At 34.9% G+C, this 62,469-nt stretch overlaps 2 protein-coding genes, 1 long non-coding RNA gene and 3 pseudogenes across 11 annotated transcripts in view; 3 read left to right on the forward strand and 3 right to left on the reverse strand.

The window, feature by feature from the left end:
• The window catches only part of LOC109114441 (uncharacterized), a 2,661-nt gene extending 2,402 nt beyond the window's left edge, over nucleotides 1-259 (forward strand). For both annotated transcript variants that reach the window (XR_016078704.1, XR_002022491.2), the window contains one exon: nucleotides 1-259. This exon is cut by the window's left edge and continues 817 nt beyond it. This is a non-coding gene — a long non-coding RNA (uncharacterized LOC109114441).
• A 4,916-nt stretch (nucleotides 260-5,175) lies between these two features.
• On the reverse strand, nucleotides 5,176-23,921 carry LOC104593634 (leucine--tRNA ligase, cytoplasmic-like). Of its 4 annotated transcripts, none has more exons than XM_010253591.3 (6): nucleotides 23,706-23,921; nucleotides 15,301-15,428; nucleotides 12,097-12,801; nucleotides 9,330-11,921; nucleotides 5,917-5,961; nucleotides 5,176-5,436 (listed from the first exon to the last, which is right to left on the reverse strand). In XM_010253591.3, the coding sequence occupies exons 3-5, from the start codon at nucleotides 12,777-12,779 to the stop codon at nucleotides 5,943-5,945; spliced, it is 3,294 nt and encodes a 1,097-aa protein (XP_010251893.1). In that variant the 5' UTR covers nucleotides 12,780-12,801; nucleotides 15,301-15,428; nucleotides 23,706-23,921; the 3' UTR covers nucleotides 5,176-5,436; nucleotides 5,917-5,942. The 4 variants fall into 4 exon arrangements, with proteins under 4 accessions (XP_010251893.1, XP_010251895.1, XP_088747484.1 ...); XM_010253593.2 differs by having other exon boundaries at nucleotides 12,097-12,783; nucleotides 23,706-23,911; XM_088891358.1 differs by having other exon boundaries at nucleotides 12,097-12,783; nucleotides 15,301-15,447; nucleotides 23,706-23,911.
• An 8,884-nt stretch (nucleotides 23,922-32,805) lies between these two features.
• Nucleotides 32,806-34,358, reverse strand: LOC148790251 (peroxidase 5-like). Its single transcript, XM_088891169.1, has 3 exons — nucleotides 34,307-34,358; nucleotides 33,801-34,093; nucleotides 32,806-33,700 (listed from the first exon to the last, which is right to left on the reverse strand). Exons 2-3 carry the CDS (start codon nucleotides 34,041-34,043, stop codon nucleotides 32,927-32,929), a joined length of 1,017 nt encoding a protein of 338 aa, XP_088747295.1. The 5' UTR covers nucleotides 34,044-34,093; nucleotides 34,307-34,358; the 3' UTR covers nucleotides 32,806-32,926.
• Nucleotides 34,359-37,235: 2,877 nt separating this feature from the next.
• Nucleotides 37,236-38,617, forward strand: LOC104593633 (peroxidase 5-like; annotated as a pseudogene). The gene is made up of 2 exons (XR_016078796.1): nucleotides 37,236-37,575; nucleotides 37,695-38,617. The product of XR_016078796.1 is annotated as a peroxidase 5-like (transcript).
• A 2,985-nt stretch (nucleotides 38,618-41,602) lies between these two features.
• On the forward strand, nucleotides 41,603-43,280 carry LOC104593727 (PRA1 family protein F2 pseudogene; annotated as a pseudogene). Of its 2 annotated transcripts, none has more exons than XR_016078423.1 (2): nucleotides 41,603-41,883; nucleotides 42,058-43,280. The product of XR_016078423.1 is annotated as a PRA1 family protein F2 pseudogene, transcript variant X2 (transcript). The 2 variants fall into 2 exon arrangements; XR_016078422.1 differs by having other exon boundaries at nucleotides 41,604-41,883; nucleotides 42,061-43,275.
• A 15,744-nt stretch (nucleotides 43,281-59,024) lies between these two features.
• LOC148790252 (peroxidase 5-like) lies at nucleotides 59,025-60,505 on the reverse strand (annotated as a pseudogene). Its single transcript, XR_016078808.1, has 2 exons — nucleotides 60,158-60,505; nucleotides 59,025-60,046 (listed from the first exon to the last, which is right to left on the reverse strand). The product of XR_016078808.1 is annotated as a peroxidase 5-like (transcript).
• Nucleotides 60,506-62,469: the final 1,964 nt, after the last annotated feature.

The raw sequence follows: 62,469 nt of genomic DNA on the forward strand, positions 1-62,469 counted from the left end.
GAGAGTGTTGTAAGTTCAAGTTGCAGATTCTAGGTTCTATGTCAGTGAACAGGCTACAGAACGAGCTAGGGAACCTCTGTTGTACCTCCATGTTTCTCTACGATAAGATGAATTTATTTGTACAAATAATTGGGCTTCACCTTCACAGCGGATTGTGTTTCTTGGCAGATTCAGCATTGTTTTTTGTCCATGAAGATTGTATTTCATGGCTTTATCCAAGGGAGCCAAATCATTAGACATCATTATTCACTACACTAAACAATATATGAAAAGCATTTTAATAAGTAAAAACAAAACCAAGTAAAAAAAAGGAAAAAGGGGAACTGAAGAAAACAATGGTAGGGAACTGAAGTGGCATTCGGACTGTTGTTAGGTACTTAGTTTTCTAGACGACTTGTCCAAAAGTAACTTATATTAGTTATTTATCGTTGATCGTCAAGTTCATCTTTCATGGCCCAATTTACTCAAGTTTACTTATCAAATGTACTTTTTACTTGATGGTTAAAGAGTATCTGTTACATTAAACACACACATAAATATATATATTTTATTCCATGTCATTTTTGAAATAACCAATGAGATGCACTTTCCCAAAACCTAAATAATCTTTTCTAAAATTTCTCCTAAACTACCTCTCCACTTTCTCCAAAATTATCTCTAATTTAGTAGAGAATTTCTCTCCTAAATTATCTCTAATTCCTATTTACCCTCTCTCCTACTTTTTATCTATATCTAACTAAAGAAAGTTTGGATTAAAAAATTTAAGTATTTTAACAAAATTATATAATAACTTTAAAATATTTATTAAAATTACAAAAAATAATTTTATATTTTTACAAAATATATCACGAAATTATGTACTAACAATTCAAATTATGTTTTTCCGGATTATCAATTTAAATGTTTTTTAAATAATTAATAATATGTAATAGATTTAAATAAATAAAATTTAAATAACAAAAAACTTTAAATATTTTATAGATTATTTAAATATTTATCATAACTAGATTTTAAATAGTTAAAATAATTTAAAAAAATTTCTTCAAAGTAGAAAAATAGTTATAACATAATATTGAAATTATAATAATTTACTATTTTTATATAATGTTGTAAATAACTAATTTCACTTATATCAAGTAGTAATTCAAGAAAATAACTTTCAAAAAAATTAATATTTATTAATAATAATTTTAAACCCTTAATCTGTATTTATTATATAATTATATATACTAAAATTAATATTTATTGTATTTTTATAATTATTTATTGTTTTTTTGTGATAAAGGTATTTTCAATGATTATGTATAAATTTATTTTGTTTTGTTATTTAATAGAAAACTTTCAATAATTATTGGAGATTAAACTACTATTATTGAATTTTTTTAATTTAATTTATTATACTTATTGTAATTATTGTATTTTTGTTATAACTTATTGATTAATTAATATTTATTAGAGATTAAACTATTATTTGAGATTATATTATTTATTGACTAAGTTAATATATTTTTAGTACTTACTATATTTTTGTAATTTTGTAATTATTGTATTCTTTCATTATCAATATATTAATCTATTGTGTATTTTCGCTATAAATTTTTAATAATTATTGGAGATTAAACTATTGTTATCTATCGAAGACGAGACTATTAATTTAGCTAAAATTACGAGTGTTCATAAGTTGGTTTGGTCCGACCATAGGCTATTTGGCCAACCAAATTGACCTGGTCAGGTTGGGGAGTTGGTCAACTGAAACCGACTTGCCTTTTGTGAAAACCGACCCACTCAAGTTGTATCGGTTTGGGTCGATTTTCACAAAAGGTTAGTCGGTTCAAAAGATTTAAAATTAAAAATTAAAAATTTAATTTAATTTTAAAAATTATAGTGCAATTATTAAAAAATAAATTTAAAAATTAGATTTATGAAATAAAATATTTTAGACTAAGAAATATGGGAAATTTCTCATTTTTTCATATTAAAAATTATTTAAAATATAAAATATTAATATATATTCATGGTTAGGTCGTTCGATTTTGGTCGATTTACAAATGTCCAAAGTGAAACTGATCCAACTTAGTTGAATTGAGAATTTTCTGAACCAAAGTCGACATAAAATACTAGAGAACCGACCAACTCGGGTCGAGTTAATCGGGTTGGTTAGTTTCATAAGTTTGACGAATAAACTTAACTAAAATTAATTATTGTTATTTTTGTATTATAAAAATTTATTAAAAGTAGTATATAAAATATGAAAAAATATTAATTATTTAAAAAGTTGAAAATATAAAACAATTGTATACTCTTATGTGTTTCTATTAGGGTCATTTACTAGAACACACCTTATAATTTTACATATTACTTAAACCTACCTTATAGTTTTCATTTTACTAAAACATCCCATATATTTTACAACTTATTTACTTAATCAACCTTTCATTAAGGAGTGTTTGTTTTACCATTAGGCCCATGATTTTTTATTTCAAAAATACCCTTAACACTTTTTTTATACAGAAACAAGATTGGCCAAATATAACCAATAGAGTGATTGCACGTGTCTTATTAAGGGAAAAATGGTATTTTTATTTCTATTTTCTTTTGATTAAATTTATTTAAATGAACATTATGGCCAACATGTCATTTTCCACTATCATCTAATGGAAGTTTGATTAAATCGTTTGCAAATTATAAGTGGTGTTTTAGTAAAATGCTAACTATACTATAGGATAGATTTTAGTAAATCCATGAAACTATAAGGGTATTTTAGTAAATGACCATTTTTATTATTTATCTTTTGCTTAATAAATCCCGTGCATCGCACGGATCCCCGCTAATATAATTATATAACATGATTAGTATCTTCACTTTCTCCAGAAGGACAGTCAAGGTCACAATTAAATCCCTCTATGGAATTATCTTTTTTTTTTTTGTTGGGAGCTTAATACTTAACGCCGAATATAGGAGCATTTTAATTTTAGGACAAATTATTTTCTTGTTCTCCGATAGAATATAAAGAGAAATAATTTTTTGAGCAATTTCCTTGACAAATAATTGTCTTTCTTATGTCTCCCAATTATTTGATTCTCTGTTTAATATTTCCCCCATTTTACAATTCTCATCCCATTTTGAAATTTGAAAGGTGATAACTTCTCTTAGAGGAGCATTTGTGACCCAATTATCCATCCATAACCTACAAGATTTTCTGTTACCAATTTTTCAATTTAAGCATCTATTTTAATATTCTCTCATGACAAATTCCATACCAGGCCTGGGAAGCTGATCTTGGGATTTTTGAATTGAATTTGTCATTATTTTTTATATATTTTTTTCTTCTTAACTTGGACCCAAAAGTTGTTCTGAGAATTCTCCACCCTAATTTCTATGGATTAGCCAAGTTAATAAGATCCTTTCTTCTAATACCAAACCCTCCGTTTCATTTACACATACACACTTCATTCCATTTTTTTAAGGTGAAATGGGTCTTTACATTTTTTATGACCCCAAAAGAACTTTTTCTAAAATTTATCCACTTCTTTGAGTTTGCTTGGGAAATTCAAATAACTCATTTGATACTCGGACGTATTCTCTATTAGTCCTTTTAATATTGCAATTCTCCTGCCTATTGATAATGATTTGCTCTGCACCCCTCCAGCTTTTCTCTAGTTCTACTTAGACCATAGTTTTCAAGGCGCCAAGGCGAGGTTAGGTGACAGGGGGGCGCCTTGTCATCTAGGCGATGGATTTTTTTGAGTAAAACCCTAGATCCTAGGGTAGTTTCCTAGGTTTCATAATCATCTTTCCTTAATAATTATTCATAATTTTCATAAGAAAAGTATAAATTTCATGTTTAAATATAGAAAATCAACATTTTATGAGAAAAAAAACAACAAAATAAAGAAAATTCAAAAAATATAGGGGTTGAACCCCCTACTTTTGTTATAGGAAAGAAGAAAAGAAAAGATGGAAGAAGAAGAAGACGTGGAAGAAGAAAATGTGTTGATTGGACCAAATTTTAAGTTCTTCCCTTGCTTATAGGTTCAGATTTTGAAAATTTTGTGGGTTCAATCAAGGATCAAAATTTCGATATGATACAACCCCGTATCGGGTGTATTGTATTGTATCTTTGGGATCCTGATACCTGTTTACAGGTGTTTTTAGGGACCCCATTTTTTAAATATATATATACATATATATATATATATATTTAAAAAAGAAATTGAAAACCAAAGAAATAAAAAATAGGGAGAGTATTGTCAGCCCCCTAGCCCCCTCTAGAATATGGACCCCCACCCCCTTTGGCTCCTTTTCTTGTGCCTCTTTTTTCAAAGTTCTAAGTCAGCCCCCTAGCCCTATTCCCCCTCCCCCTTCCTAGTCACTGAGGTTTGGTGCAGACCAATCCCCCCTATTTTTTTATTATCAAGGAGACCAAGGAGGTTCGAGATACTATTCAAGTCTGTATCTCTCACAGCCCTTCTCAAGCCCAGATTCCACATTTTGTCTAATCAATACATTTTCTTCTTCCATGTCTTCTTCTTCTTCTTCCTCCACCTTTTCTTTTCTTCTTTCCTATAACAGAAGTAGAGGTTCAGCCCCTATATTTTTTGAATTTTCTTATATATATATATATATATATATTTAAAAAAGAAATTGAAAACCAAAGAAATAAAAAAATAGGGAGAATATTGTTATAAGTACTGATACACCTCTGCCAATACAAAGAGTTGTACCGATACTGTGAACCATGGGTTCAATACAACAGTTAGCAATGTTTGTATTGATTAAACCCTAACAAAATAAGAAAATAATAAAAAGAAATTAGTATATACACACATAAAATGAATATTCTAGTTTAATAATGTTTATTTTATAATTATAATGTCAAAAAATTAAAAATCTAAAAGTATTTTATAACCCACTGCACAAAACTGCTAGGCAACTGGGGGAGGCAAGCCTCCAAGGGTGCCTTGTTGCCTAGGCGTCACCTTGACAACTATGATCTAGACATTCCTTAAAAGTGTCCTTTCTAACACCATCTTTGATTATCAGAGCTCCCAAGTACTTTCCTCCTATTATATTTTGGAATTTTTGTAATATTTGCAAGAATTTTTAGAGTTTTCAAGGATTTTTTTTTTTTTTTGAGAACAATGAAGATTTCTGGTAATTTGGGAGCTGCCCTGATGCCTTTAATTTCTCTTCATTCTTCTTGTATCAAAGAAAAAAATGAGTTTAGAAAAATGAGAACACCCTTTTAACTAATGAGAAAAAAAAAGTAACAAACATACAAAAATAATAAATGAACAAAAACCTAGGTAACATGAAGAGTTCTCTTTTTCATCCTCTCCAATAAAAATATATTGCATGAACAACTGACAGAAATCATTGAGAACACACTTCAAGCAGCAGTTTTGTATAGCTTCTCTCCTATCCCTGCTTATTCTTCTGCATAACATGTCAGACAAGAAAGAAATTAGACATTTTCTTTATGTAACAAGGAACAAAAACCGTAGTTCAAAGTATTGATATACTCGATACATTTTTTTTCAAGTATCAAGCGATTCTAACAGTTGATACAGGTGTTTTTATAAAATTTTAATAAATACCATTCAGGCCACGTTTATTCAAGGCTTTTTGGCAATTGCTTAAACACTTAAGATACATGAAATACTTGTAATTTTGCATATCGGCAGGGCACAAAAAGCACCGATACATATCGTACATATCAATACTTTGAGCCTTGACAAGAACCAATATGCATGTATCTACTTAATCCAAAGTGAAGCTGCTTCGTTGTTGAAAGTTGACATTGTGTTTGCCTCTAACCAACAAAGACAAACAAATATATAATTCCTAGATACAGATAAAGTATCCAGATGTTTACTTTGAATTAAAAGCTTAAGAATACTTGAATGAATCTAGTACCTTCAAGCGTATGCAGCAAAACATCATCACAAATCACCATTTAACCTGTAAATCAACAAAAAAGAAAAAAAAATATTACCTTTGTTAAATAATTAAATTAATTCAACAAACAATTTCATATATCACCACATTCAGAATGTGAAACAAGCCAGTGATCAAGTAGCAAATGCCCTTTTTTTTGTTCTTTCTCGATATCTTTTGAAGGGCTACAAAACGGGGGTAGCCCTTTTTTTCTTTTTCCTCGGGTATTTGTTGAAGAGCTGAAAACTCAACTGTGTGAATGGTGGTTTTAGACAAATTATAGATTTTGTTTCCAGAATGGTAGAGCCAGTGGCCATACAGCTAAATCTCTGTTAAATCTCAAAAGAATTTGCAGTTGACGTTAAATCTCCTGGCTGCACTAAGATAGGGGCTCAGATGGGACATGGCTGTGGGAAGGAAGCAGAGATTGGAATTGCAATACCCAAGCTTCACTTGATGGGTCCAAGGATTGAAGGATGCAGAAGCAAACAATAATAAGTTAGAGGTCAGATGTTGATGCAAGAAGGATAGATACAACCCAGTCTGAGAAGGTACTAGGAGTAAAGATAATGGCAGGAAAAATAGACCTAGGAATAGGGTAAACTTGTTTTCGTCATACAGAACTAGAAGAATAGGTAATAAGCTGCTATTTTTCCTTCCATAAAAGAGAACATAGCAAGTTACTTGGGAAATGAGTTAGGGGATTCCCTGAATTGTTGGTTGAATGCTTTGTGTGGGCTCCATTGTTGGTCCTAAGCCCTAGTATTTCACCACGAGGCAATTTTTTGAGAGCAGGTGAATGGATTTTGGGCCAATAAGTTTCATGGCTCTAGAAAATGGTTTTTTTGGTAATAAAATAAAATTTATTTATAAGAAAAAGAGAATCATATAAGGAAGGTGACAAGAAAAGTAAGAAGTCATAAAGTTCTACCTACAACAGATAAATTTTAAAATAAATGTTTTGAAAACCTATTATCTAAAATTAAAATACCTAAAATAACATGTAAAACGTATTCAAATTAAAATTTAAAAATAAAACCAAACATATAAAAGATTTTCAAGCATGTAAAACCCACAATCTCTTTTTTTCTTCAATTGCATTACTTCAAATAGCTAATGTGGTGTAAAACATCTTGCATACTTTTTTTTTTGAATAAAAGGTAAGGTATCATTGTAAAACATCTTGCATTCTTGATTCTACAAGCCGTCTTTGCATCAAACCCCTCAAAGCAAGCCCAAAGAAGTCCATGTTAGGGTCTTAAATTCTTAATCCTACACAAAAAATGATTTTATAACTTAATTGCCTTTCAAAAAGATATTTTATTAGGATGAATGAATGAACAACATTAGCAAATGGGGGATTATTGGAGCTTTGTCAAGCGAGCCACTAGGTGAACCAGGCGCACAACTAGGCACACCAAGCACTCACCTTTTGAAAGTGCTGCACCTGGGGCCTGGGCGAGGCACATACCTTAAAATGCGCATCACCTGAGCACCTAGGCAAGCCTTTTAAATCACTGCCTTGCCCTGAGTAAAATCTAAGGATGTCAAAAGCCAAAATTACAATCAATCCCCAAATGAACAAAACCAACACCCCATCACACAAAAGCAACGAAGAGCCAGTGAAGCCCACCACCCACTGAAAAAACCAGACCAGGAGGCTTTCTAGTTTCTACTTTATAGCTTCTAGGTTTCAATGACTTCTTGCTTGGCCCATCCCCAAATAGACCTTTTTTCAATCTAGCAAAGACATTTGAGACCAAGACATCTCAGACTACTTCCTTCTAATCTTCTAACTGCAAGTGAAATCTCTCTCAGCTTTTTCACATCCGTTAGTTCTTCATTGATTTTTTTTCCAATTATAACACCAAATGCTTCTCAAAATATATGCTTGAATCGGATGGCTCTTTTTGACCTCTCCAGTTAAAGCTAATGGGTTATGGTCATCACAAATCACTTCCAGATCTGAGTGACCATATTTGCAGCAGTTTCAGTAATAGGAAAAGGGTATTTCTTTTCCAGTTTTTTGAACCTGACACAATCCTCATCACCTAGGACCAAACAAGCCCAATGGTTTGCATACAACTTCTAAATTTACAGCCTTTTCCAAATCCACCAATTTTTCAATTACATGAGTTTCATCCAATTCAAACTCTATGTCACTTGAATCATCATCATTTTCTTCATCATCCTCTTTTCTGCCACTTCATTCCCACCCTTCTCTTTAACTGGAAATGTTCTATAATTCCTTTAACTTTCAGAAGTCTTTGAAGTAATGTTCTGAAAATCATAATTGTATCGTAAAGCTTATAGAAAGTTGAATTGTATCGTAAATTGTAAGATTTATTCTATTTTTTACAAACTTGTCAAAAAATTAAATATACGTATGCATATGCTATAAGGCTAAATATACATAGAACAATGATTCTACCCTTTTTAATCCATATCTATCACATATGTACCTAAAACAATAGAATTTACAACTTGTACACTAAAGTCTAAGATGATATAATCAAGCTTGGGTGCTTGACTTGTAAGTCAAATATTCCATATACAATGCCTCTTTATCAACATATGATGGAAAATAAATTCTATATATGGTCTTAAATAATGCAAATAAATCAATTTCAAGTAAGGTATTTAAAACAAGTCACACAGAAAGGAAGCATTTTAAAACTTAGGAGACATGGCAATGAATCAATCTAACATTGAAGTTCGGACAGACAGAAAAAAAAAAAACATAGAAAGAATACAAGAAAATTCTCAAATTGGATAAGAGTTTCTTAAAGCAGACCGCTTTCTTTCCCCTTATCTTTTCTTCTTTTCCCTTTCCTTCTCTTTTTTTATTCTCTTTCTTTTTCTTTTCCTTCCCTTTCTTTTCTTTTCCTTTCCTTACCTTTCCCCTTTTTTTCTTTTTTCTTTTTTTTTTTGTCTTTTTATATAAGATGTGCATGAGGCACATGAGGCATACGCCTCTAGCACGCCTCATGAAAAAAACGCACAAGGCGTATGCCTCAGAGGTGTCAGCGCCTCTGGCATACACCTCAGGGCGTTTTGGGAGCGCCTCACCTGGAGGCGCGCATCCAGGCGTATGCATCCCACACCTTTTAAAACACTGTAAGACACTAATCATATAGAGTAGTCAAATTTCCACCAAAACAAACATTTGCTTCATTGTTTGAAACAATACCCATACATCCACTAGAGCAGAAGAATAATACCTAAAGAAAATGAGATGAGATTGATCAAAAGACAAGAGACAACAAACAAAAGTGGCAGATGAACAAATGTACATTCATTCTCAAAATATATCAAATGCTAAAAATGATGAACCCGATAAAAACTGATATGACTAAGCATGAATAAATATGGTTTAATGATGAAGGTCCTACTTGGTTAAAAATATTGCCGTTGGGTTCCCAGGGGAAGGAGGATTCTGATTTAACAACGACACATGGGATCCAGCTTTCCTGACAGCATCAGGGTCAATAGCAGACAAAACTTCTACATGATCAAGACCCAACTGCCTCTTGATTAAGTCCAAATTCTCCTCAAGGACATCAATTTCACCAAAGGGTAGCCTCAGATCCAAGGCATGAACTCCAACAGACAGCACTTCATCCTTCTTGAACCTTAAAAATGGCATACAAAGCTTCTGAATCTGCTTAAAGTTTGTCTCCTGTCCAATTACACTCCTTTGCAATGCCTCCAATATTTCTTGGTCAGGTGCAAAGGAGTGAGTCTCCCTGTCAAACTTGCTTTGGAGTATCTCTAAGCATACTCTTTTCCAACCGTCATATTGCTCATTCACATATATCAAGCCTACTGATGGCTTGTTTTCTTCAGTGGGAGGAGGAACTGCAGCACCCTTTTTGTTAGGTTTCTTTGAACCTGACACTTGTTTCTGGAGCAACTTCCTCATAGATACTATTGAGTCTTGCAGATACTTATTGGCACTTTTGAGTGTAAGGTCAGGTAAATCACCTGTTGGCCAACCTGCCTTTACAACAAACCCATCCTTCTTCAAGAGCTCCTTCCAGATATATTCTGCATAGTGTGGACAAATTGGGGTAATAAGCCGTGTCTGAACATCCATGAACCACAGCAGTAACTCACGATTCATACCCCCAACACCACATGAGAACCTATACTCATCTCTAGCAGCCTGAAGATCATAAAAGCCTGTCTTGAGAGCTTCTCGAAACATGTACTCACTGTAATGTTGCTCTGTCATTTTGACTGCAATGTTTATCTCATTAGCAAACACTCGATCAGCATAAGTGGATGGAGGACCTGTTCTCAAAGAGCTCTCCACAGCCAGAACCTCCTCCATCCATGATATCTCTTTTGTAAGTCGCAGGATTGCAGCATTTGCTGTTTCAAAGACAAAGTTTGCATCATCCATTCCATCCCCAGCATCAGCCAGAGCAAATCGTGTGGCATCAGCAGAAAACTCCTCAATAGCCTGATGTAGAGTCCTAAAATTCCCAGTTGACTTGGACATCTTCTCAGAGTTAAGCATGATGTGCCCATTGCATCTGAAACCAAGGGGCCAATGCTGTTTGGGTAGAAGTGCAGTGTGATTATAGATGCAGAATGTAAGATGATTCTGGATAAGGTCTTTACCAGACACCCGCAGATCGAATGGGTACCAGTACTCAAACTCCTGCTTCATTTTGCTAAGAAGAGAAGTAGGGATATCCGATGATTTTGGATATGGCCCACCACAGAAAACGTAATTCCATACTTCATCTGTCATCTGCTCTGGCTTTACCAAGGACATATCTGACCCATACATGTCTCCATTCTGTAACAAATGAGCAATGGTATAATAAGCCATGTAAAGTGTGGAATCAGATAAGGATTCAACTAGGAATTGATCATCCCAGGGAAGACGAGTTCCCAGCCCAAAAGACCGTGAACAAGCCCACTGATTCAACCAATTCAATGTATGCTGGAAACCATGCCTTGTCTCATCAGAGAAGAGCTTCATGTTAGAGAGGCACTCCTCAGCCTTTTTCTTCCATTCTGGTTCTCCATATGTGATGTACCACTGATCCGTCAGAGCCACAACACACTCATCACCTGATCTTGACATAACCTTCTTCTCAGGCTCACTATACATAACAGCCTGGCCAATCTGTACAAGTCTGTTCCTGATCAATGGCTTTGCTTCCTGCACTTTCATCCCCACATATTCTCCAACTAGCATTGTTCCCTCAGTGAATCCTCTCAAGTAGGTTAACCTCTTTGCTTCTGCAAGCTTATCTTTCTCATTTTGGCTTTTGATCTTCAGATCAATGCATACCTTCTCAGCAGATTTATCCCCAAACTCTGGGATGTTGATGATAGGAATGACCTCGAAAGGCATGATCCACTCATCCTTCACATTGAACTTGGCCCTGAGAGCTGGTTTCGACTTCAAATCATGTAGAGCCATGTAATCGTCAGGGGAGTCACTGGGCACACTGGTCACAATCCCTGTGCCCTTGTCAGTTAGAATTGTCAACATGGGAAGAGAGTATATAATCTCATTAAGTGAGAGAGGGGATTTCAAAGGCAACCCAATCAGATCATTACCAGATAGCTCAACCAAGCAGGTTGGCTTCTCTGGAATCCGAGATAAATTCTGGTAAGCAAGGTTAAGGGCTGCTCTCTCAGTAACAATAAATACATCTGTGTCATTTATTTCATAGGCTCCATACTTCCCATCAGGCAACACCCATGAGTTTGTTTGTCCATACATGGTTTCAGGTCTCAATGTGGCAGCAGCCAGGAACACTCTCCTCCCTTCCAAAGCTTTCAACTTAGAAGGGAAAGGTGGCACTACCTCCATTTTAATCAGAGTATAGTCTTGTGGCTGAACCCCTTCACCTGATGCCCTGTCATGGTCTGCACATGGCTGGCCATCTAAGGGAGAATAGATTGTGTATCTCATATCCTTGACAATCTTTCCCATTTCCTTCAACTTCCTCATTTGCCACCTGTCAAAAGTTGTCCTTATCAGTAACACGAATTTACAAGAGGAAATAAGCCTGTGTGTGTGCGCTTTTTTATCTTTTATTTATTTTTTTTGGGGGGAGGGGGGATGGGAGGCAGTTTGTCTATCCTAGCTAAGCCCACATTATGATCCCCACCACACAAGACAACAAAGCTCACCTAACAAAAGAATCATAGAATGGGTTCATATCAGTTGTGATGAAAGACCGTCTCCAATCACATCCCAACCCAAAAGCCTTCAGATCTTCCTTAGTTAAAGGTGGGAAATAGGTTAGCCAGTAATATGGATCTTGGAACTTGGAAATTTCACTGTCGGAGAGGCCATAACTCCTCATGATTTCCCACTGAAACTTGTCTCGACCTGCTTTTGAAGCTGCCTTGGACTTCTTGCTCTTGAACTTATCAGGTAAAGTCTGCCCCCCTCCATTTTGCTCCTCGGGTTCCGGTTCAGTGCTAATACTGAGCTCTTCTATAGCAGAAGGAAATGCCGGTGGGTCCCCAAACTTTTGTATCTCTCTGGCAAGTTTATCAGCTGAGGCCTTGATGGGCATCCCAGTGCAATGGAAGGCAAAGGGCAGTAGAACATTAGCACCTCTTAGCCTATGATATGCTGCAGCAAACTCAAGCTTAGACAGTGAGAATGCATGCCCTAGATGTAGATACCCATTCATATAGGGGTATGGAAAGTTCCCAAAAAACTTTTCACCAGGTTTGGGAGCTCTTTCATGGGACTCAGCTCTAAATACATCTTTTTCCTCCCACCATGTTCGAACCTTAGCCTCTATCTCAAGCAACCGGTCCCTCCTCGCAAAACTCTTCCCAACCTCATTATTTGATGCCATCTCCCTAGTAAGTTGACAGAAACTGTAACAAGTAAACCAATTATGCATAGTAGACAGGTGAGTTACTAATGCAAGACAGCAGAAACATAGCAAATAGGTAAACTGGTTTAAGAGAATTTTTTTTACAATCCAAGTCCAAGGAGAACCACAAGGAAAATAACCAAACAAATGGCAGAAGAAAACATATACTAGTACAAATTTTGCAAGAAAAGAGTCGGGAAAATCAAAGAAACATTAAGTTTCTCTTACAAGTCAAGACAAAGTTATTAATTAGGAGAAGAGTACAAAAACATAAATTGTAATACAACTGGATAAGATCTAGAATAATTACTTCATAGAATTAATTTCCAAAGACCATGCATTTTTTTCATCAAATATTGAATATCAACATTTCAATAGAAATTTTGATGAAGCATCAGAAGACAACCAAACCAACACGATGTGGATACTGAAGCAAGGAAAGAATCCATGGAGAAAGTTATCCAATTCCTAGAACAATCTTAGGCTATGTTTGGCGAATATGTGATTTGAGAAATAAGTGTTTATTTCATAAGTACTTATTTGGGTTACAGTGTTCGGTGAGCCGCTTAACCAATAAGTACTTATATTTGTGGAAATGACAATTATAGCCACGAAAGTTGCCCAAAACAGAGCAAAAAGTGGAGAAAAGAGGGAAGGAAGATTCACATACCTGGAATGATTTTTCAACCTGGAGTTGCATGTCGCAGCTGCCGGTTCATGTTTGAGCTTAAATGGAGAAGACGCTCCACAGGATTTTGAAAAAACGACAGGGACAGTTTTGTCCCAAAAAAAATGGAAGAAGTGCTCAAAATAAGCAGCCCCTGGGCTGATTTTTTTAAGTACTTATTTTGAAATAAGCACTTATTCACTCTCTTTTTGCCAAATGCGAATGAGTGCTTATTTGCCACTTATTGTGTGGTCCCACCATTTATTTTAAGTGCTTAAATAACAGGATGTTTGTATTTTTGAGTTTTTTTTTAATTTTTTAATTATAGGCATCTTAAGAATAGGATTTTTAGTTTTCTAGAAATTTACTGCTATTTTGAAATTACTATTTATGATAACTTACAATCTTCATATTTATAATAATTCTCATAATTACTATTTAATAATCATACTAAAATCGTAATTTCCTATTTCTAATAATTACCGATGCCTTTACATTGAGTTAGTTTTAGTTGGATTAGTAATTAGTTATTAGAGTTGATGGAGCAGAGTCCTTTCTTGAATATCTCTATGGGTTATTCATGGGTTTGTTTTGGTTCTAAAGCAATTAAAAAATTGATTTGGTCAGTTTTCTAGTCCAAATTGGATCTATAAAGAGGCATCCGATTTCTTATGGTGAACTATAAATACTCATTGTAATAGCAATTTTAAACGAGTTAATTTGATGAAATAAAGCTTGCTTTAGTGAATTCTAGTAGTTTTTATAAGTAATTCATTATATTAATTTAAATAGCTAGTTTGTTGCCAGGAATTTTTCTCTCTTTTTCCCTCTCTCATACCAACCTGCCTATTTACTACCTTTCTATCTTCAAAATTCTAATTTTTCATAACAAAAAGGATGGAGAGAATCATGAGAAATTTCCTGTGGGAACCAGGTGTAAGACCATGCAATTAGTGCACACTGCCAGCATGCAAGGCGATATAGGACAATGGAGTAACAACACAAATTTATTCGATTGCAACTCACAGACTAGAATGTGATGGGAATCACACACATCGCATCACATTATCATGTTAAACCTCTCAATAGAACACACCTAACACGTCTATCTCATATAGATAAATTGACACCTAACCCCATCGCATCCCAAGGGGATCCACACCTTTGGCCTCCCCAGACTTCTCGAGTCCCTGTGAGTGCCTTCTTCAACCTCCAAAGACTCTCCCTGCCTAAGCCTCCTTAGATCTCAGATCTGAGATCTGAACCTCTCCCTCTGAAACTCTCTACTACTCAAAACCACCATCACCTTGCCATCTGTTGTCTTTCAGGCAGACCTCTACAGTGCTGAATCCCATCCCCTTCACCAGGTAATTCCAATATTGATCAATTGGACTATGGCATGCAAAAGAAAGGAGAAAGTATAGGTAGAGGTCCTAGTGTCATCAAATTAAACTTTGATAGATGCAGTTTGAGCAATCCAAGAAACTTAAGTATAGGTAGAGCTTCTAAAAGTAGTCATTTGGGCTATATCCCAGATATTTTTTTCCTGAGCAAGAGGTTGTAGCAATTGATCAAGGGTTGAACCATTAGCAGTTTTGCATGCATGAGACAACAGACCAGGAAAATCTCTTAACAACAGAGATGTAGTGGTGGAAAGCAACTGTCAAGTAATTGTCAAATGGTCTAAAAGCAACAACATTGGTTCTCCGAAATATAGACACATCAAAAGATAAGTAAATATTGGCACATCAGATTCAACAGAAATACTGCAACCTTTATTTCTAACTATTTAACCCAACAGCATAAACTAAAAAAGGTGTTCTTTGCAGTTACCTTGAATTAGGCACTAATCTGTATGGAACATTTCTCAAGACCCTAGATTGCAAATTTTGTCTGAAGATATGAGAAGCGAGGGAGTAACACTCCTAAATCAGGCCGATAGCATTCCCTCACAAAACCACCTTCAAGAAAAAAGGTTCTCTACAACAATTAATCCATCATAAATCTTTAGGGAAAACTTGAAGGAATAAGATAGACACAAAAGGAAAGATATCTATCCACTTATAATGTATCATAAAGAAAAGTTCTATTTTTATTAAAAAAAAATGTAACATAAAGAAAAAGAACAAACAGAAAAGATAAGAAAAATGAAACACTTTATAATTCCTTCTGTTCACAATTAAACTTCTTTGAATCTGGCTAACAGACATAAATAATTTAAGACATCCAAAACTCTTTCATCAATGTAGGCCATAAGAAGGGGAAAACCACCTAGTGAAAAAGAATTTCCACAATTCCAACCAAATGATTCAATTTCTTTCACATTGTGGCAGCAGCCATACATAGTCATTTACATCACCATAACACTTCTTAGAAGTTGATCCACTTAAACCATAAAAAAGGATACAAAATAAGTAGCCACTTCCGTACATATACTACTTTGGAACCAAATAACCCACCTTTTTTTTCTTTTTTATTTTTTTTTTGGTATTATGTATTACATTATAGAGGGATCGAGTGGGGACAGAATAGGGAGCACATGAGGTCCACCAACCTTACCATGGAGATCCTGCAGCTACATGGGTTTTGATCCCATGCCTCCATAACCGGAGTGATGATCCTAGCTACTGGGTCATCGCCACCCAACTTTTTTTAGCCAATAAGCATGAATAATTAAACAAATCTATGCCCACCAAAAGTCATCTATTTATACCATAAAGTATGACCCAAAACCACAAAATAAGCATTTCTTAATTCAATTTCTTCATCACTAAATACTTCCAAACTATGATTTCTGATATCTATTGTATCTGTTCATACATAAAATACAAAATAAAAAGTAAATAATTAAATAACTAAATAAATAAAAGCATGTCAATTCCTTTCTTCTTAAAAATTGAAATATCAAATGTCTTTCCAATTCAATCCATAAAAAGAATATCTTTCAATTCATCCACCATGAATAACTAACTCCATAAACTTATTCTTTTGCAAAATTGAAAAATAAATAAGTCAAACACTTAAATTGAGGGATCATAAGATGTTCAAAACTTGCAATAAGACAATATCCTGCCATTACTCCGTTTTGGTTAATGGGATGGTGAAAGACTTTTTCCCAGCTTGTAGAGGCATTAGACAAGGTGACCCTCTCTCCCCTTTCCTTTTTACCCTAGTTGCAGATGTCTTCAGTAGATTAATCTCTAAAGCAGATAGGGAAGAGGAAGTTAGAGGCTGGAGGATTGGAAGGAACAATGTCCGGGTAACCCACCTGCAATTTGCCAATGATATCATAATTTTTTGTGAAGGGGGTGACAGGTGGGAAGTGAGAAATCTCAAAGCATTGTTACAACACTTTGAGAATGTCTCCAATTTGAAGATAAACTTGGATAAGAGTTGTGTGGTAGGGGCTAAGAAGTTGGAGAGGATAATGAAATCTTTTCTGTGAGAGGAAAAGAAAGATCATCTAATCGATTGGGAAATAGTTTGTAGGAGTAAAGAGGAGGGTGGACTGGGAGTAGGAAGGTTAGCTCAAAGGAATAAAGCTCTCTTAGGGAAGTGGTTGTGGAGGTGGCCTAGAAAAAGGGAGAGATTGTGGCATGAAGTGATAGCTAGTATACATGGCAGACGGGAAAATGGTTGGGATGCGGGTGGTATCACATCAAGCTACGTTGGCATCTCCTTGGAAAGCAATTCAGAGTGTCCTCCCTCAGTTTCTCAACTTGGTTAGGTATGATGTCAACTCTGGTGACTCTGTTTTATTTTGGGAAGATACTTGGGTGGGTACCGTTGCCCTTAAGGACAAATTCCCAGCTCTCTATTCTCTTTCCCTTTACAAGGAAAAAACTGTTTCTCATTTTCTTCCTTCTATTACTTCACCCTCTTCCTTAAGCTGGGACTTTGGTTTTATGAGAGGTTTGAGGGATGTTAAACTTAGTAGTGCTTCAGAATTGTTGTCTCTTCTTGGCAATGTCTTTCTGGACCCTCTTCGCTCGGATGTGAGACTTTGGTCCCCTCATCCAAAAGGTTGTTTCACTTGTGCTTCCATTTTTAATTCCCTTTGCCCTTCCATGGGACAGTTGGGTTTCCCTAGTAAGGAGATTTGGTTCAAACCTGTTCCTCCTAAAATTATAATATTCTGCTGGGAGGTGTTTTATAGAAAGATCAATACTCTGGATTGCTTGCAGAAGAAAAGACCTTTTATGTGCTTGTCCCCTAACTGGTGTGTACTTTGCAGGGCTAGTGGTGAGGATTGCTCCCATTTATTTGTATCTTGTTCCTTTTCTAGTGCTATTTGGAGTTGGATCTTTTCTTTGTTTGGATGCAGGTGGAATCTGTCCTCAGAATTAAGTCAGTTGTTCGATCCTTCTTGTTTTGTGTGGCCTACAAAAAAAGGAAAAACGATGTGGAGATGTATTAGAGCAGCAGCCTTGTGGACAGTTTGGGAAGAAAGGAATGCTAGGGTGTTCAAAGAAAAGGGAAGAAGCTTACAAACTGTTGAGGATTGTATATTGACTAGAGCCATTCATTAGCTGAGAACTTTGGACTTCTTTCATACGTTATCCTTTGATGACATTTGGAGTAACTGGAAGGCGGTAGCCACTAGCCATACGAGGAGGGACAAGGCAGCTGCAGTGTGGAAGCCTCCGCCTGAAGGTTGGCCAAAGCTGAATTTTGATGGTAGTAGCCAAGGAAACCCAAGCCCTTCAGGAATAGGAGGGGTGCTGAGAGATAGAGAGAGCAACATCCTAGCTTTGTTTTCAGGCCCTGTGGGAATAGAAGACTCAAATAGAGCAGAGATCATAGCGGCTGTACAAGGCATCCAGATTGCTGAACAGTTAGGAGTTCGACACTTGATAGTTGAAGGAGACTCTAAAATTGTTGTGGGATGGCTGACAAAGCCAGCTTCATCTATGTGGCAATATAGAGATTTGTTGAGGAAAGTCAATTGGCTCACAAGAAATATGACAGTTACCTCTCTTTGGATAGAAAGATTAGCAAATTCCTTAGCGGATGGACTAGCTAAGCAAGGGGTTTCAAGGGATCATTTGTTTTGGGCTGCTATGTAATTTTATTTCTGCTTATCCAGTTCTTAATTGATGCAATACTTTGTTAGAAGAGGTAACAGCTTGTGCCTCTTCATGGGTTTCCTGTATTGCCTTATATTCTGATTTAATAAATTATTTTCATTCATCAAAAAAAAAATATCAACTAATTGCACAACAAAAGTCCAGGTTAATAAATGAGCTCTGTAACAGACTAAGATTAATAGGAATGTCAATGGAATAGATTTTGGTCCAACCCAAAACCAGAAAAAAAAAATCTAATTAAGTTGGATGTTAGATATCCTTCAAAGTAAGTAGATTAAAACAGAATGAAATTTATCAAGTATTTCTGTCATCAGATCAAACTAGATATCTCCCGATTCAATCCATTACAAATCCAAGCTTTTGTAAAAGAAGCATTAAATCAAACAAACACAACAAGGTATAGATGAGAGACTTGGGCCAGGTTAGGCCAAACCCAACACAAAAAGGTTGGTTCGCTTGGGTTGGGTTCAAGATCATGCAGTTAGTGTCAGGGTCGAAAATTAATGTATATGTGTCTGTGCATGTTTGTGTACGTATGTGCATCAGAATCTTCAAGTTTAAGGACTAATTTTTTTTTAGTATAACATAAGTAGAGTACCCCTGAAACAACATTACTTTTTCCTCGTATGTACACTAATGCTAAAGCTAGTTAACCCTAATTAGCTAATCCAAAGTCAAAAAAATGAGAAGATCCTTTTTACCTAAAAGCAGTGTTTTAAAAGCGCAAGGCGCACGCCTTTTTTAGGCAAGGTGCACAATTTAAAAAAAGGCTAAAAATTCAAAAAAAAATGCAAAAAACTCAAAAAATTATAAAACATAATATTAATAAAAATATAAACTTAAGTTTTAAAATAAATGTTTTAAAAAATCTATTATCTAAAATTAAAATACATAAATATAATATGTAAAGCATATTCAAATGAGAATTTAAAAATGAAATCAAACATATAAAACATTTTCAAGCATATAAAACCCACAATATCTTTTTTTCTCAATTGCATCAAGTAGCTAATGTGACATTATATTCCTAATTCTGCAAGCCGCCTTTGTGCCACGCCCCTCGAGGCAAGCCCAAACAAGTCCACGTTAGGGTCTTAAATTCTTAGTTTTCACACAAAAAATATTAATTTTATAGTTTTAATTGCTTTTAAGAAGATATTTTATTAGGATGAATGAATGGACAATATTACCAAATAGGGGATTCTCAAAGCTCCGGTGCCGCCAGACTCAAAAAAAAGGAAAAAGCGGCAAATTTTCAAAAGGCGCACACCTGGGCTAAGGCGAACGGGCTGCGCCTAGGACCTGGGCAAGGCGCCTACCCTAAAATGTGCCTCGCCTGTGCGCCTAGGCATGCCTTTTAAATAACTGCCTAAAAGCAAACAAGGTGAATAAATTAGGGTTGGGAGTTCAACAAACCTGACCTAACCCAGCCCAACTTGCACCCCTACAACTAGGCATAGGATTTTCCCACAAGAGCTAGAAGCCTTTCATTTCTTTTTCCTTCTCAGCCTATTCCCACCACCAATTCATCTGGCATTTTGCTTTCTATCTCCTCCCAGATAAACCCCTTCTCCATTGTCACCAGGTTTCCAAGCTACTCTTCCATCTTTTTCTTCAACTAGTCTCTTCTATGCATCTTTAGAATGTTTTTCACCCATTTAGTGATTGAAAAGCTACTTTTCATGTAGCCTGGGTTTCATTTCTTATATTCTGTTGTTATTGATATGGATAGCAACTTCATGACTGAATCTAAAGTTGCAGATCTGATGCATCTCTACAGAACTCATCCCTTTTTTTTTGTTTCAAAGATTTTGATTTATCTAGAGAAGGAATTTGATTTGTTGATCCCTTTGTTACATTTTTATTGCAATTTCAATATGTTTTCAAGTTTCATGTATCAGTAGAAATAAAATATATGATTTATCTTTGTTTGTGACTTGATTAAATGATCATAGATTGGCAATGTGTGATGGAACATGTTTTGAATGGATTTGATGGTGAAGCTCTTAATCTCTTATCTGCTAATGTTGGGATCTGGACCAATTCTATTCTTATTGTTTGTGATGATTTTCCTCATTTTGAGCTTGAATTCCTACAAGTCCATAAAGATTATAATTATCTACTCATGTTAATTTAGTTTTTCCTTCTTTTAATATTTTTTCTGTGATAGAATAGTATAAATCATTGATGCAGGTTGCTTGACATGGATGTTAGTCATTGATGTGATGCTGAGGTCATACAATTAAGGAGTTTATAATTTTTATGTCATGTGAAATGAAATAATTACATTCTAGTTTTCAATAACATAATATCTGTCAAGATGGTATTATGCTTTTATAATAGTTCTGACCAAGCACTCCTGCTATTAGCACAACTAAATTGTCTCAATATGGACTTTGGACACAGTTACTTTTGAAACAAAAATCCAGTCGCCTTAGTTCTTATATCCTATGAACATTGAAAATGCCAAAGTATCATGTGTTTTATCCTTGATGCTTGAAGGTCTAAAATGTCAAACTGGTTTGAGCTGTTAACTGGACAATAGGTTGATGAGTTCATGTCTACACCATCAGCATGATAAATAATATTGTTTATGTTAGATGTTGCTCTTCAAATACTACTGGCACTGATATGAATTTCTAATGGAAATGAAGTTTTGGTATTTATCATAGTCCTCAAGGCAATGCCTAGGTGATAAGGTGCTCTTTGAGGATTGCTTTGCCCAAACGCTTACATATTTATATGCAAGACACCACATAATATTTTATATTCTTATTTTATGTTATTAATAGTAGTAGAATAGATATTAATTAACTAAATTATTCATATTGGGTTTATAGCAATGTTCAGAAAACCGGACCGGGCATAGAACCAGAGAAGAGAGAGGTTCACGGGTCAGAGGTTCAACTAGGGTCAGACCATGATGACGTAGTGGATATACATATATATACTATGGGTCATATAAATACTATATATAATATATTTTATAACTTGTTATATTTTTAAATATGGTAGTTAGATGGCAAGTTCCTTAATTTTTAAAGCAAATGACTAGGGTCCAAATCTCTTAAATTACATTTTCTTTAAAATACATGTATAATAAAGTAATATGTACAATAAAGAGTCATTAATTAACACAAGAAAAAAGGTGGACTAATGGTAATTAAGCAATATATAGAAATTAGAGGTCATGGGGTCATGGGTTCAAGTCTTACTAAAAACATTTTAAAATTTCAATTGTAAAGGACCCGGGCAGTTTCACAAAACAGGACCAGTTCACTGGTTTTCCAGTCAAACCGGCCAGTCAGCAGGTTTTCACCAGTTCTTTATCAAGTGCGGTAATTGGGGTATGACTGAACCGGCCAAGGTCCCGGGTCACGGTTCAACCAATCCAACCAGCCAATCTAGTCCGGTTTTCTAAACACTGGTTTATATTAACAATATTATTATTCTTATACTAGTTTCTTTTATTATTTTCTTATTTGTTTGGGCTCAATTCAATCGACACAAGTCAGTGACATAGTCTTCAACACTTTAATACTTTAAAACCTAAATACACAAGTAAGAAATAACTTGAAGATTTTATCCTATTAACACACAAGAACAATCAATAGGCCCTTTTCTTCATCATGACCTCCTTCTTCCTAGGACCAAAACAAGGGCTCAGCCCTTATGTTTTGTATGCTTTCTTTCCTTTCTTATTTTTCTTCTCATAAATATGTTGATTTTCTATAAGCGCAAGGCGCAAAAAAGGCACAAGGGTCAATTTGCGCCTGAGGAGCAAGGACCAAGGCGTGGCACGCGCCTTTTTAAGCAAGGCACAAAAATTAAAAAAAAAATTATAAAACATAATATTATAAAAATATAAACTTAAATTTTAAAATAAATGTTTTAAAAAAACCAATTATCTAAAATTAAAATACAGAAACATAATATGTAAAGCATATTCAAATGAGAATTTAAAAATAAAATCAAACATATAAAACATTTTCAAGCATATAAAACCCACAATCTCTTTTTTTTTCTCAATTACATTACTTCAAGCAGCTAATGTGACGTATTACATTCTTAATTCTACGAGCCGCCTTTGTGCCACGCCCCTCGAACGGGATTTACATTCTTAATTCTTAATTTTCACACAAAAATAATGATTTTATAGTTTTAATTGCTTTTTAAAAAGATATTTTATTAGGATGAATGAATGAACAACATTATCAAATGGGATTTATACTTATTTCATGAGGATTATGGTAATTATTAGTTAAAGATTACTGCTTGTTATTAAGAAATCTAAGGAGCTACTCTAGCTCTAGGACTGATTTTTTTAATCTAAAAACATGGTATTTATGATTTAGTGTGTATTTTTAATCTAAATACACCCTGTTGCCTAGCTTCGTCTTGGCGCCTTAAAAACTATGGTATTTATGATTTAGTGTGTATTCATATTATGATTCAGTTCAAATGAAGAGCTTTGCTTTTGAAGTATTATGGCACAATCAGTATAGTTCTTGCACCCAAGGCTTTAATTTATCCTCTTGGAAGTATTGATAACAAACGAACTACAAGAAAAGCATGATAGGTATTGATCAAAAAAGAAAAGCATTATAGGTGAAAGATTTTGTAATTGGTATTTTTTTTTCCTTGTGATAGAAACACAAAAGAGGGCAAGTATCAATTTACATAAAATTGGGAATTTGACATCCAGATTGAGACTTGGATTCTTCCACCGAAAGTCCACTAGCTTCTTAGTTTCTGTTTGACATAACGCTATTTAACCCTTTTTTGCTGTTATCAAACAAAAATGTATGACTCAGTGTGTATTTATAATTTTCTCTATACCTACCTCCCAAAGTAATTGTGTACAGCATGGAGAACATGGTCTTTGAGTCCTATTATGATTACTACGGCATTTCTTCATGTTCTTCGTTCTTTTATCTTATTTTATACTTTTGGTAGGGGAATTGAATTACGTATTACTTTGGTGAGATGGAAATCTGGTTTTGCAGTCAATTTACCACTCAGTTTCAAGCATTTATCCTTGAAAAACATGAAAGAAAAAACCGGAAAAAAAAAACAAACTAGCAAGAATTTCTTACGTGTAACCACACAAGCAAGTTTCTGAAAACAAAATTTAAAGAAAAAAGAACTTACCCACGATGTAGAGAGCTCCTCATTCAACCTGCAACTGAAACGCTTCTTCAGAGTGTGGAGAAGATGATTTACTTCAAGATTTGAATCAGTGTAAGCAAAGATTCTCCGAGCTGCACTGATCAGAAAAAAAGATTCTCAGAGCGGCCTCTTATCCCCTTCTTTAGTTCTTTTCTTTCTCCTTCCTCTCTCACCTCTTTTGCTAAGTTTTAGGGTTTAGCACCCTCACCAAAGACTTATCGGAATTCCAGTTTTGTCCCCCCGTTCTATGAACCGCTTAAACGGTTCGAACTGATCGTGGTTCAACCGCTTAAACAGGTCCCCCAGTTCTGTGCTTGTTTTTCATCAATGAGATTTTTGCAGGCTGAACACCGGTTAAAGCACTAAAACAGGTCGAAAGAACCAAGAAGCCCCAGAACCAGAAGGATTTGCCAAAAGAGAAAGAAACCGAAGCGTACCTGGTATCTTACAGAGCATGAACCGATTTCTGGTTTGTGGGTCCTTCTTGATGGAATCAAGTTCCGATCAAAAGCGAGGGCACAAGAAACTCCCACAAAGAATCAAATCACAAGGAATGAATTCCCATAAAGAAATGGCCACCGGGGGTCGAATGCTCTTGCTCTGACGATCTGTGTTAGGACAGAGGGCGTCGTTCTCCAGGTTACTCCTGTTAGAGCAGAGCATGGAAGCCTTCTGCACAAGAGTAAAATGGGGAACGAAGGCCTCCGTGCCAACAACCCATTCCCTCTCACTCTCTCTGAGACAGACGAAATACGAGGAAAGCCGTATATATAGATGGACTGCTGCTGCTGCTGCTGCTGCAGTAGGAACTTGGACTCCAAGATTGCTTCGAAGTTCTGTTGAGAATTCCGGAATGGAGGTAAGAAGCATCTCGAATTCGATGGTTGTTTTGCTCGCCGCTCGGCAGTTAAGTTGGCGCGGAAGAACCGGAATCCATGTATAAGTAGGTTTTTCAGTTGAGAGAGAAAGAAAAGCTAAAGCTAATGGTGATGAACTGATGATGTATGTCGACAATCGACATATGGTGGCAGAATAGACCGGATGTAGAACCGTTTTCGTCATTTGGTCATTGGGTTAAAGGGTCAATCGTCCGGTTTGACCGTTCGATATGCTCAAACTATGGGCTATGGGTCTGACCCAACCCACACCTGACATGAAATCGTTCCAATCCGAACCAAAACCGATCTGGTCAATGCGAGTTTACACTCTGCCCCGTTTGTTTTTCGAAAAGCTACTTTACCTGGTTAAGTGACTTGACCCTATTGTGTTCGAGGCAAAATTGTCCTAATTCGTCTTGTTAATTTTTTCCGAGGTGGAAAAGTTATTTTTATTTATTTGGGAGATAGATATCACTTTATTCCAGTAGGTTCCGTTGACCGCCACTCCCCCTTCAAAATCCAAAAAACGGGTCAAACTAAAATGATTAAAATATCACATATTAATAAAATGAATTAAAATCGATATTTAATAAAATGAATTGAAAATAATTTGTATGAAACTTAAAACTATGTTAGTTTAACAAAAATACAATTTAAACTAATTTTACTCATATATACAATATAAATTTTACACCCTTATTATTTCATAGATTTGCTAAAATCAATCCTATATATAATTTGTATTTTACTAAAACACATTTATAAGTTTACAATCAATTTGCTTAATCAACCTTGTTAACTGTTTGTATTGTCATGTAGGAATGGTCATGTGACCACTTAAACCATTTGTATTGCTAAAATATATATTTATACACATAATATATATAAATATATATATATATATATATACACTTAATACATATATGTGTTGATGTGGCACAATCTGTACCGTTCAATCTGGTCAGTCGAACAATAACCCACAACCCAGAGGCAAAAACGGTTCGGCCTCTGAGTCAATTTTTAAAACATTTATTTGAATAAACATTAGTCAAAACCATCATTCCCCACTTCCATCTAGAGAAAAGTTGATTAAGTACAATAGGTTGCAAAAACAAATGAAAATCGACTTTAGATATTTAGTAAATCTTTAGATTTTTTTTTTTTTTGTAAAAGAGGAATTTTAAGGCAAGGGGTAGCCAAGCTTCGACTAGGTAGTATTTGTGGGCATGCCACAAGAAATAATGGGCATGTCACAAGAGAGGAGAGTAGTATTTGTGGGCTTCCTGTGTAGCCAAGCTTCGACTAGGTTAATAAAAGTTATGTTAATAGGATAAGCTTCCACATTCAGAATTCTTCCATCATGACCTCTAGCAATACACACTATAGAGCAGAAACCATTTGACCCACATGAGGCATCAAAATTAATCTTATTGGAACCCTCATGCGGCTACCCCATCGAATAATCAACAAAATTTCGTTTCAGAAACAAAATTAAGAACTTTACAAATTAGGATTTGGGGGTTATTAATTATGTTTTTCCAAGGAACTACAAAATAACCACATATTTCTCTTTAAATAATGGTTCATCATTTCCATTAAGAGTGTCCGAAATTCTTCCACCAATTAGGAATTGAGCAATTTCTAGGGCATGGTTCCAATGAAACCAACCCCTATTCAGGTTGATTCCAAGGTCAAGGGGTTTATCCTACTTGAATCAATACAGAACTAGCCTTAGTTGGTTTTGGTGGAATCAGCATTGAAACCAAATTTGCCTTAAAATAAAACTGTAAAGTATTTTTAAGAATGTGAAGATTTGAACCCAAGCATTCATGGTTAAAAAAGTCATGATCTCACTTGACCATTGAGTTACTTAAGTGATTTGATCATTTGCTTTCATTTTAATGTTTGAATGTGTATAAAAATAATGTAAAAAAGTAATATTTACAAAATTTAAATTATAATGGCAAATTTTAAACCATATATTAATATATTATGATAATCTATATATTAAATTATTCAATTTAATCAATAAGATAATATATAAGTGTTAAACTATATATTATCATTATTGAAAATCAAGTTTTCAAATGACATGTTTCATTTTTTTTTTCTGAAAGGGGAGAGTAAAGAAAGAACAACTTTCACAGGTAGACCTAGAAACCGCCAATGCCAAAACCAACCATAGAACCGACCTTCACAGTGTAGGTTCATGTTCCAGGTTACCCCTATAAGGTAGGTTCTAGGTTCTTCCATGGAACCAAACCAAACCGACTCATACTCACCCTTAACCATTAATGGGATTGAATTCAAACTCAGACAATTAGATATTATTTCCAGCCCCTTCCCATTATTTTCATGAATTGTTATTCCACTTTGCTCAAGACATTATGGGTGGGCTGGCATGACATCATAGGAGTTTTATTGCAAACTGTTTGGGTGGGTGGGGATCTTTGACCTTTACCTCCACTTAGGGGTCATTTTTAAGGATGGTCATTATACAGTTCAAACCACCAAACCAAACTGAAAAAAAAAAAACAATTAAACCGTAATTTGTAGTTCTTTTGGTTTAGACTTAGAACAATTTGGTTTTGTTTCTTAAACTTTAGAAACCAAACCAAACCATAAACCAAAATATATGTGTATATTAACAGATATAATATATATTTTATATGATATATAATATAAAATAAAATAAACTTTCATAACACTCTCTCATTCTAACCAAATCGGTGCAATATTGAACGTAGGAATGGCAATGGGGCGGGTTCGGGGTGGGGATCATATTCTCCGTCCCTAGCCCCGATTCTGAAATTAACCCATCCCCGTCCCCGATTCCCGTTGGGGGTAAAATTTGTTCTCCATCCCCAATCCCCAACGGGGATGGGTTCCCCATGAGGATTTGAATCCCCAAAAATGTTTTAGATAACAGTATTTTTTGAAAATAAATAAAAAATTAAAATTATAAATAATTTTTAAATATACTTTGATATATAGAAATAATATAATAATATATATTTAATATATATATAATCGGGGTCGGGGCGGGGCGGGGACTTTAATCCACATCCCTGACCCCTCGATTGGGGATTCCTATTAATCCCCGTCCTGGTTCCTGTCCTTGCCCCGCCAAAACAATCCCCTTCAGGTTCCCGTTGAGGATGGGGAAAATTAACATCCCTAATTGAAAGCATGAGGGTCTCTGAATCATAGCCCCTCATTTGATTTAATTTTGCAAATCTGATCCCAAGCAATCCACCTAATGCTTGTCCCCCATCAAAATGATTTATGAGACTTTGACATGCAATCACAATTTTTTTGGGGGATTAAAAAATAAGACATGCAATAAGCTGGAATGACTCTGATTACTGATTTTAGGAGGACTTCTTTGCCCGCTTGAGATAACGGATATCCTCTCCATCCCTTTGTTCTATTAGTTACTCTCTTAGCTACATACTCAAAAAAATTTTCTTCCTTCCAATACAAGGGTAAGTACCCAAATAAGCTGAGCATTCAGTAGCATATAAAACTTAATCATTTATTTCTCTGTGAATTGTTAACTACTTTATCGTTGGATACCTTAATGACCAATTGATTTATAAGCATGTTTTGGAATTTAATAGACTGTTTTCCCGTTGCATGTATTTCTGCTCAGTTTGGGAAGAGTACAAATACAATAATGTGCTTTGCAAAACAATACAAATCCTTGTATATTGTATTGTGTGCTGTACATATTTATATTTATATCCTTCCTAAATTGAGCCTAAAGGTTTATTTGAAAGGAGTAGAAATATAAATATGTAGAGTGCAAACCCTTGTATTTTGTATGTATTTACACTTTTAAGCTCAGTTTGGAAAGAGTATAAATACAAATATGTAGAGTACAAAACCTTGTATTTTGTATTATTTTAAATGTATTTACACTCTAAAAATTTGTATTTGTACTTCTTTCAAATTGAACTTAATTTGGAATTTGTATTTGTACTCCTTCCAAATTGAGCTGGATGGTCAAACCATTGAACCATCAACCCAGACAACGGTTTTGACATTTTTTTTTGTTTTTTAATTTTTAATTTTTTTGTCAGAATAGACTATCCATTCAGACCAGACGATTGGACCATTCAACTCGGGATCCAATTGCAGAACAGTTTTCTGTCCGGTCTGATGGAACTGATTAATAATCGGTTTGTGACTGGTATGCTTTGTCTCGAACAAGACCCGCTCCGACCCATTGCTAGCTCTAGATGCCGACGTCCCCCACCAGATTGCCCCCCAAAACGCCCCAGAGCACATCCCCCGTGTATTGTGAACATCTTCGATGATGACATCATCATTTCTGGTATCATTATCGGGAGATGTTCTCAATTCACGGCGGAGATGTGCTGTGGGACGTTGTGGGGGGTTGGTTTGCTCTCCCAACCGAGAAGCTTCAACCTGGCATCCTTCACTTGGCTTTTGAATTTGATGAACACATTTTAATTTGCAGACTCATTTGTCACTATAATTCTATAAATACATCAGCCCAGGCGTGTGTCCTCCACGCTCTCATTCTTTCATCTTCAATATACAGGAGAGGAGGAGGCAACAAGCTAATTAGTTAAGATAATGAATTGGTCTACAAGGGTTGAAGTTGATATGGTCAACGAATATTAGCAAATTAGTGATAGAAGGGGATTCTAAGGTTGTAGTTAATATAAATAATAGCCAGACAATTTGGCAGTATAAACAAAGAATCAAGGAGATAAAGGTGGTTGATGAGGGAAATGGAGGTATAAATTTGGTGGATTCAAAGGTCGGCAGATGGTCTAAGCTAGGGCCTAGGGGTAAATAGGGACAAAATAAAATAGTTTTTCAAAAAAGGGATAGGCAGAGTCCTTCCAACCTATGTTCTAGGATCTATAATACTTTGTATTACACTTTATTCATTACAAAAAATCTTAGAGATGTCTTTGTTTTTCCAGTGGAGAGATGAGGGGGTGTGGACTACAAATCCTAGCAGGAATTTCTCTTGTGCTTCCTTTTTCAATACTCTTTAAAATCAATATGACTTTCTCCTTTCTAGCCAAAGGCCACTTGGTTTGGTCCAGAAAAAATTTAAAACATTGAGGCATGAGGCATAGTTTAGAATGCAAAAGGAAGAATTGTTGTCGAGTAGTAAACTACAAGGAGGCATATGCTTCAAAAGCATCCCTGCCTCCAACGTATGCCTTAGGGCATTTTGAGTGTGCCTCACCTAGAAGCATGCCCCTAGGTATACACTTCAAACGCCTATTGGAATATTGGCTCCATCTCCTCCAAAGGTCAAAGTTTCCTATTGCTTAGTAGCCAACCGAGTCATCAACACATTTGGGAGGCTTCAAAGGAAATGGAAAAACTGGTGCCTTTTCCTCATGTGTGTGTCCTTCGTGAGAAACTACTAATCATCTCCTCTTAAATCATTAACATGCTATTCAGGTCTTGAATCCCTTTTTACTCCTCTTTATGATAATCTAGCAGTAATCCATATTGCATTGAACCCTGTATTTTATGAGGACAAAGCATATTGAGGTGGACTGTCATTTTGTTAGAGAGAAGGTTCAGAATGGTGACATAGATACTCCATTTGTGAAGACTGGAGACCAGTTGGCTGATCTGCAGAACTATGCTTTACACCACCCTCATGATTTGTATGATATATGCTCACCAACCTGATGGAGGGTGTTGAGAGAAGTAATATGTTAAGTATATATGGGTGGCAAAGTAGTATAGACCTCATACTTTATAAAATAAGGACACTCTAGTCCATAAATGATCATAAACAGAGATAGTTTTGTAAACTCATTTATTAAGTTAATGTAAGACAGTAAGAGCTGGCTGACTGCTTCAGGGAGAATAAAGAGTACTAATTCTCTCCTAATCTGTTCAGATGGTGATATTCTCCTTTCAGCTTCTCTCTTTTTTCCTTCTATTTTCTGCTATTATTCTGATAAGATTATACCATATTTATAGCCATTAGTTGCTTACCTTCTTTGATGAGATGTCCTAATGCCCATGGACCTGAAACATTTGAAGAGAGCCATTATATGAGAAGTTCCTCTTTCTCGAAGAAGGAAAAATTATACAAACTGGGATATAGTATATAGAATAGGGCTTTGACTGTATTGATTAGAATAGGGATGGCATATGGGTGCATTCAGGCTTAAAATAGAGAGAGCAGATACAAGTAAGTATTTCAAAACTGCTGCTTATGGAGGTCTAGAAGCTATATGGTTTGTAAAGAAAAATATAGGCATTCAATGAAAAGGAGTGGTATCTGGTAGGTGCCATGTGTAAGGATGGTTGCTGCTAAAATTCAAGAAAACATGAGGGTGATCAAGTTTGTAATAGGAAATTCCAATATCTAAATTTCAAAACTAAGTTAAAGAATACGTTTGACTCTGATGAACATTAAAACCATATGCTTAGTTATACTTATACCTCCATAGATTGGGATTCAGTACTTCTTACTAGTAGGAACTCCTGAGATGCATGGAAACCACATGAAGGATTTTCAGAGTACAGACATTAAAATTCATGGTAATGGAATATTATTTATTATTATTATTGTTGTTGTTGTAATAATAGTATTTGCTCATTTTATGTATTAGTAATTTTCTTTTCCAAATTTCAGAGCTAAAAATGTGATACTGTAATCATGTCATTTTCACTTGCACAGTGTTGTGGATGCTCTTACAGCCGCTAACAGCAGCAGTGATGGACAGCAGCAGTAATGGGCGATTAATTCAGAGTTTAATGGACAGCAGCAGTAATGGGCGATTAACTCAGTGTTCCTATCTGTTAGCTAGACACAGTGTCCAGGTAAGTGCACTTACCCAGGTAAGCTGCACTGTTACAAATGAACAAGGTCTTAAAGTATTGCAACCGAAACCTCCGAAATAAGACTTCTTAATTAGGACCATTAAGATTGGGACTGATATACATAAACCCATTACATCCATATCAGCTTACTTGGCCAAAACTTGGCCTAAACCGTCTGACTGTAAAGTATTAAGAATTGGTTTGGGGCCTCACCATTCCTCCAACAGAAAAATCCTTTGGTGGATGGCTATATATTGTAGTAGTTAGAAGTGGCCTTAAAAAGCGCAGTGCCTCATTGAGGATCCTTATTTCCTTCTGGCAACGAAATACTAACATTCACAAAATACCTGTTTTTGCCATATACCATCCCCAACTAAATGCATCCCAAACAAATTCCAGAGCCCACATTTTTCTGAAGCTCTCATGTCTTTATCAGGTACCCAGTTGGTGAATGACCCTAAGCTGGAGAAGGAATGTTGATATTAGATATGACACTGAAGTTATCCGACATCCTGACTTCTGATCTACTGAGTTTCATTGGAGACACCTCTCATTTAGTTGCGCGCAAAACCTTATTCTTCAGTCATGTTAAAAGCTTTGTAGATCATGTAGCTTACTTGGTGGCCGTATTCAGTCTCTATCTGGCCTTGATGGGCAACCTCGCAGTATGACATGACAATAAAGCTTTGCATAAGTATAGTTTTCCATCTAAATTTGGGCTCTACCTTACAAATTACCATATGTTTTCCAAGAAAATGAATTGCTATTGAAATGAAGATTATGAAAAGAATCATTTGAAAATTAGCTTCTGATAGAAGAATGATGACATCCCGACTAGGTAATTGGAATTAAGGTTGAGTTATGCATATATGAATTTTCAGACTTGGACTGGACTCAACTGTTGGACTGTTCAGACCACTCAGAAAAAGTGATCAAATAGAATTTAACTCACTACTCATTTTCTTTGCTACCCTACTAGTGTAAGAGCATGCCTATGCATGTGCACAAGATAAAAAAAAAGGATAATAACAAAAACCTTGTAATGCAAATTAAGCGATTTAAACTCTCTATATAGTTTGAGACTTGGGATTGAGTCCCGCCTTCACGGGGTTGAGGGGGTCTAGGGGGAGTTCAAATCTGCCCCCACAGAATGCGCCCCAAAAATGTTCCACGGCACATTCCAATCGTGTATTGGGAACATCTCCCAGTGAACGGGAGATGTTCTCAATACACGCTGAGATGTGCATGTGGGATGTTTTTGGGGCGCATTCTATGGGGGACAGATGTGAACTTGTCTAGTGGTTTGGGGGGAGGGTTACCCCTGTTCTGCAGCCCATTAAAAACAATAGATAAAATAGTTTACGAAGTAGTTGAACTAAACAAACGAAAATTCACTTGATTACTTCATAAATAGAACACATAAATATTGAGACTTGTTACAAAGAAAAGACACCTTTGGCTCTCTCTAGTTTCATATAATCAAAATCACACCTAATTCACAATTATGCACTTCTTCCTTATCTCGCCTTGCGACCCAGTGAGCACATCAATCGAACCCATATGGACCATGGCCGATGCAAATTTGGCAGCCCAGGCTGCTGGATGATTCATGTTGCCTCTCACCGTCTTTCTTGTTGACGGATCAATCCAGAGCACTTGGTCTGAAGTCAACAGTCCCTTGTGTTTCTTCAAATTCTTATAGTAATTGTTGTCTAGACGATCTGGGGTTACTGCATCGAATGGTACAACTGGGTCTAGATTATTTTTAGCAGTTGGATGTAATGGGCACTGAGTTTTCAGGTAACTGGCATAGGCAGGATCAAGAGAAGGATCCTGGGAGTGTGTGGCATTGAAGTGGTAGAGGCGGTTTGAGAAGGATGAGCAATGAGAGTCCCCGATTGAATGGGCGCCTGAGAGTGTCACCATTTCCTCTAGTGAGAGCCCCTTTCGTGCAAAATTGTTCTTGAGTTGTTCCACATTGAAGGATGCATCAGGGAGGTTCTTAGTGACCTCACTTGCTAGTGAAACTCGGCCATCCCGCCGGCCGGCAGGGACTGCATAGTGAATGCCTCCGGCCTTGAATACGCCATCGCGAGCTGCGAAGGCAAGGATGTCTGAACAAGATACAGTGTTGGGACATTGAGCTTCAATCTTGGCCTTGGCCTCGTCTATCACCTCGAAGCCTTGCACACCCTTGTTTCCCATGCTCACTTTCTCAGCTGGGATCCCTGACGCTGAATCCAGAAGAATAGAAGCATCACAGCCCTGCAACACAAGGAATTAAACCCCACCTTAATTAACAAGTGCAATTGAGATTTGAAAAGTAGAAAAAATAATATTAATGAAGGAGAAGGCAAAAGCTTACCCTGACAAAGCAGTCATGGAAGTGCAACCGAATGAGAGCAGCAGCCATGCCAGGATTAGCAGCAACAGCTTTGCTAACTGTGTTCTTCACAATGGCCTCTGCAGATGGGCAAGTATTCTTGTAGAAACCCACCTTGAGGGAGGCTGAAGATGACACTGTGGGAGCCATAAAACTGGCAAGAAACATTACCATAAGAGTGAACAGTGTAGGCATCTCTGCCCAACTGACCCAATAGCAATTCATTATCCTAGCTTGTTGCCTGTGCACAGAAGGAGAGGTTGAAGATGAAAGAATGAGAGAGAGTGTGGAGGACACACGCCTGGGCTGATGTATTTATAGTGACAAGTGAATGGGCAAAATGTCCTCCAAGCAAAGGATGCCAGGTTGAACCTTCTCAGCCAATGGCATCTTGGCCTAAACAGCGTAAATGAACAAACATTTACAGTGAACCATTAAAAGGCGTGTTCTCGTGGTTCCATTTTCATATTATTATTACTTAAGAAAAGTGAGGGAATCGATGACTCACACTCAACACATTCCATGTACACAGACTTGAGCAGTTCTTCCAGCTCAACGTATACAATTTTATATTGTCTGCTTTCCCAGTACTTGTACTATCGTTGGAAGGATTTGGGCCCCCATCATTCACAGCTTCATTCTTTGTTTTAAGGTTTTAATTGGAAGAAATTAGTGTGCCCGAAGAAGCAAAGCAAGGTTTGTGTTTCTGGGTCCCCTGAAAATGGGTTCCCACTTCTCAGCCTTCAAAGTTGGCGGCTTCAAATTCAGAGTTATCTCGGTTTCTGTGTCTATGACTATGGGCGGAAGCCGTGTCTATTGGGCTACAATTAATTCGTTCTACAGTCATTCTTGAATACAGGTTGCAACCTATAGAGTGGTTCAGCTGGGCAGTAATCAACTGGGGAAGGAAGTTGTCTGTGCCTAACAGCCCCTACTCACTCTAAAACATAAAAGAAATCAATATGAGGATAACTTCTCCAACACAATGCACCCATAAGAACAATGAAATGGTGGTATAGAGGATTAATTTCTATTGGAAACAGAAGTTTACAGAAAAATTATAAAAATAAAAAAAAAAGAAAAACTATTGAAAACAGAACCTATGTGATATGCCTCATGACTCAGTTTGGAAAGAGTATAAATATGAATATATATAGTATAAATACATATAAAATACAAGGTTTTGTATTCTACATATTTGCATTTGTGTTCCTGTTCCTTTCAAACTGAGCCTAATTTGAAAAGAGTACAAATATAAATATATATTGTTTAAATACATACAAAATAATACAAAATACAAGATTTTACACTCTACATATTTGTATTTGAACTCCTTCCAAATGGAGACTAGGTTGCAATTCATCAAATAGATAGAATCTGTTGAAAATAGAGGTAAGAAAACATCTTCAAGTTTTTTTTTTTTTTTTACAATAAGAATACTCTAGATATATTGAGTTTCTCACTAACTTGCTCAGCCACTATTAGGCGGTTGAATTTGCAAGGAATCCAAGTATAAATGTTTCTCACTAGAAAAAAAAAAGTAGGTTTTCTTACTCTACTTATTTATGCTACTCAGTTAAGAGAGAGATCCTGGAAAAATCAAAATTTGTGAGGCATACGCCATATGGACATCCTATAAACAATAGGGCTGCAATTTGGGCCGGGTTAACCTAAACCCTACAGCACATCCCAACCATGTGTTGGTTCTAATGATAATTTCGAGAGATATTCCCCATGCATGTTGAGATGTGCAGATGTGAACTATTCCCTTTAAGTTGAGTTGGTGGTGACCCCTTTGCCTTGGGCATTCCGAACCAGACTCTTTTAATGTCCGTTTATGTGGCCCATTTTGAGCCCACTATTTCTTACTAATTAGTTCGTCAGAGGTTTCAAAAATCAATATGTATTATACAAGTCTCTCTAAAAAAAAGTATGTATTACATAAGAAGTGGGATTTGCTCTTTACAGAATGCTCATTACACCAACCTCACAGCATATCCCACTGTGTATTGGGAACATCTCCCTATGAATAACAAATTAATAATACACAAGTATAAGAGATGTTCTCGATTCATGGCTGAGATGTGCTATGAAGTTGGTGTGAGGAGCAGATCCAGATTCATCATACAATATGCACCAAAACTTTTTGTGCTTGCTTCAAAGCTCATTCAACTTCTTTGCCTTTGAAGGGCTTCAGATAAGCCATTCAAAGAGGCTGAAGCAAGGTTTTCAAAACCGGATCGGATAGGGAACTGTTCTGGGGTCTGGTTCTCGGGTTGAATGATCCAACCGTTTGGTCTGAATGGATGGCCCGCTCTGACAAAAAAAAATAAAAAATGGCCAAAAACCATTATCCAAGTCAACAGTTCAACGGTTCAACCACAATTTGCTGACCAAATGAACAGTTTTTGGCCAAAAGCGGTTTTAGTGTAAAACAGAACTAATTCCTGGTTTTTCTGGTCCGATTGTCCAATCTGATCCGATTTTCAAAACACTAGGCTGAAGCATATGAATCTGGATTGGCTCCCCACACCAACCCTGCAGCACATTTTGCAGCTGTGCATTGGAAACACCTTAATGCTCCCACCTCAGAAAAACAGACTAAAATGTTCAAAAGATTAAATTTTATTAATTAATGAATTAAATAACTTTGATGTATATCACGAATAATATAAATTGAGAATGATTTATATGAAACTTTAACCTATGATAAATTTAAATATAATCAAGAATGTGTTTCATATTTGATCCAATTATAACAAATGGATCAATTTTGGGTCATCCACTGGATCAAATTCTTCGCAGTTACCCGTACCACAGTTTTTAGAGGTCAGAAGAGGAATGAATCAAAATTCAAGGGGCAGTGAATCATAGGAGAAGGTGTTGGGAAATAACTTTGAACTGTGGTAAGGGTAAATTTGATCCAACTGTACAAATTGTACTAAGAATTTATAGTAGGGTACACTGAACAATAAAAACCCCGAAAAAATTAATATGAAGCAAGAAACTTTGAAGCCGTCAACTTTGAATTTTGGAGAGAGAGATCATTATCAGCTCGCCTTGGTCTCCAACGGTCCAACCCCCATATCCATAAACAATAAACAATGAATGGGGGCCCAACCTTCTAGATTAATAGACGTGATAATGGGCATACAGACAGTAGGCATATGGAAGAAGTTGGTGAAGTCGGTGGCCATGGAATGCTATCGAGTGAACGAATTATTCATTCCCTCACTTTTTCCAACAAATAATAATATAAAAACATAGAAGCGCGTGGAGGACACACGCCTTGTAATTGTTTACTGCAAATTGCACTTCTCGGCCAAGATGCCATTGGCTGAGAAGAAGGTTCATCCCACCATCCTTCACTTGGCTCTGTATACAATTTGATGACTCACTTCTCACTATAAATACACCAGCCCAGGCGTGTGTCCTCCACACTCTCATCCTTTGATCTTCAATCTCTCCCCATATACAGTCACAACAAGTTAATTAAGAATTAAGATAATGAATTGCTCTTGGGTCAGTAGAGTAGTGGAGATGCCCACAGTGTTCACTCTTATGGCAATAATGTTTCTTGCCAGTTTTATGGCTCCCATTGTGTCATCTTCAGCCTCCCTCAAGGTAGGTTTCTACAAGAATAGTTGCCCAAGCGGAAGAGACAATTGTGAGGAACACAGTTAGCAAAGCTGTTGCTGCCAATCCTGGCATGGCTGCTGCTCTCATTCGCTTGCATTTCCATGACTGCTTTGTCAGGGTATGCTTTTTGCTTTTTGCTTTCTGCATTTTGCCACCATCAATTAATCTTGTTCTTGTTTGTTTTCTTACTCCATCTCCCAAATCTCAATTGCACTGCTAATTTCTTGTGCTCTGTAGGGCTGTGATGCTTCCATTCTTCTTGATTCAGTATCAGGAATAAATCCGGCTGAGAAAGTGAGCATGGGGAACAAGGGTGTGCAAGGCTTTGAGGTGATTGATGAGGCCAAGGCCAAGATTGAAGCTCAATGCCCCAACACTGTATCTTGTTCAGACATCCTTGCCTTCGCAGCTCGCGACAGCATATTCGAGGCAGGCGGCATTCACTATGCAGTCCCCAGAGGCCGGCGGTATGGCAGAGTTTCACTTGCAAGTGAAGTCACTCAGAACCTTCCTGATGTATCCTTCAATGTGAAACAACTCAGGGATAATTTTGCACGAAAGGGGCTCTCACTAGAGCAAATGGTCACACTCTCAGGCGCCCATTGATCAATTGGGGTCTCTCATTGCTCTTGCTTCTCAAACCGCCCCTACCACTTAAATGCTTCACACTCCCCGGGCCAGGATCCTTCTCTTCATTCTACTTTTAAAACTAGTCTGGACCCAGTTGTAGCATTCGATGCAGTAACCCCAGTTCGTCTAGACAACAATTACTACAAGAATTTGAAGAAGCACAAGGGACTGTTGACTTCAGACCAGGTTCTCTGGATTGATCCCTCAACAAGAAAGATGGCGAAAGATAATGTCAACCATCCAGCGGCCTTGGCAGCCAAATTTGCATCTGCCATGGTGCATATGGGTTCTATTGATGTGCTCACTGGGGTGCAAGGGGAGATTAGGAAGAACTGCAGAGTTGTAAATTAGGTGAGGTTTTGACTACATGAAACCATAGATAGATAGATAGATAGATAGATAGATAGATAGATAGAGAGAGAGAGAGAGAGAGAGAGAGAGAGAGAGATGCTTTTTCTTATTGTAATGAGTCTCAAATGTTTTGTATTATATTTATGTTCTAATCAAGCCAGTTCTCTTCTTTTAGTTCAGTTATTTCTGTAAAGCATTCATATATGTGTAATAAAGAAAATGTGGAACTGTGGTTTGTTGACCAACGGAAACTGGTCAACACTGTTAATTAGACATGGAACAGTCAGGGGAAAGGAAGAAATTACCTTTCATGATCCGAAAGGTTTGAGCACCAGTCTTGACGATCCAAATTAAGGAGTCTTACATTTATATGCCAAAATTGTCCAAGTGTAATGATTCCACAATTCATTTGTTTCTTCTCCTTTGTCATCTGGTGTTTTTGAATCCACAGTTGTATTTGCTGTTTCTCCTTCTATTTGCATCAGGTTTCTTCCCAACTCCACACCAACACCCTACATGTGGGTTGAAGGGAATCATAAAACGAATTGTTGCCCATTAGGAAACCTTTTGGTTTTCTAAAAGCTTGACTGAATAGTGAGAATATGATTCTGTTTACCAGACAATTCCACTTCCATCTTCTTCAAATAATTCAAAGGAGCACATATTATCACTTTCTTTTTTTTTTCAAGGAAAATCACCATCACTAAAGTTTTTTTTTGGAGCCCAAAACAAAAGGAAATTTCATTGAACTGAATCCAGTTACATCAAACATTTCTTGGTTGATAACAATGCAAGATACACAATCAGGAACTCTTCTAACCATGTTTTGTCAATATGCAGTAGATTTGGTAATTCTATTAGAATACAAAACCTTCATTCACAATCTTTGCAACAAGGGGCATTACCCATCCCTTCTTTTTGAGGGTTTAGTTGAATTTTCTGGATAGATAAGAAAATATACAATGATGAATCCATGAAACCAATGCTAACCTTCAAAGCTTCAAGGTTGAAATATTGCAAATCTAACTTGAAACCTTGATTAGCAGCATCTCGACTAAATCAAGGTTGCATATCTTTCCTAGGAAACAAAGTACGTTCTCTCCACATATCAATTTTTCTTTCCCTATGTCAGGGAAAGACAAGCTGCAGTTGAAAAGTGTCCCCATTGGAGTGCTCTGTTCTGTGCTCCTCTCCCTGTTCTTCTGCCAAACCTTTGGTCCACATTTAGAACACCATGACATCTTTGGAGTATTAAAAGAACAAAATGTGCTCTAGTATATGTGATGATAGACCAAATAGCACAGGCCCTTGAATGTGAACTGCCAATGGGAGTAAAGAGGTGATTGTGACTGTGATGCCCCCATAACCCTGTAACTTACATGAATTACATAAATAGAGATCACCATTAGATGAGCACACCATAAGACAGTGCATAGACTGAAAATAGCATGATTAGAGTATTGCATCTTTTAACCCTTACATTTAGAAAAGAAAATGACAATACAAATTTAATGAAAAATTATATTAGTAAGTTTGAAATATCTGTTTTCCTTAAATAGTTTAAATCTTTTGAACCGACCAAACCAAAAATCGACCCAAATCGATATAACTCGAGTTGGTCGGTTTTCACTAATGATCAGCCGGTTTTGGGTGATCAATTCCCCAACCTCACCAAGTCGATTTGGTTGGCCAAACAACCTACGACCGAACCAAACCAACCCGTGAACACTCCAAATTTCAGCTAAATTAATAGTCTAGTCTCTAATAAATAATAATAATTTCATCTCCAATATTATTGAAAATTTGTAGTGAAAACACACAATTATTGAAAATATATTGATAATGGAAATACAATAATAACTAACAAAAATACAATAAATACTAAAAATATATTAAATTAGTCAATAAATAGTGTAATGTCAAATAAAAGTTTAATGTATAATAAATATTAATCAATAAATTATAACAAAAATAAAATAAATACACTAAGTATAATAAATTAAATTTAAGAAGTTAAACAATAGTAGTTTAATCTCCAATAATTATTGAATTGTTTTTTTGTCAAACAACAAAACAAAAGTAGATTTATATATAATTATTGATATATTTATCATAAAACAATAAATAATTACTAAAAACACAGTAAATATTAATTCTAGTATATATATAAGTATATAATAAATATATATTAAGATTTTAAAATAATTATTAATAAATATTTTTTGAAAGTTATTTCTAGAATTATTAATTGACTTTAATAATCCATAAAATTATAATTTGTACTATTATTACATAATTTTTTATTAATTTTGTAAAATATTAAATGATTATTAATTTGAGTATTATGTTATAATTATTTTTCTACTTTTAAGAATTTTTTTAAACTTATTACATAGTTTCATTATTTTAACTATTTAAGATCTAGTTATGTTAAATATTTTATTATTTAAAATATTTAGTTATTTAAATATTTAAATATTTAAATAATATGTAAAATATTTAAATTTTTTATTATTTGAATTTTATTTATTTTAAAGTTGTTACTTAATACTAAATATTTTGTTATATAATTATTTAGCTATTTGTAATATTTTTTATTTAATATATTTAGTTCTTAAAATATTTAAATAATATTTTTTGTTTAGTGTTAATTTTTATTATTTGAATAACATTTAAATTGAATAACTCAGAAAATCATAAAATCATAATTTATATTGTTAGTACATAATTTAGTGATGAATTTTGTAAAAATATAAAATGATTAATAATAAGAATATTATTAAATCAACTATAATTATTTTTTGTGTCTTTAATAAATATTTTAAAGTTATTATATAATTTTGTTAGAATATTAAAATTATTCTTAAAATTTTCAATTCAAACTTTCTTTAAATAGATATAGATAAAAAGTGGGGGAGAGGATAAATAGGAATTATAGATAATTTAGGAGAAAGTTAGGGAGGTAGTTAAAGGGAAATTTTAGGAGAAGAGATTATTTAGGTTAGGATCGTGTGGAGGAGAGAAAGAGAGAGATTTTAGGTAATTTTTTATGGAGAAGAAAAACATCTCATTGGTTGTTTAAAAATGACATAAAATAAAAATAAAATAAAATATTAAAGAAAGGAGAAAGTTTCTAAACCGTTGTATTTTGGTATATTTAGATGCATTTAGTTTTTATTAACATCACTGTCTGCACGAATAGTTCGTCTTTGGAGACTGGACTAAGGGGAAAAGGAAGAAGAATAGTTAATGTTGTCGGATTTCGACCTCAATCAATCAATTTTGCTTAGCAGAAAATGATAATATGTGTTATTCTCCATCCTTAAATACTCGTGATGTCCACCAAGGCACGTTCTCCACCATGTTATTAATCCACACTGTTCAGTTGTAGGGCCCTACGTTCAATAAGATTGAAAAGGTCTTTCCTTCTATTTCCATCCAAGTGGTGAGTTGCTTATTACTAGTGGCATGTATGGGACCACTGAGGGTTAATAAGCCCAAGATGTATCGTATACTTTCAATTAAATATAGATTATATAATATAGACATGAGGCATCTCTCTTTCTCGGTCTGTCTTGATGATTTGCATCTCCTTCTCTCTCTTTGTTGTTATTTATAGCAGGCAACAAAAGGTTAATCAATTTTCCGACTAAAGCACCGGAAAGATGACGACATATGGGACGATACCTACAGTATCGTCATCGTTGGGAGGATCAACTGGCCTAGAGTACATTTCTCGTGCAAGAGAACGGATAACATCAGAGTTGGGCACTCGAAGGCCATGGAAGGAGATGATCCACCTACAGGCAATAGACCTTCCGGTTAACTTCCCCGATGCCATCACCAGGATCAAAACCAATGTGAATTACTTCTTGATGAATTATGCAATCATTGTGTTGGGGATCCTGTTTCTAAGTTTGCTTTGGCACCCAATTTCGTTGATTGTATTCGTGGTTATGATGGCTGCCTGGTTGTTCCTCTACTTCATGAGGGATGAGCCATTGGTGATCTTGCACCATACGATCACCGACGGTGTCGTGTTGATCGTGTTATCGATTGTGACAATTGGGTTGTTGTTGTTGACTCGTGCAACGCTTAACATCTTGGTGTCACTTTTAATTGGGGTGGTGGTGGTCTTGGTTCATGCGGTGTTGAGGAACACAGATGATCTATTCGAGGATGAAGAGTCAGGAGGGTCGTCTGGGTTTTTGGCCACCGAAAATGGAACCAGATTACAATTCCGTGAGCCTTCCTCTTCTTTTTCTTAATAACAAGGATTGTGATTTGAGGCATTTTTTGTTTTTGGTTAAAGAAAGGATGTCTCTTGTTTCCATTTCTTCTCGTAGATTTGATAGTTGTTTTTACCATTGATTGATTGTTTATTTGTTTGTATAATTTAGTTAAAGGTTTTGGTTTTCTATCTTGCATTTGCAAAGTCGACGATGGAGCAACTCCTTTGTGAATCTAACTTTTTTTTAAGGGGGGTTGTGTTTTGGGTTGTAAAATATTATGAATTAAAGTTTTTAATATATCTTATGAAATATGAACTGAAAAATAATAAATCATCAAAAATATTTTTAACTTGTTGTGTAACTTCTATATTACAATTTAATTATTGATACAAAAAAAATCTCCAATACAATTTTTGTTTTATAAAATAAAAAAGTGAACTAGTGATAAATTAAGGAATTATAGATGGCATCTTTAACATTGTACGCCTTATAAAACATGTGTGATATTGTACACATTATAAAACATGTGTAAGGCAGTGAATTTATATATCTTATATGTAATTCATTAACAAAGTGGAACATTATGAGTGACATCCTTAATGTTGTTAAAGTCTTTAATGTAATTGTTAAATATGCTTTATGAAATATGGATCAATGAAAAATAAATAAACTATGTAACATCGTTAATATGATTGATTACTTTTTTTACTTATTGTGTAGTTTTTGCACTATAATTCAATTATTTATATAACAAAATCTCCAATACATTTTTTTTTGCTTTAAAAATAAAAGTAATTAGTAATAAAGTAAGAAGTAAAGAATGGCATCTTTAACTCTATATATTTTATAAAACATGTGAGACAATGGATTTATATAACAACATTAACTCAGCCAATTCGACATCAATTTAGGTTATACTAGACCTAAATAAACTAATTATCTAGTAATTATTTATAAATAATTTAAGAGTTGAGACTTATTAGAATAATAATATTTAAAAAACTTGTAATGTAAGTATTAAGAGCATATACAATAATCAAACATGTGCACTAATTAAGCATAAGGATAAAATAGGTAAAAAATATGAGAATATAAATTAGAAAAAGGAGGTCCAAATATATATAAATAGGATGTCATATTCATATATGGATCTATTAAATTTTTTCTTTATTCCATTTTACCTTCTATTGACCTCTGCGTTATTAGAGTTCAACCACTCTTGTATAAGATTGAACTTACAACATAAATTAACAAACCAATGAAAAAAAGATTATATCACATTTTTAAAAGAGCAAATTTCTTAAACTACCCCTATTGTTTGGCTAATTGATAAACTGTAGCTTTACTATTTAACTATTGTCTTAAACCACCCCTATTGTTTCTAACAATTACCATTGCCGTTAAGTCATAACAGAATGAATAAAATGTCTCATTTTCTCTTAAGCCCTTTGATCCCATCTTTCCTCTCCCCTCATTCTCTCTCTATCCCTTCTCTTGCAAGGTCACTGCCGTTGCAACTCGTTGCGGCGACATCATCACCGACAACCCTCTTTTGGTTATACTACTGGTAGAGTGGTTCCCTAGAGATGAATTAAAGGGGTAGGTACAGTTGCAGAGATCGATACAGTCAACGAGGAGAGCAACTTAGCAGGTTTAGCCGTAGGAGGTGTCAGTCGAGTAAGACAAGTTACCCACCTAAGCTTTTCCAATTCATTGCATCTAAGACTCCGTCTCACGACCTTACTTGGGACATTGGCACCAGGAGCGACCAATCGGCAAAATCTATGAGTCCTCTCTCTCTCTCATACACACATACAATTTCTAGGCTTTATAACACATTGTTATTTTTAGTTGGCCAGAATTTTCATGACTGTGGTGGCCACAGACACATGCTAGGAGCAGCTATCATTTGCACCCAAGTTACCCAACATTCGTTACGAGCAGACCTCTCCCATCATGTCCATAGATGAAGTCAAAAGCAAAGTGCCAACACAAGCAAGCGTCGATGTTGTGACCGCATCCCAAGCTCTCCATTAGTTTGATATCCCCAACTTCTACCAACAAGTGAAATGCGTACTCAGAAAACCCAACGGAGTGATTGCAACATGGTGCTACATATAGCCAGAAGTTAACAAATCCGTTGATGCTGTCTTCTGGAGGCTTTATCGGGAGTCCGATCCTTATTGGGCTCCCGCTAGTAAAATCATCGATGATAAGTACAGAAGCCTCCATTTTCCGTTCGAACTAGTGGAGGGAATGGATCACACTGGTCCCTTCGAATTCAAATCAAATCAATCCATTTGTTGGCCATGATGGGTTTTTGGGAAGATGGAGAGAGAGAGAGAGAGGGTAATATTGGGTTTTAAATAATAAATAAATGGCACGTGGTGTTACATGTGTATGGATTTTGATGGAATATCAATGGACATTAACGACAAGGGTAGATCTAGTCAATTGTCAAAAATAGTAGGGGTGGTTTAAGACAATAGTTAAACAATAAGACTATAGTTTGTCGGTTAGCTAAATAGTAGGGATAATTTAAAAAAATTGACCTTTGATTAGTCAATTTTTTATTTATTGTGCAACTTTTGCACCATAGGTGTAGTTTTTATATAATAAAATTTAGAATATTAAAACTACTTAATGAAAAAAATGTGAAAAAGTAAAACATCATAAATGACATCTTTAACAATGTTGAAGTCTTTAACATGATTTGTTAATATACATTCTAAAAAAAGTAAGTAGATAATATGATGTCTTTTACTATAATTGATTATTTTTTAGGGTAAAATACAAAACCTCTCTTGAAGTTTCTAAAAATCATAAAAGCCTCCCCTTTAGTTTTACTTTAACAAAAACCTCCCTTGTACTTTTAAAGAACTCAACAAAAAATTCCCATCCATTAGTGACCCAGACAAAAAAAAACCTATAAAGTTACAAATTTACCCATGATTGATTGTCAGGGCATCATAAAAAATATTTTAAAATGTCAGAATTGCCTTCACTTGATTAATCTCTCCTTTACACCCCCTTGTATTTTTTATTGTCGTGGGACTATGAAGGGGATACTAATTTCTCAATGTTCAAGGAAATTAAGCAATTGATTTACCATAGTAGCCACCCGTTGAGTAAAGTCGAAAATGCCATTGCAATCTCAAAGCTAGTATACAATCAATTAAAATAAATCCTCGTTGCAAAGAATCAATTAAAATCCATAAAAATGGAGAATTTTGAAAAATTAATCCATAGAAACAGGGTCTGAAAACCCTAATTTGATCCATTAACAGAACCAAATGACAGATCTGAACCAACAATAAATCCCTTTATTGCAAAGGTTGCAAACTTTAGTTGCCAAGGTTGAGGTTTCTAGGATCTAGAATTTTCATTTCTATATTCCTATATTCCTATTTGTTGTTTGTAATGTTGCTGTTGTCGCGTTCTTCTTCTTCTTCTTCTTCCAACGAAAAAAGAGATTTGGCTTCCTTCTAGCACTTTACAACAAAGAAAACCATTTCAACGATTAGTCATTTGCATTTAGTTTTGTTGATGGGCTTCAACTTGTCAGGCAAAACAAGACGTTCTATGTTCCAGGTGTTGAATTTGATGTACATGACTTAAGCTACAATGAAGGCTAAATTTGGTAATTTGAAAAATTAATATACTTTGTTAACATTTTTCCGTCCAAAAGTTGAAGGAAGGGAGGTATTTGTTATTGTCAAAACGCAAGGGAGGTTTATATTATTGTTAGAAAATTTAGGGGAGGTTTTTTATATTTTACCCTACTTTTTATTTACTTTGCAATCTTTTTTTTTATATAATAGTAGATGTTTATTGTGTAACTTCTACACTATAGCTAGAATATTTATATAAAAGAAATCTATGATATTAAAACTAGATTATAAAATTAAAAAGTGAACCAATGATAAAATGAGATGTTACGGTTTACAACAACATTTTTAATATAATTAAAGTATATAATGTGATTGGTAAGTATTACTGAAAAAGTAGTTTCAAGGTATAAGAGATTTAATGAATATTCAAAGATATTGTTTATAGAATGTTATTTGCTCACAATTAAATGATTGAACTTACTATTGGATTGTATACAAATTTATTCTCAAAATACAAGAAAAATTCTAACCAACAAAGTTAAAGATTTTCTAAAAAAATGTAACATTTTTAACATAGGAATTCAGATTGTGAGAGAATAATTTTCATGTTGTGAATTATGCATATAAATGGCTTGATTTACAATCATTTTATAAATTCTAGAGGGTCACCATGAAAAAAGTATTCAAGCCCATTTGAGCAATGTCTTTGTACAATCATGAATTTGAATTAAGTGATTAGTTATAGTTAGTTAATAATTTTGACTATTAAAAATTTAAATGGTGTTTTTTTATTAAACATAATCAACCCATAATACAGTTTTCTCCATTATATGTTTTATTGAAAAGTTTGCACAAAGCCTAAGGTATGAGTGTTAGTTGAAACTATTTGAAAATGCTTAAAAACACTTAAACAAATAAGAAAAATAAGAAAAAGGAGAAAACACCTACATGGCACTAACCTAAAACACGTCTCCAAAGCAATCTATCGCATTTGTACATAAGCTTATTTAAATTTCATTATGCTAATCACGATTGGATTCATACTCAACTTTTGATTCATATTTAACAGAACTAATTCTAGATTCATAATTGCATTCTCATTTGGATTCGCTTATATTGTGGGAACCAAAAAATACTTATAATTAATTTTAAATCAATACATACATCTTATGAAATTTTAAATCAACACATACATTCTATAAAATGTGAACTAATAAAAAGTAAGTCATATAATGCCTATACCATGATGGTTACTTTCTTTAATTTATTGTGTAGTTTTTATACTATAGTTAAACTCTTTATATGGTAAAAGTTAAAATATAAAAAACTTTATTATAAAATAAAGAAGTGAACTAGTAATAAAGTGAGACATCAAGTGACATATTTAGTCTTTAATGTGCTTGATGAATATACATTGTGAAACGTAAACCAATAAAAAGTAAGTAAATCACCTTATGTATTTAAATGTGATTTATTACTTTTTATGTATTGTAAAGTCTACAATGCAAAAATTGCACTGTGAAACAAAAAAAAAAAAAAGAACTAGTTATAAAATGAGATGTTATATGTGATATTTTTAATGTTGTTGAAGTCTTTAACATAATTGACAAGTAAACCTTGTGAAATGTAAATAAATGAAACGCAAATTATATGATTCCTTTAATATAATTTTTTTTATTTATCAAGTAATTTTTTATCATAGTCCTTGTTTGGGAGCACTTATTTTAAGTTTTAATTGGAATAGACGCTTATTTAAGTGTTGGGACCACATAAAAAAACCCAAAATAAGCACTTATTTTTTTAAGTGATTATTGAATGAGCACTTTTTTTGCCATTTTCTTCCAATTCTATCCCTTATCTTTTTAACCCATTTCTTGGTAATTCTCCCAATATTAAAACACGACAGGACATCCTATCATTTCTTCATCTTTCTCCTCCTATTCACATGTTTCTTTGTAGCAACATTGACCAAGGTAGAAAACGAATCCTTAATTATTTTTTAACACCTTTGTTTTTTTATTTTTTATTTTTCTCCATATTCAATATATGGTTATATTAAGTGAGGGCTAGAATTATCATTTTTGTTGAATAAACACTTTTATGATAAACAACTCACCAAGCACTCAACATAAAAAGTATTTGTTTAAAAATAAATAGTTGGAAAGAACACTTATCAAATATTAATAAGTGCTTATTAGATAGATAAGCACTTATTTCCCAAACAAGGCCATAGTTGGACTTGTATTATTAAGTTAAAGTATTTTTGGCAAATAAATTATAATTTATAATTAGTTGTTAATTATAATTTAAAAAGCCTAAAACTTGGAGCACGAGGCATATTACTTGAGGCCAAACACATATTTTGCCTCAAGGCTTAAGCCTCACAACCAATGTTTTAAAAAAATACTTGGAACTAGAATAGTTTTGGCCACTGGTTTCCAGGTCGACGGTTTAATCATCTAGTTTGAATGGATGACTCGTTCTGACAAAAAAAATTAAAAAACAATAATCAAAATAAAAAACGGCCAAAAACCATTGAACGGGTTGAACGAGTCGATGGTTCGACTACCCGAGTCAATGAGTCGTTAACCAATTCAATTATTTTTTGCCAGGGATCAGGTTTAGGGTAAAACGGAATTGGTTGCCTGGATGGTTCCCAGGCCGAACAGTTCGGCCGTCCAGGTTAACAACAGTTCAAAAAAATTGCTCACAACTTTGATGTGAGACTTAAGACTTTCTTAGAATGTGGCATAAGACTCAAGCCTCAAAGTGCAAGGTAGTGTAGCTTAATGCATAAAAAGGTGTAAAAGCCTCAAGTATCAATGATTACTTAGTGATTTAATGCAAAAAATATATTCTATGCATTTTTGTAGCTCAAAATATATGGAAGAAGTAGCTCAATATTTATGGGCCAAATAAAAAGAGTAAAAATGAAAAAAGCCAATAGAGTATATAAGTTCTAATAGTTTTTCTTAGTGTTTTAGGAGAGTTTAATGCAACAAAGCCCAATCAAGTTCTTAGTTTCTCTTGGATAAATCAAGTGAGGTTTTCTTTTTCTTATTATTCTAAATCTAATATTCCAATTTTTTTGTATATACAAAACATCCCAATTTTGTTATTTTTTTTCATTTATTTTCCTAGTGATTTTTTCCTTTTATTTATTCATTTTTCATAGATCAAATCAATTAAGTTGTTTCCTTTCTTATAAACTGTTGGATGACCATAAATCTAATATCAATTGTATGGGATGATTCTTCATATATCTCCTTGCTTCTAAATTGGTCATTTCAATAATTTGAAAACTTTGCATTTTGAAACATGAACCGTGAAAATGTTTATAATTGTTAGTTATTATTTTATTTAATTCTTAAAATGATTATTGGTTATAAGCTTCTATTTTATAGATATTATGTGCACTTTCTATCATTCTAACTTGGTATATTGTATGTTATTTTTATGAATTTATAAACTTTAATTAATCATTTTTCTTAAGCTTTGAGGCTTACGCCTCACCTTTTTGGGCCATTATGCCTCAACTACACCTTTAGCCTTTTAAAATCTTAGCCTTAGGAGCATGCTATTTGAACCAAGCTCAATACAAAACCAACCGGCCCAACCCAAAAGAGAAAGAAAAAAATGTTAATATTGTGTTTAGTTTGATTCTCCAAAAGTATCCAATTAGTGTCATTTTTGTTTGTGCTTGATGGAGTAGACTTGGTTGTCATTCTGTTGCTATAAAGTTTGATGTCTAAAAAGCAAAAAGCTCTAAAAGAATTGGTGCCTTGAGTCTTATTTGATATTTGAATGTAGAGAATATTGTTCTAAAATTTGAATACTAAATTCTGAAAATGGTCATTTTACCAGTTTGCCTTCGTAGTTGATTATGAGAATGGATATTTACATTAATGATTATTAATACTAATAATAAAAATCGCATAAATTAATAATATAATAATATAATAATAAAATATTAATAACATAACATAAAATTAATAAAATAATAGAACAAAAACAGTAAAATACATATTAAAATAAAACTTAAAGCATTAAATAATACAATATTAATAAATTAAAATAATAATAAGATAATACCATTTTAATAATGAATTTGATTAAAAATAATATTAAAATATTATTATGAAAATCATAATAATAAAATAAAAATAAAAGTTAATTTTATAAAATATTATTGAATTAAAATAATAGTAAATAATATTTTAATAATAAAATAATATTATAATAATTTTATTTTATTAATATATTATTTAGTAATACAATGATAATATAATATTATTCTAATTATAATATCATTATGAAAATTATATTTCAGCTTTATTGTTTATAAAAATTTAATTAAGTATAGTAAGATGCTGTAGATATGTTGTAGATATGCAACCTTGAATTAGTTAAGATGCTGTTAATCAAGGGCTTAACTAGATTTGCAATGTTTTAATGAATATGGTAGATGGATTGCTAGTCATCCAATAGCAGAAATTTGTTTAGATGATTTCAGTTGTCCAAAGGAAGAGATGGAGCAATTTGCCCAAGTTGAAGCTTTAAGTTTAGCACTGATTTTATGGAGTCATCGTTATATATTTTATTATGTAGCCAGAAAATTCTTCTAAACCCTAAAAAATAAGGATTGGGTCATGGCCCTTGTTGCAAAGATTGCAAATGAAGGTTTTGTATTCTAATAGAATTACCAACTCTGTTGCATATTGTATGGCTAATCTTGCTGTTGATAAGAAGGTCGACAAAACATGGTTACAAGAGATTCCTGATTGTATAACTTGCATTGGTTTCTACAAAGAAATGTATGATGTAATTAGATTCAGTTGAATGAAATTTCTTTTTTCTGTGGCTCCAAAAAACATTTAGGGTTTATTTGGTCTATAGTTGGAATCGGAATTAGAATCGAAATTGAAATCTTTTAGAATCGGAATCGGATAGTTTATTCCTATAATCTGTTTGATCCAAACAGAAATGAAATGAGAATTGGAATAAGCAGGAATGAGATTTCATTCCTAAGGGAGGAGGGGTAGGGAATGGCCATTCGCTCAAATGGGGAATGTCATCCCAGCAGAAATGGAAATAAAATTCCGATTCTGCCCAACCAATTCCAGACCCCTATTCCTACAAATCAAAGGGCCTTAGTAATGGCAATTTTCCTTAAAAAAAGAAAGTGGTAATATGTGCTTTGAATTATTCGAAGAAGATGGAAGTGACATTATCTGGTAAACAGAATCATATTCTCAGTATTCAGTCAAGCTTTAGGAAAACCAAAAGGTTTCCTAATGGGAAACACTTGTTGCCCATGCTCACTTTCTCAGCCGGGTTTATTCCTGATACTGAATCAAGAAGAATGGAAGCATCACAGCCCTACAGAGCACAAGAAATTAAAAGCAGTGCAATTGAGATTTGGGAGATGGAGTAAGAAAACAAACAAGAACAAGATTAATTGATGATGGAAAAAGGCAGAAAGCAAAAAGCAAAAAGCATACCCTGACAAAGCAGTCATGGAAATGCAAGCGAATGAGAGCAGCAGACATGCCAGGATTGGCAGCAACAGCTTTGCTAACTGTGTTCCTCACAATTGTCTCTGCAGACTGCAGATAGGCAACTATTCTTGTAGAAACCCACCTTGACCTTGAGGGACTGCGACTGGGAGGCTGATGGTGACACAATGGGAGCCATAAAACTGGCATGAAAATCCTAAGTGGAGGCAACTGTATAATGACCATCCTTAAAAATGACCCCTAAGTGGAGGCAACTGTATAATGACCCCCACCCGCCCAAACAGTTTGCAATTAAACTCCTATGATGTCATGCCAGCCCAACTCATAATGTATTGAGCAAAGTGGAATATAAGCATTCATGAAAATAATGGGAAGGGGCTGGAAACAATATCTAATTGTCCGAATTTGAATTCAATGGGTGAGTATGGATTGGTTTGGTTCGGTTCCATCTTATAGGGGTCAGTTCCTGGTTTTTGGAACATGAACCCACCTTGTGAAGGTTGGTTTTGGCATTGGCGGTTCTAAGGTCTACCCGTGGACCTTGTTCTTTCTTTACTCTCCCCTTTCAGATAAAAAGAAAATGAAACATGTCTTCTGAAAACTTGATTTTCAGTAATAATAATATATAATTTAAAACTTATAATTTATCATTATAGTTTAAATTTTATAAATATTACTTTTTATATTATTTATTATAAACATTCAAATATTAAAATGAAAACAAATGATCAAATCACTTAATTAGCTCAATAGTCAATAAGATCATGGCTTTTATAACCATGAATGCTTGAATTCAAACCTTAACATCTTTAAAAATCCGAAATGAAATCTTGTTGCCTAATTTGTTAATTTGTTAAGAAGGTGAACCCTCCGATCCCCCATGGAGATTAAAAATCATAATCGAGGAGTGTCATTGTCTTGGTGTACATATGGATCAAATCGTTAGGTATCGTAATGTCTATCATGAAGCTAATATATCAAGCAACAAATTGATTAACTCATGTATCTATTAATGAGCTTTTCATTTGTTTTTATGATAATCGTGGACGTGCTACCCCTGCCTTATGTATCTCTTTTCGCAAAAATAATAAAATAAAAAATATTAATAAATTTATTAAAACCTAGCTTATAGTTTGCATTTTATTAAAATACCCCTATAGTTTGCAACCTATTGTACTTAATCAACTTTTCTAAAGATGGCAGTGGGGAATGATGATTTTGACATTAATGTTTATTTAAACTAATGCTTTGAAAACTGACCTGGAGGCTGAACCATTTTTGCCTTGGGTCGTGGCTCACTGGTTTGATTGGCTAGGTCGAACAGTTTAGACCGTGTCATGTCAACACATATATGTATTAAGTGTATATATACTTATATACATAAAGATGTATGTTTTATATATGTATGAATATATATTTCAGCAGTAAATAATGTATAAATATATTTTAGATATATTATATGTATTATTTTATATTTAATTTATGTTTTTTAATTCAGTTTTTAATTTTTTTTATTTATAAAAATATTAAAAATTGCAATTTGAGGCTGAATTTTTTTGCGAAAATAGTGGGGCAAGGCGCCTTATAGTGCATAGATCTTGAAAAGTTACAAAAATAAAAAAAAAATCACCTCAATCAGACATCAAAGTGCAAAGTTATGGCCTATGAAAGTTTTGCATGCATTGAGTGTGCAACCGTGACCCGGTCACTGGGTTGAACGGGTCAACGATTGAACTGGCTGGGTCTTGACCAAGTCAACGATTTTGACCATCCAATGGGTCTTGACTGAACCGGACCCGAAATCTTGGCTAAGTGACGGTTCGAACGGTTCGACCAACCAGGTCAACGACAGGTTGAAAACATTGATTCAAATAAATTTAATCAAAAGAAAATAAATTTGAAATGTCATTCTTGCCCCTAGTAAAACATTGTCAATTTTGAGTTTAACAAGGCGAATTGGGACAATTTTGAGTTGAAATCCGCCCCCCACGAGATAGTTTCCCACAACGTCCCATAACACATCCCCGTCGTGTATTAGGAACATCTCCCGATGATACCTCATCATTTCTGGTATTATCATCGGGAGATGTTCTCAATACATTACAAGGATGTGCTGTGGGATGTTGTTGGAAACTATGTTCTCAATACACTCCGAAACGCCTGTTTCTAGGTGTTTCAGAACTCCAACTTTTTTTAATAAAAAAAGTCTTGTTTTTAGCTTCCCGAAAAACCAAAATTTGAAAAAAAAAACTAAAAAAAAGAGTTTCGAGCATTTCTAAGGTGGCGTCTGATAACACTTTTTAGACGTCTGAAGTTTGAAATATCTACTTTTCATATGCAATGCTTATTTGGTGTTGCATTTGAATATGATTTGAAAAGTTTTTTCATATTTGAAATTTTAACACTTAGGCCCATCACTTAATACGCTCAGACACATTTAAGACGTGGCCTAAAGTAAAAAATACCCCGCCCCATTCTCTCTCTCTCTCTCTCTTTCTCTCTTCACCCTGTCTTCTCGCCACTGTCGCTACAAGTTGCAGCGACGACGATTCTCTCTTTCAAGAGGGTGAATATTAATAATAATAATAATTATTATTATTACTATTACTATTATTAATTATAAATTATTTTTTACTAATTATTTATTGTTAATTATTTTAATATTTTTATAATCATTAATTATTTTTTTAAATTTTAATCATTTTATTTATTAATTAGTAATTTTTAATTTATATTGTTTCAATATTATTTTGAAGTTAAAATTTTTTTTTATGAGATAATGCGAATTGAACTCAACATTTCCAAATAGTATGTTCTAAGAGTAAAATAGTAAAATCAGTGAATTTCAAATGGTAAAAGGTTGATCCAACACAAACAAACTTATTGATTCAGAGCCTCTAAGTAGAAAAGCACATATGCTTCTTTTGAGATTTCAGACAAATAATATCTTTTTAACTTTTTAGATTTCAGATTTCACATTTATCAAATGCCACCTAAGTATCAATACGATACTACTGATACGCGTATCATATTGATACTTTGAACCTTCTCAAGTCACTTAACGAGGTAAAATGGCTTTTCGAAAAACAAACGGGGCAAACTGGCAAAGTGTAAACTCGCATTGACCAGATTCTATCGGGTTAGGGTCAAGTCAGCCTTAATCGGTGCAAAATCCGACCCATTGACATCGTGGCATTGAACCATTTGTTTAATTAAGCATAAGCTATTTTGTGGGGCAGGCAGGCCAGATTGGTTTTGGTTCGGGTTAGAACGACTTCATGTCGGGTCTGGGTTGGGTAAGACCCGTAGCAGACCTGACCCGTAATTAAAAATTAAAATGCCATAGTTTGAGCATATCGGACGATTGACCATTTAACCCAATGACCAAATGACGAAAACGGTTCTACATCCGGTCTATTCTGCCACCATTGCATCTGTGATCTGTCGATGTCGATTGTCGACATACATCATCAGTTCATCACCATTAGCTTTAGCTTTTCTCTCTCTCAACTGAAAAACCTATTTATACATGGATTCCGGTTCTTCCGCGCCAACTTAACTGCCGAGCGGCGAGCAAAACAACCATCGAATTCGAGATGCTTCTTACATCCATTCTGGAATTCTCAACAGAATTTCGAAGCAATCTTGGAGTCCAAGTTCCAACTGCAGCAGCAGCAGCAGCAGTCCATCTATATATACGGCTTTCCTCGTATTTCGTCTGTCTCAGAGAGAGTGAGAGGGAATGGGTTGTTGGCACGGAGGCCTTCGTTCCCCATTTTACTCTTGTGCAGAAGGCTTCCATGCTCTGCTCTAACAGGAGTAACCTGGAGAACGACGCCCTCTGTCCTAACACAGATCGTCAGAGAAAGAGCCTTCGACCCCCGGTGGCCATTTCTTTATGGGAATTCATTCCTTGTGATTTGATTCTTTGTGGGAGTTTCTTGTGCCCTCGCTTTTGATCGGAACTTGATTCCATCAAGAAGGACCCACAAACCAGAAATCGGTTCATGCTCTGTAAGATACCAGGTACGCTTCGGTTTCTTTCTCTTTTGGCAAATCCTTCTGGTTCTGGGGCTTCTTGGTTCTTTCGACCTGTTTTAGTGCTTTAACCGGTGTTCAGCCTGCAAAAATCTCATTGATGAAAAACAAGCACAGAACTGGGGGACCTGTTTAAGCGGTTGAACCACGATCAGTTCGAACCGTTTAAGCGGTTCATAGAACTGGGGGACAAAATTGGAATTCCGATAAGTCTTTGGTGAGGGTGTTAAACCCTAAAACTTAGCAAAAGAGGTGAGACTGTGAGAGAGGAAGGAGAAAGAAAAGAACTCTAGTAAAGAAGGGGATAAGAGGCCGCTCTGAGAATCTTTTTTTTTTTTCTGATCAGTGCAGCTTGGAGAATCTTTGCTTACACTGAGCCAAATCTTGAAGTAAATCATCTTCTCCACACTCTGAAGAAGCGTTTCAGTTGCAGGTTGAATGAGGAGCTTTCTCCTTCCTACTAGTTTTTTTTTTTTTCCGGTTTTTTCTTTCATGTTGTTCATGGATAAATGTTTGAAACTGAGTGGAAATTGACTGCAAAACCAGATTTCGATCTCACCAAAGTAATACGTAATTCAATTCCCCTCCCAAAAGTATAAAATAAGATTACACAATTACTTTGGGAGGTAGGTATAGAGAAAATTATAAGTACAAGTGGGGACCTAAAAATGGAGAGCAAATCAGCCCCCTACAAGATTGCCCCAACAACGTCCCACCACAAATATGACTTACAAGTATGGACTTGTATGAGACTATGAGTGGCTCAAGTTTAAAAATTTTGTGGGCCCCACATTATATATTATGCATATGTTGAAATGTATGTGGGGTCCATTTTGAAAAAAATGGTCTTCTAACTTTTATGGTCTTTTCGGAGATCTATAAAAAAATATTTCAACCAAAAAATGTTTAGTCTTCTAAGATCTATTTGCAAAAGATCACCATGTTTTTTAACTACCGTATCTTGCAACAGATCTTTTGAAAAAGACTTGTTAAACGGGGGGTTTTAGTTTGAGGTTTAAATTGGCCACTCAAATTATAAAAGGGGAAAAGTGGGGTTTTTTGCAAAATTTAGGTGTTATCAAAGCCAAAAATCCTATTTGTTTTTGAATTTCTAATTATTAATGGTCATGCCACTATTTAAAAGAAAAACAATGAATTACATCTCTTTCTTTCTTCTCCCCTAATTCTTTTCCCCCTCTTGGGTAACATGTAGGATTGTCAATGGGTTGGGTTTAGCTCATTACAGCCTATACTAGTCCCATCCCAATAAGATTTATTTATTCATTAATTCATTTTATTAAGTTAAAAAAATTATTATCTATAAAATTTTATTTATTAAATTTACTATTTATATATTTATTTAGAAATAATTTACTAACAAATCATCATTAGTCTAATATTTGGGGTTGGTAATGAGTCGGGTCTGATTTGGGATAGCTTGTACCAACTCTGTCCTTTTACCTTTCTCTTTCTCTCACCTAATATTTTGGATTGTCAATGAGTCAAGTCGAGTTCAAGATATACTTGTTCCATTCCAATAAAATTTATTTATTTTATTAAATCAAGTAAATTATTATTTATAAAATTTTATTTATTTAACTTACTAATTATTTATTTATTTAGAGATAATTTACTAACAAATTATTATTATCACAATATTTGGGGCTATCATTGGTAGGGCCCAACCCGACAAGAATTATCAAGGACCTAGTAAACTGAATGGAACTCGATAGGGTTTGTAATTTTAGACCCAAAGTCGAACCGATCAGTTCTTTGGACAATTGAGTCTGGCCCAATGGATCTGATTATAATAAACCTATTGAAAATTTTATATATGTAATATTAGTTTATTTAATATATTATATATATGGCTCAAGTCAGGCCTAAATCGATTCGGGACTAGGTGGAACCAGTTGCAACCCAATAAGAATCGGGACAATATATCAAGAACTGAAACCGATCCATTAGTTCTAGCTCTTGGAACCAAAACCGACCCAATGGGTTCAGGTTTGGTTTTGAATAGCTTATACCAGTTTGTCCCAATAAACTTTTATTTATTTTATTAAATTAAATAAGTTATTAATTACAAAAGTTTATGTATTTAATTTAGTAAATTATTTACTTATTTAGAAATAATTTGTATTTAAGGTCATGCCACCATATAAAACAAAAACAGTGAAAGTCATCTCTTTCTTCTCTCTTCCCTTATTTTTTTCCTCTAAATTTTCTCTCTATTTCTCCCCTTGATCCCAATATTTAGGATTGTAAATGGGTTAGGTTTGATTTGGGATAGCCTCTCCCAGTCCCATGCCAATAAACTTTATTTATTTTATTAAATTAAATAAATCATTATTTATAAAATTTTATTTATTTAATTTACCAAATTATTTATTTATATAGAAATGATTTATTAAAAATTATTATTAGCCCAATATTTAGGGTTATCAATGGGCTGGGTTTGGTTCAGGATAACATGTAGCAGTCCTGTCCCAATAAACTTTCATTTATCCATTTATTAGTTTTATTAAATTAAATAAATTATTATCTATAAAATTTTATTTATTCAATTTACCAAATTATTTATTTGTTTAGAAATGATTTACTAACAAATTATTACCATATCCCTGTCCCCGGTGGCAGGGACAAATTTATCCCCATCATTGTCCCCACGAGGATCCACACTCATCGTTTTTTTAATCATTTTGTTTTTTATTATTTATTTCATAAGAATTAAAATAAAGCAGTTAAAAATTATAAAAATTAAATTATAATAGTTAAATTTACAATGTCCTATTAAAAAAAGGTGCTTCTTTGAATTACTTGAAGAAGATGGAAGTGGCATTGTCTTGTAAAGAGAATCATATTCTCACTATTAGGTCAAGCTTTTAGAAAACCAAGAGGTTTCCTAAAGGGCAACAATTAGTTTTATGATTCCCTTCAACCCACATGTAGGGTGTTGGTGTGGAGTTGGGGAGAAACCTGATGCAAATAGAAGGAGAAACAACAAATGCAATTGTGGATTCAAAAACACCAGATGCCAAAGGAGAAGAAACAAATGAATTGTGGAATCATTACACTTGGACAATTTTGGCATATAAATGTAAGACTCCTTAATTTGGATCGTCAAGACTTGTGCTCAAACCTTTCGGATCATGAAAGGTAATTTCTTCCTTTCCCCTGACTGTTCCATGTCTAATTAACAGTGTTTACCTGTTTTCTTTATTACACAAACCACAGTTCAACATTTTCTTTATTACACATATATGAATGCTTTACAAAAAATAACAAAATTAAAAGAAGAGAACTGGCTTGATTAGAACATAAATAGAATACAAAACATTGGAGACTTGTTACAAGAAGACAAAGCATCTCTCTCTCTCTCTCTCTATCTATATATCTATGGTTTCATGTAGTCAAAATCTCACCTAATTTACAACTCTGCAGTTCTTCCTAATCTCCCCTTGCACCCCAGTGAGCACATCAATAGAACCCATATGCACCATGGCCGATGCAAATTTGGCTGCCCAGGCTGCTGGATGGTTGACATTATCTTTCACCAACTTTCTTGTTGAGGGATCAATCCAGAGCAACTGGTCTGAAGTCAACAGTCCCTTGTGCTTCTTCAAATTCTTGTAGTAATTGTTGTCTAGACGAACTGGGGTTACTGCATCGAATAGTACAACTGGGTCCAGACTAGTTTTAGCAGTTGAATGTAGTGGGCACTGAGTTTTCAGGTAACTGGCATGGCATAGGCAAGATGAAGAGAAGGATCCTGGCCCTGGGAATGAGAAGAATTGAAGTGGTTGAGGCGGTTTGAGAAGGAAGAGCAATAAGAGTTCCCAATTGAATGGGCGCCTGAGAGTGTCACCATTTGCTCTAGTGAGAGCCCCTTTCGTGCAAAATTATCCCTGAGTTGTTTCACATTGAAGGATGTATCAGGAAGGTTCAGAGTGACTTCACTTGCAAGTGAAACTCTGCCATCCCGCCGGCCTCTGGGGACTGCATAGTGAATGTCGCCGGCCTAGAATATGCTGTCGCGAGCTGCGGAGGCAAGGATGTCTGAACAAGATACAGTGTTGGGGCATTGAGCTTCAATCTTGGCATGGCCTCATCAATCACTTCAAAAGATTTGCACACCCTTGTTGCCCATGCTCACTTCCTCCCGGGTTTATTCCTGATACTGAATCAAGAAGAATGGAAGCATCACAGCCCTACAGAGCACAAGAAATTAAAGGCAGTGCAATTGAGATTTGAGAGATGGAGTAAGAAAACAAACAAGAACAAGATTGATGGTGGCAAAAGGCAAAAAGCAAAAAGCATACCCTGACAAAGCAATCGTGGAAATGCAAGCGAATGAGAGCAGCAGCCATGCCAGGATTGGCAGCAACAGCTTTGCTAACTGTGTTCCTCACAATTGTCTCTTCCGATTGGGCAAGTAATCTTGTAGAAACCTACCTTGAGGGAGGCTGAAGATGACACAGTGGGAGCCATAAAACTGGCAAGAAACATTATTGCCATAAGAGTGAACACTGTGGGCCTCTCCACTACTCTACTGACCTAAGAGCAATTCATTATCTTAATTCTTAATTAGCTTGTTGTGGATGTATATGAGGAGAGATTGAAGATCAAAGGATGAGAGTGTGGAGGACACACGCCTGGGATGGTGTATGTATAGTGAGAAGTAGACCTGTTCATGGGCCGGGCCGGGCTTTCACTTGTCATTAAGGGAAATATGCTAGGTTCGAACCCGAGCCCGGCCTGACCAACGGGCCTATAACTTGGGCCCGAAGCCCGACCCAATAAAAAAAAACAATTTTCTCTATTCAAATTAAAATAAAAAATTCAGATAGTTTTTTTTCCTATTTAAATGAACAACGGACCTACAAGATGATTTTTTTCCCCTTTCTTTTATATTTTAAAACATAGTTTTACATTCTTAAATCAAAAAATTTATTCAAATGGACATAATCACATTACTCACTTTAAGTCTAATATTAGGTCGGGCCGGACCGGACTATTTTGACAAAACCCGAGCCCGGCTCGAATTTATTGCGGGCCAAGCTTTTTGGCCCATATTTAAACCTACGGGCCTATAACCACGTTTAAGCCCATCCGGGGGCCGGATCGGGCTGGGCCGACCCATCGGGCCACCCAGCCCCATAAACAGGTCTAGTGAGAAGTGAGTCATCAAAATGTATACAGAGCCAAGTGAAGGATGGTGGGATGAACCTTCTTCTCAGCCAATGGCATCTTGGCTGAGAAGTGCAACTTGCAGTAAACAATTACAAGGCGTGTGTCCTCCACGCGCTTCTATGTTTTTATATTATTATTTGTTGGAAAAAGTGAGGGAATGAATGATTCATTCACTCAACAGCATTCCATGGCCACCGACTTCACCAACTTCTTCCATATGCCTACTATCTTTATGCCCATCATCACGTCTATATTAATCTAGAAGGTTGGGCCCCCAACTAGAAGGTTGGGGCCGTTGGAGACCAAAGCGAGGTGATAATGATCTCTTTCCAAAATTCAAAGTTGACGGCTTTAAAGTTTATTGTTTCATATTTTTTTTTGGGGTTTTTATTGTTCAGTCTACCCTACTTCTTAGTACAGCTGGATCAAATTTACCCTTACCACAGTTCATAGAGGTCAGCCCACCTCAGGAACTTTTATTTCCCAACACCTTCACCCATGATTCACTGCCCCTTGAATTTTGATTCATTCCTCTTCTGACCTTTAGAAACTGTGGTAGGGGCAACTGCAAAGAATTTGATCCAGTGGGTGGCCCAAATTTTATCCGTTTGTTATAATTGGATCAAATATGAAGCACATTCTTGATTATATTTAAATTTATCATAGGTTAAAGTTTCATATAACTTATTTTCAATTCATATTAATCATGATATACATCAAAGTTATTTAATTCATTAATTAATAAATTATAACCTTTTGAACATTTTAGTCTGTTTTTCTGAGGTGTGAACATTAAGGTGTTTTCAATGCACAGCTGCAAAATGTGCTGCAGGGTTAGTGTGGGGAGCCAATCCAGATTCATATGCTTCAGCTTAGTGTTTTTAAAATTGGATCAGACCGGACGATCGGACCAAAAAACTGGGAACTGGTTCCGTTTTACACCAAAACTGTTTTTGGCCAAAAATTATTGATTTGGTCAGAAAACTGTTGGTCTGGGCGATTGAACCATTGAATTGTTGACCTGGATAATGGTTTTTGGCTGTTTTTTATTTTTTGTCAGAGTGGGCCATCAATTTAGACCGAACAGTTGGACCATTCAACCTGGGAACCAGACCCCAGAATAGTTCCCTATCCGGTCTGATTTTAAAAACCTTGCTTCAGCCTCTTTGAATAGCTTGTCTGAAGCCCTTCAAAGGCAAAGAAGTTGAATGAGCTTTGAAGAAAACACAAAGTTTTGGCGCATATTGTATGACGAGTCTGGATCTGCTCCTCACACCAACCTTATAGCACATCTCAGCCATGAATCGAAAACATCTCTTATACTTGTGTATTATTAATTTGTTATTCATAGGGAGATGTTCCAATACACAGTGGGATGTGCTGAGGTTGGTGTAAAGAGTGTTCTGTAAAGAGCAAATCCCAATTCTTGTATAATACATAC

This window comes from Nelumbo nucifera, chromosome 7, assembly GCF_055504915.1.
Source record: "Nelumbo nucifera cultivar China Antique chromosome 7, China Antique-T2T, whole genome shotgun sequence".
Classification (NCBI taxonomy): Eukaryota; Viridiplantae; Streptophyta; class Magnoliopsida; order Proteales; family Nelumbonaceae; genus Nelumbo; species Nelumbo nucifera.

Excerpts from the sequence above, each read along its gene's own strand:
- LOC104593634 (XM_010253591.3), bottom strand. The coding sequence starts at position 12,779 with ATGGCATCAAATAATGAGGTTGGGAAGAGTTTTGCGAGGAGGGACCGG. Across the intron at positions 11,922-12,096 it reads TTCTATGATTCTTTTGTTAG|GTGGCAAATGAGGAAGTTGA; the intron begins GTGAGCTTTGTT and ends AACTTTTGACAG.
- LOC148790251 (XM_088891169.1), bottom strand. The coding sequence starts at position 34,043 with ATGAATTGCTATTGGGTCAGTTGGGCAGAGATGCCTACACTGTTCACT. Across the intron at positions 33,701-33,800 it reads TCCATGACTGCTTTGTCAGG|GGCTGTGATGCTTCTATTCT; the intron begins GTAAGCTTTTGC and ends CTTGTGTTGCAG.